The sequence below is a fragment of the Gossypium arboreum genome, chromosome 11, assembly GCF_025698485.1.
Source record: "Gossypium arboreum isolate Shixiya-1 chromosome 11, ASM2569848v2, whole genome shotgun sequence".
Classification (NCBI taxonomy): Eukaryota; Viridiplantae; Streptophyta; class Magnoliopsida; order Malvales; family Malvaceae; genus Gossypium; species Gossypium arboreum.
The window spans coordinates 129253109-129325197 of record NC_069080.1 but is presented as its reverse complement, the minus strand read 5'-3'; the positions used below and the strand labels follow the sequence as shown (position 1 = coordinate 129325197).

General features: G+C 36.2%; 2 protein-coding genes and 1 long non-coding RNA gene across 3 annotated transcripts in view; 2 read left to right on the top strand and 1 right to left on the bottom strand.

The window, feature by feature from the left end:
- The first annotated feature begins 53132 nt into the window (after positions 1–53132).
- On the top strand, positions 53133–55594 carry LOC128283593 (uncharacterized). Its single transcript, XR_008273975.1, has 2 exons — positions 53133–53512; positions 55353–55594. It is a non-coding gene; the product is annotated as an uncharacterized LOC128283593 (long non-coding RNA).
- A 5325-nt stretch (positions 55595–60919) lies between these two features.
- On the bottom strand, positions 60920–62557 carry LOC108472191 (uncharacterized). The gene is made up of 5 exons (XM_017773696.1): positions 62181–62557; positions 61781–61835; positions 61426–61533; positions 61145–61294; positions 60920–61060 (listed from the first exon to the last, which is right to left on the bottom strand). The coding sequence occupies exons 1-5, from the start codon at positions 62555–62557 to the stop codon at positions 60920–60922; spliced, it is 831 nt and encodes a 276-aa protein (XP_017629185.1).
- A 9232-nt stretch (positions 62558–71789) lies between these two features.
- The window catches only part of LOC108472192 (putative receptor like protein 25), a 726-nt gene continuing 426 nt past the window's right edge, over positions 71790–72089 (top strand). The window contains exon 1 of the mRNA XM_017773698.1: positions 71790–72089. This exon is cut by the window's right edge and continues 426 nt beyond it. Within this exon, the coding sequence (XP_017629187.1) occupies positions 71790–72089 (300 nt within the window).

The following is a 72089-nucleotide window of genomic DNA, read 5'->3' as shown; positions in this document are numbered from 1 at the left end:
TCAATTTGTACCATAAATTATGGATATCAAGTGTACATTTTGTCTACAACAACATGATGGCTGGCCACTTCATGTAAAATGGGAGGTTTGTCATGCAAATCCTCCTATTTTGCACTCCTATTTATTTGGCCACTTCAATTTAGCCTATAGCATTTTCAAACATTTTCACATAGGTCCTATTTCATAATTTCACCCCCTTTTTCTTATGGAACAAAAATTAACTAAAATTGTCGGGTTCTATCTTAAGTTTGGGCTTTCTAGAGGCCCACTAACATAATTAAACCTATGCCAACATTCACAGGATTCCCGAAAATTGGGGCGTTACAACTCTACCCTCCTTAAAGAAATTTCGTCCTCGAAATTTACCTAATCAAACAGATGAGGGTATTCTTGTTGCATCGTCTCTTCGCTCCCAAACTCGAAGTTTTCCTTCCTTAACTTGTTGAAAACGAGCGACCAAAGACTCATCGTTCAACTATTTTCCTTAATCGATCCACCCAGGTTGGCCTCACTTACAACTCATAGCAGACTTCCATCATCATCTGACTCAGACGAGCAAACATTGCTCTCGGATCGAGATATAGCTCTACGACTTAGAGCATTGGCTACCACATTAGCCTTGCTTGGGTGATACTCGATCGAGCAGTCATAATCCTTAAGCAACTCAATCCATCTCCTTTGCCTAAGGTTCAGCTCCTTCGAGTCAACAAATACTTAAAACTCTTATGGTCGGTGTATATAATACACCTTTCTCCGTACAAGTAATGTCTCCAAATCTTAAGTGCAAATATTATGCGCCAACTCTAAATCATGAGTCAAATAGTTTCCCTCATGAGGCTTAAGCTATCGTGATGCATATGCAACCACCTTACCCTCTTGCATTAACACGCAGCCCAAACCCACGTGTGATGCGTCCTTGTACACAGATAAAATCATTCCCAAACTCATTTGAATTAACACAAGTGCTTGATCAGAACTTTCTTCAACTTCTCAAAAGCTTCCGCTTTTCTTAGTCCATACAAAGCGGTACTCCTTTCCTTATGTGTTTTGTCAGAGGTGCTGCCATCACAGAAAAACCTTCCACAAACCTTCTGTAGTATCTTGCCAGTCCTAGAAAACTCCGTATTTCTGACATTGACCTAGGCGGCTTCCACTCCAAAATCGCTTCAATTTTTCGAGGGTCCACCTTAATCCCCTCAGCAGAGACCGCATATCCTAAGAAGGTTACCTCCCTCAACCAAAGTTCACACTTGCTGAACTTCGCAAAGAGTTCCTTCTCCCTTAATACTTACAGCACTATACGGAGATGCTCATCATGTTTTGTTTCAGTTTCAGAATATACCAGGATATCGTCAATAAAGACGACTATGAACTGATCCAAAAATGGTTGGAACACACGATTCATCAGATCCATAAACGCTACAGGAGCGTTCGTTAGTCCAAATGGCATAACCAGAAACTCGTAATGACTATACCGAGTCCTGAATGTCGTCTTTTGGGTATCTGCCTCCTTGACCCTGAACTGATGATATCCAGATCGAAGGTCGATCTTGGAAAATACAGAAGCTCCTCTAAGCTGGTCGAATAGATTGTCAATCCTTGGTAGTGGATACTTATTCTTAATCGTCAGTTTGTTCAACTGGCGATAATCAATGCACATCCGCATCGTACCATCCTTCTTTTTCACGAATAGCACTGGTGCTCCCCATAGAGACACGCTTGGCCTAATAAAGCCCCTATCCAACAACTCTTGAATTTGAGCATTTAACTCTACTAAATCCTTCGGTGCCATCCTAAATGGTGTGATAGACACAGGCGCCATTCCAGGCAACAAGTCTATTCCAAACTCAACTTCTCGATTCGGAGGCAATCTTGGAAGCTCCTTCGGAAAAACATCTTGGAACTCCTTTACGGTCCTAACCTTATCCACTGTCAGTCCCTCCTCTTCCGACTGACTTACAAATACCAATTAGGCCTCACAACCTTTCCGAATCCACTTTTCGGCTCTTAATGCCGACACCACATTGGACAAATAATCCCTTCTCCCACCTATCACCATAACCTCCTCATCCTTTGTAGTTCTTAACACTATTCGTTTAGCAGCACAATCCAGAGTCGCCTTATGCTTAACAAGCCAATCTATTCCCAGAATGAGTCAAACTCTCCGAACGGTAACTCCATCAGATCTCCAGGAAAAACCTTGCCTTGAGTTTCTAAGGGTACATTCTTATACAGTTTGTCTACCCTAACCGAGTGACCCAAGGGACTTAGTACAGATACCCCACTCACAATCTCCTCAGAGCAGTCTAAGTCGTCCATAATCCATTCTGTGGCCTCCAACCAATATTCCGCCACATTCGGGGCTATACCAGACATGCCCTTCAAGATCTCCGTTCCGTTAGTCCCGAAGTCATTCAGAAATAGATCTCTGAATTTCGTTGCCCGAACTTGCTCCGGCAACCCTTTCCAGAACATGAAGCATTGCCTGTGACAAGGCATCATCCTCGGCGGCCCTATCATACGGCCCATTCTCATCCGTCGGTGGTGGTCGTGCTACTCCAGTGGGTATGTGTTCGAAGGCGAAGTTCGGCTTGAGTACTACCTCGGCCTCGACCACGACCTCTTCCCGAGTAGCTCTCGTACTCATATCGATTCATCTTGATTACGAATTTTTATGCATCAATTCAATATTCCAGTGTTTATTACAGATGTTTTATGAATCAGACAGTAATTCAAAGTTTGTTTTTGCAGAATCGAAGTCTAGCTACGATTTGATCTCTTATCGATTTTCCTATGGTTTGTAATCATCCTATCTAGAGTATCCTAGTAGGGTTTGATGCTGACAGATAATTGAAAAATATTCAAAAGAGTTGAGTAATACTTACAGACTTGGTAGGAGATTGAGAATGCCACCTTCTAAAGATCTAAATTTTGAAAATCGAGTTTTCGCATTCTTTATAAAATTTTCGCTTTCGAAAATCTTTGTTTTGCAAACCCATTCCATGTACCGAGTTGTTGCAACCAAGGCTCGATACCACTAAATGTAGCACCCCAACCGGGCCCGAAGTTATGGCGGATCCGCATGCCACATCAAAATGTTAAAAAATTCTATTCTAAGTCCGAAAATCGTACTTGATGTTCAAAAGATTAATTCATTAAGGGTTAAAGTGAATGGAAGCTGTGCACCAGGTAGGAAACCGGAAAAGAGGTGGTGAGTCCATCGAACTGCTTAAGTACCAAGCTCCCTTCAGATCCAATCCTAGGCATGCATACCACCATTGCCACACCTTAACGTCATAGATATTTCTAGGAAACCGATTTGATTAAGTCATTTTTAGGAAAAATGATTAATTTTGGAAAATACTTTCATTGCGGAAGCTTTGCTTGTTGTCGTATTATTTTGAAATCAATTGTTGTTTTTTTGAAAACGCGCCCTAAAGCTATCCAATTTCAATAGTTAAAATAAGTAATACCTATCTTAGTAATACATATTAAAACCATCAAAAATAATTAAGCGGCCTTATTACATTTAAAACCCAAAACTTCAAACGTAAATAAAAGGATGTCCAGTTCACGAAGAAAATCAAACTTTGAGCAGGTGGCCCTCGAATTCCCTCACGACTCCAAGCCCACTATGGTTGGGGATTTCTGCGTGGATGAAAATAAAAGGGGTGAGTTTGGGGAAACTCGGTGTGTAAGGAAAACCCATTCAAAGCCCAAGTCACTCAAGCCTATTGGGCCTAAGCCCATCAGTAATAAAGTGGTGGTCTTGGGCGAGCCCTTTTCAGATTACAATAAGCGGGCCTTAGCCCCTTATTGAGATAACAAGTATGGCCCATAGGCCCATTTCAAAATACATGCAACATCAATAACATATGCAAGCCCATTTGGGAGACTACTCAACCTACCAACCACTACACTCCACCGTGCACCGGCCATACACTCCATGTGGGATAGCTCAACCCACCCATTTAACACTCCACGATTAAAGCATTCTTTGCTCGATTAACGATAAATTGAGGCAAAGCCTCCAAGACGTGGACAAGCCACTTTCAGTACTTCCTCCGTCAATATCCCGGTCCATGCATCGATAATAACAACGTGGCATGCGATAAATAACAACGATCAAACATGCATTTAGGTCAATTTAACCCTATGGGTATTTGGTAATTTATCTCCTAGGGTAAAGCGTAAATTTTTCACTTTTAAAGGTATTTCAGTAATTTATTTATTTTAGGGTTTTCATGCATATTCCTACCTTTCACGTACTAGAATCACGTCATCGAGGGTTCTTACCGAATTGGGCCGTTGGCCCATCATTCCAATTTTGGCCCATTAAGCCCAAAAATATCGAGGGCACGAAATCATGCACTTTGCGGTCCAAACATTGCAGCTTACCAAAAACATTAATCGATTTACCTCACGAGCATTCGCACACTCGCAAATCTACAAAATACCGGTTTTCGACATTTCGGCTTTTTTGGCTTTTGCCGATCTAGACTAAGAAAGAGGGTGTTAGTTACACACCTGTTTGCGACGATATGTTGACGAGATCCACACACGAACCGCCTACAATTGGATTACTAACACGTTAATCTAACTATTCAAATACAAACTACATATTAACCCCTTACAATATTCGGCCAACCACACCTACAGATCATAGTAAGCTTATAAGAAATCAATAAGCAACTCATTAACAAATTTTTGTCAATGTTTACCACATAATCACAATTTCACTGCAAGCTGTCTTCCTGAGCAACAGTCACTAAATCATTTATAACTGGAGCTACGAAACTCCAAATCAAGTGCCGCTAATTTTCCTTGAAAATAGACTCATATATCTTCTATCCATAAAATTTTCAGAATTTTGGTTTAGCCAATCAATACCAGATTTTTCTCAAAGTTTCCCATGTTTCACTGTTTGACTAATCTGACCACCCTTCATTACAATTCAAATTTCTCATTGTACAGAATTCAAAATATGTTCTTGTTTATTTCATTAGAAACTAGACTCAATAAGCTTTAATTACATAATTTATTCAGCTTCTAATTCATCTCGCACAATTTATGGTGATTTTCCAAAGTCACGTTACTGCTGCTGTCCCAAGTAGATTTATTACCAAATCACTCTTTCATACACCTATCTTGCATGCATGTTATTTAAACATGTATATCACCAATCAATCATCACATATCTATGATTTTTACTTAAGCATAATCTCCATTTCATCATTTCAAAGCACAACATGTTAGCCGATTTTTCCTTTAGCATCGAAGGCACATGCATGCTCATTTGTTTTGCTCAACTTCACATATCTTCCATTTTCATCTGACAAGCCCAATTTTTGGGCCCAAAACCCTCTAACCCATTTGACCTAAACCCAAAACCACTAAATCCCTAGCCCAATACAAAAAAAAAAGAAGAAAGGAGACCTAAAACCCTAGCCGTTCAGCCACTTGCCCCTGTCCCATCCACTACCGCCTCTACTCCACCACCGTTTGTCTGCAGCAACAATGGAAGAATAGATAAATATTAAAAAAGAAATGTAGTGGCTATTTAAAGCCAAATCAGAGAACCATTTAGGGGGATTTTTTGGATTCTTTGAGAAATAAAAAAAAGCAAACAATATTCGGTACAAACAAAAAATAGAGACTCTAGTAACATCAAAAAGCAAGAAATAGCCCGATATCAGAAATCGGAGAACCGAAAATACCAAAGTCTAAGGTGATTTTTTACTTTACTCTCGTTTTGTTTTCGGAGCTATTTTTTTTCTCACTTACATACATATATTAAAAACATAAATAAATAAAAGATACAAAAAAAGAAGAAAAAAAACTACCACAGGCGATTTTCGCCACCGTGTCTGATGGTCGGATCGACTGGCAAACTGGCGGTGACCGGCCTGCACTTCACCGGTTTCTGGGCTGGCAGACCGAGAGAGAGGGAGGATTTTAGGAGTTTTTTAGAGGAGAGGAGAAATGAAAAAAATATAAAATTGGGTTATATAGGCGGCAAACGCACTGCTTTGCCGACCATGTTAACTACAAAACGGCGCCGTTCAAGCGCCGACCCGAAACCCGACTCGCTCCACGAAGGATCCGCGTGTTTTGACATTTGGGACAATTAGCATGCATCCTTCCATAATCTTTTGGTTTTAATCAGGTCTTTTCATGTTCTTTAATTTGGTCCCGTAATTTTAATTCATTTCAATTTAATCCTTGATCGCTTGAAGGGCAGACCTCGAACAGCGTCGTTTGATAAAATGGACTATTTCTCCTTCGGTCCCTCCTGTTTGTTCGCGTGTTCGAACCAGTCTCCTTCCCTTTGATGATTTTTAAATTGGCTCAAAATTGCATTTTTAATTCGATTTCATCCCTTCTCTTTCACTTTTCCATATTATTCTAATTTAATTTTAATATTATTTACAATATTATATTTTATTCTTGTTGTATTTTAATACTTATATGTATATATGTTAAAATATTATTAATGGTTTTATTATTAATATTCTTCTTAATACACATGTATGTTAACATTATGACTAGATTTTTTTATATGTATACGTATATATGTTATGTATATTTCTCCTTTATAATATTAGATATATTCTTTTATACATTACATATGATATCTAAATATATATATTATGCACATACTGTAATATCACCATATATTTATTTTCAACATATATGTATATATATATTTTTAACTATATTATGTATTACTATATCTACATATATTTATTATTATCATTCCTAATATACATATCGTCTTTCAATATCATATATATGCTTTTATATCATATTATTGTTATATCTATCTTCACCCATATTATATTTTATACAAGTATATATCCCTTTTTAATATATTATATTTTTACACATATATGTATATATTATATTTTATCGTTGCTAGTTATGTATTTTACTATCTCATGTATATACTTCAAGCACTATATATATAATATATCTCTAACACTATGTATATATATATATATTTCTTACATATATACACTTAAATACTATATTATACACATATTAATACCACATTATATATACTTTTTATATCTACTTCTACCTCCATCATATCTACTATTAATATCAATATATGTTTATTTATATCTTCAATATATATATCGTATATATTATTATTATTAGTTTTTGATCTTATTGTCTTGTTAATACATTTGTGCCACATATACATACCTTTAATATATATTTGTATATTATACTTCATATTATGCCCATGTAAATTAATATTATATCATGTATATCACTTTGTTATAGTTTTTTTATATATATTGTGAATATCATATTATGTTCTATCATGTATATTACGTGTGTCATGTATATGTTTAATATATTATGTGTATATTTTGTTTGTATTACATTACATGTTATGTATATATATTCGATATTATCATATATTTATTTTCCCATATATTTATGTAATGTTTTTATTATTATCATTATTTTTGCACTTTTAATATAATTACTATTATACCTTTCATTGTTATCACTATTACTTTTATTATTATAACCCTTTTTATATGTAATTACCTATACATAATTGTTTTTATGCTAACTAATTTAAAATATATATACATACGTATTTTAGCATACTTGTATCACTTATATATATCGTTATTCTCATTATTATCGTTTCATCATACATTTATTTATACCTTTGTAAATTCTTTCAAACCTTAAATCATTCACTATTTGTGTCATCATAATTATTATTACTAACATATACATACTATATAATTTTATTACGTATACATTTTTATATACTACGATATGTATCCTTTAATATCATACTATTATTATGTATGTATATATTTTTATATATATTTCTTATTACTACATTATTATGTATGTACCTATATACATAATATGTATATACTTTTTATCATTATTATTATCACCATTGTCATTTTATTTTACCATTTTTATTCGTTTATTTATTTATTTGCTTGTGTGTTCGATTATTTCATTTTCCTCACGTATGTGTTTACATTTTCATATTTCTAAGCTTCACTATTGTTTCATCTTTTATAATTGTTTTTTGACGCTATTACATCTATCATTATGTCATTATACATATTAATACCATAGCATTTATGTTTTATTATAAATCACGTTTTTACTCAATATATTAAAATAATTCTTTCATAAAAGCGATTTCGGTATTAGGTAATTCGAGATAATTGAGCTCTAACTTCTTGGGTTTCGATTTTTCTCCTTTAACCTAAATAACGGAATACTCTTTTAAATTGCGACATGAGTTTTGAAAATGCTTATTCTCGGAGATACGAGGTGTTGTGCCCTAACTTCTTGGGTATGGCATTTTGTTACCTCGAAATAAGATTTTTGCAAGAAAAGGCAATATTCGGTGTTTGGAAATTCGAGGAAGCGTGCCTAACTTACTGGTTTCGATTTTCCTCGTTCACTGAACTAACTGAATAACCTTTTGAAATACACAATTTTATATAAAAGGCAAGCTCGCTCTCGAAAATTCAAGATGACGTGTCTAACTTCTTGGATGTGACATTTTATCTTGTGAGACGAGAAGGTCATTAACATTTGAGCATTTTCTTTACAAAGAGGGATCGTATTTTAAATTCTTTCAAGTTTTCAAATTTTCGACACTAAGACACTAATTAATCGACTAGGTACCAATTTTGGGCGTATCGAGGGTGCTGATCCTTCCCCGTGCGTAACCGACTCCCGAACTCATTTTCTGATTTTCGTAGACCAAAAAAATCATCGTTTTAGTAAATCTTAACCTTTATTAAAATGATCAACTTAAGGTGATCCAATTGCACCTAAAAAGATTGGTGGCGACTCCTGTTTTCGTTTTTTTAGTTGATACCTGTTTTTTTTCAAAAAATGGTTACGACAGCTTGGCGACTCCGCTGGGGACACGAATGAGAGAGTCAAGCCACAAGTTGATTAACTCTTGTCTTCTTATCGAAAATTGAAAATTTGGTTTTGAAATACTATCCTTTCATTGCATTTCACCAGCTATTTTTATGGTCTAAATAATACCTGCTACGTTGGTCCGATTCTTTAAATAGTGTTGCATATTGCATTGCATGACCGTTGTGGTCACACCCTCTTAAGTGGGAGCGCGAATCTATTCCTTCATGAGGTTTTCACCTCCGTGCAGGATAGTGGATTGTTTCCGGGATACATCCGTACCTATGTCTTCGTGAGATTTTCATCTCCGTGCAGCCATAGGAAATGTATTCCCCGAATCGAACTCGATGCATGTCGACCTATAATGGGTGAAGATCGAGGAATCTGCTGGTTCAGGTACCCTTATTCTAGAATCAAACCCCATGTAGCGAGCCTTAAGAACCCACCCTAGGTAGAGCCAGTCCAAAACCCTAGTGGTTACCTGAGCAAGTGCTATATTTATTATTCTTCGTTTGCTTTGAACTGTGCATAAACTATTGACTTGCTTTGTTTTACTTTCATTGTATTTGCATGGCATTTTCATCATAAAAGGTGTTGATTCATGTTCGGTTCCTAAATAGATAGCTTATCATGGAAAAGGGGTTTTTTGATAAAGTAGAAGACAACGCGGCTGTCCGGATATAAATGAGACAACACAACAAGAGAAAGGTGATAGTCTTACCAAGGTGCGATGTCGAGCTATGGAATTTCACTCGGATCAGCGTAACCCAAAATAATCTCCAAGAATTGAAAGAAATATGGAACTAGTGGGACGACGAGTTCAAACAATTATTCTATTGTCATTACGGTGATTTACCTTATATGCTCGATGTCAAGGTAGACGAGCACCTGTTTCTAGCCCTTGCCCAATATTGGAATTCTGCTTACATTTGCTTCACTTTCGGAAGGTAGATTTGGTACCTACTATAGAAGAATACACGACCTTGCTCCGTTGCCCAAAGATTCAAATAGGCGAATTTATACGGACCGCATAACGTCCCAAAGCATTTTCAAAAAACCGATGAACATCGGGGATGAGCGAACGATGGTGACAACCGGATGAAACAAAAGGAGATTGTAAATGCATCCCGTGGAGGAACCCGAGGATCTAATCTTAAGCGCACCCCGACGTGAAGAAAAGGGTAGATGTCTTTGCCTTGAGCATCTATGGACTGGTCATCTTCCCCAAGGATTTAGGGCATGTAGACGAGGCTGTTGTTGACCTTTTTGGTAGGCTTGGTAAAGGAACCACACCTGTACCCACAATCTTGGCGGAAACTTTCAGATTATTAAATGCTTGTAGAAGAGCGGTGAAGGAGATTTATTGGATGTGCATGACTCTTGCTATCCTGGTTCCATGACCATTTTGGAAAGTGGAAAAGGTCTCATATCGTATCTTCTCGAAAATTACTCTCCGTTGAAAGAGTTAGTGGCTACACCGAGGTGAGATGATGTAATAGAAGAAATTGGATGATGGTTCTCCAAAATCTGCGAGAAGAAGATGTTGAATGGAGAGCCCCGTGGATGGTCCCTGATGAAATATTATATCGATGCGGAGATTTTGATTGGGTTCCCTTGTTAGGAGTATGGGGAGCCGTCGGATATACTCCTCTTCTTGCATTGCGACAATACAGATCCAGACAGTTTACACCACCAACATACGGGTTAGCCCAGTGCGAGTTCACGTTCACAGGGAATAATTACAAAAAGAAAGTTCGCGAGATATCAAATGCCTGGAACCAGACTCGTAAAATAAAGAAGTTTGCTGCCAATCCCATGACTACTCCTGAGTATGACCAATGGTGGAATCAGAGGATTAACGACAACATCCCTAAATCAAATCAAGGGAATCCTCAGTCGATAGAAGAGCACTTGAAAGTAATCCCATCTGAGCTGGAAATCATCAGGCAAGATTTCGAGAGAAAGAGTCTGGAACTAGAAAAAAGGATCGAGCATTTGGAAGAAGAAAAGATGCAGTTAGGGTTAGACGTCGATGCCCAGAAACTAGAAGCTGAAAGACTCAGAAAAGGGAAGAATAAGGCCGAAGAGGACTTAGACAGTTTGAAAACAGACTATAAGAAGTTGCGCAGATCAATGAGAACCGCTGGGTTAGGAAAAACATCCGAACAATGGCGACATGAAGTTAAAGAAGAGCAAGGCAAAGCCAACCAGTGGGAGGAAAAATTTCGCGATGCTCAAGCTCGAGAAGGTACTCTGAAAAGAAGTTTGGTAGAAAGTCAGAATGAGAAAGAAGGGTTAAAGATCCGGATATCAGAGTTAGAGAGGTTATTGTACCAGTATCGCTCGCGTAACTCTGCAATCGAGTTGAAAGCTAGTCAGAACAGAATCGAAGAATTAAAAAAGAATATAGAGGAACTCAAAACAGTGCTGCAAAATCGTGAACTTGGATAGAACTCCTCAAGTAAATAACGAGCGATGGAAGGAGCAACTTCATCAATTCAAGACCAAGTCGAGTAGGGACTACATCATGGGCGAGGCTTTGACTCAAATCACGAAGTGGTGACCACTTGCAAACTTTAGCAATACAAGCCGATGTGTTGAGTTTAAAATACGAGTCAGAGTCAGACCGAGGCCAAAAACTAGCTTGGCTTCTTAGACAAGTCAAGGCCTTAAGTATCAGGGCCAAGCCTTATATGTAATCTATTTTATGTAAAGAAACTTGTTTTCTAGAAAAGTTACTCTAATGAAATCAATTGGAATCAACACCTTTTTGCATTCATCGCATTCATTGCATTCATGCATCGGCGTTGCATCATCGCACTAAAAACTCACAAGAAATCCTAAAATCATGGCGATTACCCGGAACATCGTTACGGTACAAGAGGGAAAACAAAAGCAATGGATCAAAGGTTAGAAAGATTGGAACAAATGCAAAGGGAGATGCAGGATCAACTACAAGCACGTATGCAAGAACAGCTGGCCAAAATCCAGCAAGATGTAAGGGACCAGATGCTGGAGTCCCAAAGGAGTATGATGGATCAATTAACGCGTCTATTGGCTGGCGGATTAGAAAAAGGGAAAAGCCCCATAATCAATAATGGAGATGACAACGAAGATCCCGTCTACCCTCCAGGGTTTGTCCCAGCAGACGTTCAGACACAACTTGATGTGTACCCAAGAAGGCCATCAGTCACAATCAGGCCTCAACCATTTCAAGCCGGTGTCTCGACACAAATGAATTATCGGTGGTTGGGCTCTAATCACGGGGACAATCCGACCAACCACGTGGTCCTCAATCTCGATGAAGTAATAGAAGCAAAAAAGACAAGGTAGAATTCAGAGAGCTTGAAGAAAGATGTAGATGGTTGGGAGAAAAATTTAAAGAAATGGAAAACACCGACTATCGTGGTGGAATCGATGCTAAGGAATTAAGTTTGGTTCCAGACCTGGTACTCCCTCCCAAGTTCAAAACTCCAGAATTTGAGAAATACAATGGGACTAGCTGTCCCGAAGCCCACATCACTATGTTCTGCAGACGCATGGCAGGCTATGTCAATAATGACCAACTATTGATCCACTGTTTCCAGGAAAGTCTAGTTGGAGCCGCTTCTAGGTGGTACAACCAACTAAGTCATAACCATATCAGTTCATGGAGGGATTTAGCGCAGGCTTTCATGAAGCAGTACAGTCACGTGACAGACATGGCCCCTGATAGAGTCACATTACAGAATATGGAGAAGAAACAAAATGAGAGTTTCAGGCAATACGCCCAAAGATGGAGAGAGGTAGCAACGCAAGTTCAACCACCTCTTACGGAGAAAGAAAGCGACCATGCTCTTTATCAATCTGTTGAAGGCTCCATTCATTAACCACATGCTAGGGAGCGCTACTAAAAGCTTCTCAGACATAGTAATGTCTGGAGAAATGATAGAGAACGCGATAAGATGTGGAAGGATTGAAGCAGGAGAAAGTTCTAAGAGATCAACCCCGAGAAGGAAAGAGAACGATGTGAACAACATGAGTATGTATAATAAGCCAGTCACCATGAGCCAACCAAAGGTGGTGACTACCACCATCGAGGGCTCGCAGAGCGGGACTTCAACCCAAGGCCTAACGCGAAAGAGTCCGGTTTACTCCTATCCCGATGTCCTACAAGGAATTGTACGAGCTTATTCGATGCCCATGTAGTGTCGCCCTTCTATCTAAATCCAATGCAACCCCATTCCCCAAGTGGTACAGCATAACGCCCAATGCGAATACCATCACGAGAGCCATGTGGCACTTTCGATAGAAAAGCGCACCACTTTCAAGAAGCTAGTTGAAAGACTCATCAACATTGGCATCGTGAAATTTGATGATACACCTAGTGCGAAAACCCATTACCGAATCATGGGGATAAGGGTATAAATGTCATAATCAAGAGTTCGGGGAAGGAAATTAAGATGAATGTTGCGAAGTGAATACCCGTTGAAAGAAGTGTGGAAGAAAATGGTGGAAAGAGGTTTGATGGCGCGAATTCGGAGGTTAGGCCTCGAAGCGAAGAATTATTGTGAGTTCCACGATCAAGAGGACCATAAGATCCGAAATCCAGCCAATTCGTGGCTTTAGTACAAGGATTGATGGATAATAAGGAGCTAGAATTCTTGAATATGTCAGAACCGGGAAGAAGCGAGCGTGTGTGCCTCCGAAGAAGGGTCGACGAGAAACGCTTGCAAAATAAACCACCCATTGGTTATCATATCACGCTTAAGAACTAATGAAGATGGGACACAAGTCGCACCCAAAGTCGTGATCCAGAAGCCCGTTGCTTTCCCTTATAAAGATAGCAAGAGGGTACCATGGAATTACAGCTGCAATGTGACGATCCCAGGAAAGAAGAGCCCAGCCAGTGCTTCACAAGAAAACCAAGATGTAGGTTTTTTTACACGCAGTGGGAGACGTTATGTTCCCAAAGGTACAGGAACCAAAATTGCCAAAGAAAAGGTCCCGACAGTAGAGTAAAGGAAAGAAAAGATGGTCGAGTTCGAATCGCCGATCAATGAGTCGAAGAAGAGAATGAAGCCGGAATTCTTAAAATTTTAAAACACAGTGAGTCTGCGTCGTTGAACGACTACATAAGCAACCAGCTCGCATTTGGTCTGGCCTTACTCTTGAGCTCGAAAGCGACGAGCGCGTTAATGAAAGTCTTGAACGAGACATACGTCACGCATGACATCTCTGTCAACAAACTGGACCGCTGGTCAACAATATCGTGCCGACAATTTTATTTTCTTTAACGACGACGAAATACCACTAGGAGGCATGGGGTCCACAAAGGCCCTACACATTACCACGCGTTGCAAGGATACACATTACGAAGTCTCGATCGATAATGGATCAGCACTAAGCGTCTTACCCTATCCACACCGAATAGGTTGCCCGTGGATAGTTCCCATATGAAGACATGCCAAAATGTAGTAAGGCGTTTGTGATCTTGAAAAGAAGCGTAATGGGAGGATTGAATTACAACTTCAAATCGGTCCTAGCACGTCGAGATAGACTTCTTAGTAATGGACATTAAACCCTCTTACAATTGCCTATTGGGAAGACCTTGGATCCACTCGGCGAAGGCCGTCATCATTACATCGAAGCTTAAACTTATAACGGAAGGTCGATTGGTGACCATAAATGCGGAGGAAGACATCATTGCATCATTATCAAACAACGCACCATATGTGGGGACAGATGATGAAGCCATAGAATGTTCTTTTCGATCGTTGGAATTCGTAAATGCGACCTTTGTTGTCGAAGGAAATAAAGTCCCAACACCCAGACTTTCCAAAACCACAAGAATGGGACTACAACTGATGGTTGGGAAGGGAGCCTTGCCAGGGAAAGGACTTGGAAGAAGCCTACAAGGAGGGGTCAAAGTACCTATGCTCACGGACAAACGGGACCGCTTTGGCTTAGGATTCAAGCCAGATGCAAGACAAAAGAAAGAGGAGCAAGAGAAGAAACAAGAAAGGAGAAGAGCGCGTTTGAACGGGGAAGAGGTTAAATGGAAGCCAATGACCTTTCCCCATATATCCAGAACATTTGTGTCAGGAGGAACTATTTATGCCGAAGGAAGATTGGCAGGCCAAGAGTCCACTGAAGAAATGTGGGAAAGCTTCAGCATTAATGCCACGTTCGAAGGAGGAACTGGTGAAGAGAATGGGACGGGCATTCGCCCTTATGAGCCAGAAAGTGTTTTGAATAATTGGACTGCGGAAGAGATTCCTGTAGTCTTTAAAACTAACACAGAGTAATGCCCAAAACACGCTTATTACCCTAGGCCTAGGAGTAATAAGTGTCTTTTTGTGAAATAGGCCTATGTTCAAATCGTTATTTCAATGAAATGCATCCTTCGTCTTATTCAAATGCAAATATTCTTTCATTCATAATCATACCGTACATGCCATTGTTCTTAGATTCTTTTGTTCTTTGCATCTTCCTTTCATCCAAAGCAGTCTCCAGATATCAACGATGTGAGTGACCTTGCTATTAATTCGAGTCTCTCTTTGAGCGATATGTGTCTAGAGGATCCGAGGATTTTGGAGATGACAGTGATTGTAACTTATCCCCGATTTGTTAAGGATGGTAGAACGCAAGGAGAAGCAGATTCTACCCCACAAAGAGACCGTAGAAGTCGTGAACTTGAGAGATGAACTAGAAAGAAGAGAAGTAAAGATCGGAACTTGCATCACCACGAGACAAAGCGGGACCTTATTGAGTTACTCCAGAGTTCAAGGATGTCTTTGCATGGTCATATCGGGATATGCCTAGGCTAAATCGACCTTGTGGTACATGTGCTCCCCATCAAAGAAGAATGCAAGCCGTTCAAGCAAAAGCTTGAAGGATGCGCCCGATGTTCTGTTGAAAATAAAAGAGGAGGTCAAGAAGCAATTTGATCTTTGGTTTCTTACAAGTAGTTAAGTACTTTCGAATGGGTAGCCAACATCGTCCCGTCCCTAAAAAGATGGGAAAATACGGATGTGTGTAGACTACGAGAGACTTAAACAAGGCCACCCGAAAGATAATTTCCATTGCCTCATATTGACACCTTGGTGGATAACACAGCAGGTTTCTCACTCTTCTCCTTCATGGATGGTTTCTCGGGGTACAATCAGATCAAGATGCATCTTGAAGACATGAATAAAACCACATTTGTGACCATGTAGGGAACCTTTTGCTATAAAGTAATGCCATTTGGATTGAAAAATGCGGGAGCAACATATCAGAGAGCCATGGTTACCCTATTTCATGATATGATGCATAAAGAAATTGAAGTTTATGTCGACGACATGATCGCCAAATCTCGGACTGAAAAAGAGCATGTGCAAGTCTTAAGAAAATTATTTTTGAGGTTGAGAAAATTCCAGTTGAAACTCAATCCCGCAAAATGTACCTTCGGAGCCAGGTCAGGAAAACTGCTAGGATTCGTGGTCAGTGGAAAAGGGATTGAGATCGACCCAGACAAAGTCAAGGCCATACAAGAATTACCTCCACCACGTACTCAGAAGGAAGTTCGAGGATTCCTAGGAAGACTAAATTACATCGCTCGGTTTATTTCACAACTAACCGAGAAATGTGACCCCATATTCCGTCTCCTTAAGAAACACAACCCTGGTAGTTGGGACGAGGAATGCCAGAAGACTTTCGACAAGGTTAAGCAATATTTGTCTAATGCCCCAGTGTTGACACCACCTAATCCAGATAAGCCATTGATACTGTATTTGATGGTATTTGAAAATTCTATGGGATGCATACTTGGCCAACACGATGAATCGGGAAGGAAAGAAAAAGCGATATATTACCTCAGTAAAAAGTTTACTGAGTGTGAGACGAGATACTCGTTCATTGAAAAGTTGTGCTGTGCCTTGATTTGGACAACCCGAAGACTGAGACAATACATGTTGTACCATACAACTTGGTGATCTCTAAAATGGATCCTCTGAAGTACTTGATGGAGTCAAGCGCCTTGAATGGGAAAATGGCTCGATGGCAAATTCTACTTTCTGAGTTTGATATAGTCTATGTGAACCAAAAGGCCGTAAAAGGGAGTGCGATAGTAGATTTCCTAGCCAGCAGGGCCCTAGAGGACTACGAGCCTCTGAACTTTGATTTCCCAAATGAAGATCTAATGTGCATAGCAACCACCGAAGAAGACCCTCAAGAAGGTCATCCTTGGAAGCTTAACTTTGACAGGGCATCAAATGCCGTGGGTAAGCGGAATGAAGGCGATTACGGTGTCCCGAACGAGATCATTATCCATTCACTAGTAAATTGGATTTATTTGCACGAACAATATGGCGAATATGAAGCATGCATCATGGGAATACGCATGCGGCCATAGAACGTAAAATCAAGGTGTTAGAGGTATATGGAGATTACGCCTAGTGATTTATCACTCAAAGGTGAATGGGAGACAAGAGACCCCAAAGCGATCAATTCTGGAGGTTGATCCTTGAGTTAATTAAAGAGTTTGATGATATTGTCTTCTACTACCTCCCACGAGAAGAAAATCAGATGGCTGACGCCCTAGCAACTTTGGCCTCTATGATCAAGGTGAACCAACCAGAGGATGTGAAACCAATCCAAATGAGCATTTACGAGGCCCCGGCTCATTGTTACAACCTTGAAGAAGAAGAGGAAAATGATGATCACCCTTGGTACCACGACATCCTACGATATGTGGAGAATCGTGAGTACCCTAACCAAGCTCTCGAGAATGACAAAAGAACGTTGAGAAGGCGGCGGTGACTATGTCTTAGATGGGGAGATCCTGTACAAAAGAAGGAAGGATCAGGTACTATTAAGATGTGTAGACGCCATTGAGGCTAAGAAAATCTTGGAAGAAGTCCACGAGGGCATCTGCGGGACACACGCTAATGGTTTTACAATGGCCAGGCAAATTATGAGGTTCGGTTATTATTGGTCCACCATGGAAGGAGATGTATTAACACGCCTAAAAGATGTCATAAGTGCCAAATCTATGGAGACAAGATTAATGTACCTCCTTCACCTCTGCATGTCATGACTTCACCATGGCCTTTCTCGATGTGGGGCATGGATGTGATTGGGCCAATTTCACCAAAAGCTTCAAATGGGCATCGTTTCATCTTTGTGGTCATCGATTATTTCACCAAATGGGTGGAGGCCGCTTCATATGCCAATATCACTAAATCAGCAGTTAGCAAGTTCCTGAAAAAGGAAATCATCTGTCGATATGGAATGCCGGAAAGGATCATATCTGACAACGCATTGAATTTGAACAACAGCATGATAGCGGATGTCTGCAGTCAGTTCAAGATCAGACACCACAACTCGTCACCAGATCGCTAGAAGATGAGCAGTGCAAATCGAAGCGACCAATAAGAACATCAAGAAGATTGTAGGAAAGATGGCGAAACTTATAAAGATTGGCATGAGAAGCTACCATTCGCCTCTATGCTTATCGAACATCTATCGAACTTCTCATCGGGGCAGCGCCTTTCTCATTAGTCTATGGAATGGAGGCGGTTTTACTGCCGAGGTCGAGATCCCTTCCTTAGAGTTTTGTCGAGGTAAAGTTGGATGACGAGAATGGATCCATCCGATACGATCAGTTGAATTTGATTGAAGAAAAGAGTTACGGGCTATTCGCCATGGTCGGATGTACCAAAAGCGAATGATGCGAGCTTCGACAAAAGGTTCGTCGAGAGAGTTCCACGAGGGAGACCTAGTCTTGAAAAAGATCCTGCCCATACAAAAAGACTTGAGAGGAAAATGGATGCGAATTGGGAAGGGCCTTATGTGGTGAAGAAAGCCTTTTCTGGCGAACACCGATATTAGTGAAATGGATGGCAAGACCTTATCCAATCCGTGAATTGATTCGGTTAAGAAATACTTCGCCTAAAAAATAAAAAATAAAAAAGGAGAGGCCAGGTGAAAATTGCAAAGAGCATATTGAGACCAAAGGGATTTTGAATTGAAAACCCGTAAAGGGCAATTCAAATTTTTATCAAAGGTGGGGCATGCGATGTTCTTATGGTACCTAAATTAACAAGGAGGAGAGATGTTACATCTTGGGGCATCTGCAAGAGTACTCTAGATCCCCTAAACGCATATTGGGCAAAAAAGGAGTCCTCAAGAAGTCAGTACAGAGAAACTCACGCTGCGATATCTGGGGCACCCATTCCCTTTTATCCATTTTGTATTCCGGCAATGTTTGTTGGTGTGATTAATATATTCCTTCAAATGTTGTTTACGATAAATTTCGGTTTTGTCGTTGTTATAATATTTTTCAAGCATTTTGCATTGAAATGATGATTAATGGACTAAAACCATTTTTGCAAAAGAGTTCTCCACATTACTCGAAAGTTTCTAAGTAGTACAGAACCCGAAATAGGTCTATTATTTAGAACTAACCAAACTCAAAGATTGGAAGCATCCGAGAAGAAAAAGTTTAAATTGGGACTACCTCTTGGGTTTTCCGTTCAAAATTTGAGTGAACAAGAAGGCAGGTACCATTTCAAATGAAGGAACCTTGATGAACAAAGAGCAATGGCAACCTAAACAGGATTCACGCTCACAACATGCTGCACTCATACATTCATAGATCCTTCATAAGTGCATCTAATTAGGAACATTTGATTCATTTTGATCATAACATCCCAATTCTTTGACATAAGCATAAATACATGGGACCGATTCTACTGGTCATGTCCCTAGAATCGATGAATTTGTAGATCTCATCACCCCTAGCGGTAGGGAAACAGATCAAAGAAGATGGGCCTTAACCCCTAAGCAAGAGGGTAATAGGCTGAAAATCACAGATCTCACCTCTCGAAGTTGTAGTGGAGCAGATCAAATACATCGAATCATGCCTCCTCGAATGCGTTGAAGCAGATTCAAACCACCAAGCTTTAACCCCTAGCAAGAGGGTAACAAGCTGATGTTCATAGGGTCTTAAACCCCTAGCAAGAGGGAAACAAACCAAATTGCAGATCTTATCTCCTAAGCGGTAGAGGGGCGATTGAAGACGAAGAACCTTAAACCCCTAAGCAAGAGGGTAACAAGTTGAATTGCAGATCTTATCTCCTTAGCGATAGTGGAGCGGATCGAAGGCGAAGAACCTTAAACCCCTAGCGGTAGGGTAACAGTTGAATTACAGATCTAAAGCCCTAAGCAATAGGGAAGCAGATCAAAGATGACATGCCCGAATCCCCTAAGCAAGAGGGTAACAGGTTGAAATTAAATATTTTCTTCTGAAACAACAATGGAGTTGATCGAAGCCTGTGAGATCTCCTTGGAGTTTCGATGGAGTAGATTGAAGTCACATGTCTTAGCTCCATAGAGTTACATTGAAGCGAGATCAAAGCAGACCTTACCTTTTTAAAGCTGCGATGAGCGGTGAAGCAGAGTGAAGCAACAAGATTGGAATGAAGCTACTGGGAAAAAGCGCTAAACAAGTCTAGACACGGTGAGATCGGGCAAAATTGGTCTTTCTTAAGTCTTTGCTCTGTTCTCGTTACACAACAACAAGCAAAGAGGGCATTGTACAAGCCCAATTTTGGGCCCAAAACCCTCTAACCCATTTGACCTAAACCCAAAACCACTAAATCCCTAGCCCAATACAAAAAAAAAAGAAAGGAGACCTAAAACCCTAGCCGTTCAGCCACTTGCCCTTTGTCCCATCCACTACCGCCTCTACTCCACCACCGTTTATGCGCAACAACAATGGAAGAATAGATAAATATTAAAAAGAAATGTAGTGGCTATTTAAAGCCAAATCGAGAGAACCATTTAGGGGATTTTTTGGATTCTTTGAGAAATAAAAAAGAAAACAATATTCGGTACAAACAAAAATAGAGACTCTAGTAACATCAAAAAGCAAGAAATAGCCCGATATCGTAAATCGGAGAAGAAAATACCAAAGTCTAAGGTGATTTTTACTTTACTCTCGCTTTTTGTTTTGAGACTATTTTTTTCTCACTTACATACATATATTAAAAACATAAATAAATAAAAGATACAAAAAAGAAGAAAAAACTACCCACAGGCGATTTCCGCCACCGTGTACGGTGGTCGAGCGACAACCAACACGGCAATGACCGCCTGCACTTCACCGGCTTCTGGGCTGGCAGACCGAGAGAGAGGGAGGATTTTAGGAGTTTTTTAGAGGAGAGGAGAAATGAAAATAATATAAAATTGGGTTATATAGGCCGGCAAAGCGCACTGCTTTGCCCGCCATGTTAAACACAAAACGGCGCCGTTTCAGCCCGGCCAAACCCGACCTGCTCCACGAAGGATCCGCGTGTTTTGAAATTTGGGACAATTATGCATGCGATCCTTCCGTAATCTTTTGGTTTTAATCAGGTCTTTTCATGTTCTTTAATTTGGTCCCGTAATTTTAATTACATTTCAATTTAATCCCTTGATTGCTTGAAGGATAGACCTCTGAACAATGTCGTTTGATAAAATGGACTATTTCTCCTTCGGTCCCTCCTGTTTGTTCGCGTGTTTAACCAGTCTCCTTCCCCTTTGATGATTTTTAAATTCGGCTCAAAATTCATTTTTAATTCGATTTCATCCCTTCTCTTTCACTTTTCCATATTATTCTAATTTAATTTTAATATTATTTACAATATTATATTTTATTCTTGTTGTATTTTAATACTTATATGTATATATGTTAAAATATTATTAATGGTTTTATTATTAATATTCTTCTTAATACACATGTATGTTAACATTATGACTAGATTTTTTTATATGTATACGTATATATGTTATGTATATTTCTCCTTTATAATATTAGATATATTCTTTTATACATTACATATGATATCTAAATATATATATTATGCACATACTGTAATATCACCATATATTTATTTTCAACATATATGTATATATATATTTTTAACTATATTATGTATTACTATATCTACATATATTTATTATTATCATTCCTAATATACATATCGTCTTTCAATATCATATATATGCTTTTATATCATATTATTGTTATATCTATCTTCACCCATATTATATTTTATACAAGTATATATCCCTTTTTAATATATTATATTTTTTACACATATATGTATATATTATATTTTATCGTTGCTAGTTATGTATTTTACTATCTCATGTATATACTTCAAGCACTATATATATAATATATCTCTAACACTATGTATATATATATATATTTCTTACATATATACACTTAAATACTATATTATACACATATTAATACCACATTATATATACTTTTTATATCTACTTCTACCTCCATCATATCTACTATTAATATCAATATATGTTTATTTATATCTTCAATATATATATACGCGTATATATTATTATTATTAGTTTTTGATCTTATTGTCTTGTTAATACATTTGTGCCACATATACATACCTTTAATATATATTTGTATATTATACTTCATATTATGCCCATGTAAATTAATATTATATCATGTATATCACTTTGTTATAGTTTTTTTTATATATATTGTGAATATCATATTATGTTCTATCATGTATATTACGTGTGTCATGTATATGTTTAATATATTATGTGTATATTTTGTTTGTATTACACGTACATGTTATGTATATATATTCGATATTATCATATATTTATTTTCCCATATATTTATGTAATGTTTTATTATTATCATTATTTTGCACTTTTAATATAATTACTATTATACCTTTCATTGTTATCACTATTACTTTTATTATTATAACCCTTTTATATGTAATTACCTATCTGCGATTGTTTTTATGCTAACTAATTTAAAATATATATACATCGTATTTTAGCATACTTGTATCACTTATATATATCGTTATTCTCATTATTATCGTTTCGTCATCTGTTTATTTATACCTTTGTAAATTCTTTCAAACCTTAAATCATTCACTATTTGTGTCATCATAATTATTATTACTAACATATACATACTATATAATTTTATTACGTATACATTTTTATATACTACGATATGTATCCTTTAATATCATACTATTATTATGTATGTATATATTTTTATATATATTTCTTATTGCTTCATTATTATGTATGTACCTAAATACATAATATGTATATACTTTTTATCATTATTATTATCACCATTGTCATTTTATTTTACCATTTTTATTCGTTTATTTATTTATTTGCTTGTGTGTTGATTATTTCATTTTCCTCACGTATGTGTTTACATTTTCATATTTCTAAGCTTCACTATTGTTTCATCTTTTATAATTGTTTTTTGACGCTATTACATCTATCATTATGTCATTATACATATTAATACCATAGCATTTATGTTTTATTATAAATCACGTTTTACTCAATATATTAAAATAATTCTTTCATAAAAGCGATTTAGGTATTAGGTAATTCGAGATAATTGAGCTCTAACTTACTGGGTTTCGATTTTCTCCTTTAACCTAAATAACGGAATACTCTTTTAAATCGCGACATGAGTTTTGAAAATGCTTATTCTCGGAGATATGAGGTGTTGTGCCCTAACTTACTGGGTATGGCATTTTGTTACCTCGAAATAAGATTTTTGCAAGAAAAGGCAATATTCGGTGTTTGGGAATTCGAGAAAGCGTGCCTAACTTACTGGTTTCGATTTTCCTCGTTCACCTGAACTAACTGAATAACCTTTTGAAATACACGAATTTTTATATAAAAGGCAAGCTTGCTCTCGAAAATTCAAGATAGCGTGTCTAACTTCTTGGATGTGACATTTTATCTTTGTGAGGCGAGAAGGTCATTAACATTTGAGCATTTTCTTTACAAAGAGGATCGTATTTTAAATTCTTTCAAGTTTTCAAATTTTCGACACTAAGACACTAATTAATCGACTAGGTACCAATTTTGGGCGTGTCGAGGTCTTTGATCCTTCCCGTGCGTAACCGACTCCCGAACTCATTCTCTCGATTTTCGTAGACCAAAAAATCATCGTTTTAGTAAATCTTAACCTTTATTAAAATGATCAACTTAAGGTGATCCAATCGCACCTAAAAGATTGGTGGCGACTCTGTTTTCGTTTTTAGTCGATACCGTTTTTTTCAAAAAATGGTTACGACATCATCAAAAGAACATGAAACAACAACCATTTCCTTCATTTTAATTCATGACCAAATGCTCACAACACAACTAAAAATCAAAATATACTTCAAGAGTTAAGGTAGAATCAAGAAGAACTGATGAACCTCAAAATAGAAACAAGGTACCAAGAACTTACCTTCAATCTTCCTCCTCCTAATGACCGAATACTCAAGAGCTTTCTCCTCTCCTTTCTCTTCTCTAACTTCAGCTATGATGAACAAAGATGGACAAAACTTTGTTCTTTTCACCCTTTTTTCTTTTAATAAAACTTCATATTTCATCCATTTAATTCTTTAATACAAAAGACATGAAATTCTTATCATGAAACATTTACCTAACCCATTATCATGAAACATTTACCTAACCCATTATCATGGAACATTTACCTAACCTATTATCAATTTGTATCAATTTGTACCATAAATTATGGATATCAAGTGTACATTTTGTCTACAACAACATGATGGCTGGCCACTTCATGTAAAATGGGAGGTTTGTCATGCAAATCCTCCTAGTTTGCACTCCTATTTATTTGGCCACTTCAATTTAGCCTATAGCATTTTCAAACATTTTCACATAGGTCCTATTTCATAATTTCACCCCTTTTTCTTATGGAACTAAAATTAACTAAAATTGTCGGGTTCTATCTTAAGTTTGGGCTTTCTAGAGGCCCACTAACATAATTAAACCTATGCCAACATTCACGAGATTCTCGAAAATTGGGCGTTACAATTATCATTATTAGTATATGTTTTATTATGTATATATCTTTAATATATATATACGTATATATTTATATAGTATTATTAGTAATTGTTTTGTAACATTATTATTATTTCTAATATGTATATATTATATAAATATTCTAATACTATATTGTATATATATTTTTCATGTATGTTATGTATATATGTTTTTAATATCATATTTTTATAATAATATTATGTACATATTTTAATATTACTTGAGGCAAGCCTCCGATCGTGGACAAGCCACTTTCGATGCTTCCTCCGTCAATATCGGTCCATGCATCGAGATAATAACAACGTGGCATGCATTAAATAACAACGATCAAACATGCATTTAGGTCAATTTAACCCTATGGGTATTTGGTAATTTATCTCCTAGGGGTAAAGCGTAAATTTTCACTTTTAAAGGTATTTCAGTAATTTATTTATTTTAGGGTTTTCATGCATATTCCTACCTTTCACGTACTCTGAATCACGTCACGAGGGTTCTACCGAATTGGGCCGTTGGCCCATCATTCCAATTTTGGCCCATTAAGCCCAAAAATATCGAGGGCACGAAATCATGCACTTTGCGGTCCAAACATTGCAGCTTACCAAAAACATTAATCGATTTACCTCACGAGCATTCGCACACTGCAAATCTACAAAATACCGGTTTTCGACATTTGGCTTTTTGGCTTTTGCCGATCTAGACTAAGAAAGAGGTGTTAGTTACACACACATTTGCGACGATATGTTGACGAGATCCACACGAACCGCCTACAATTGGATTACTAACACGTTAATCTAACTATTCAAATACAAACTACATATTAACCCCTTACAATATTCGGCCAACCACACCTACAGATCATAGTAAGCTTATAAGAAATCAATAAGCAACTCATTAACAAATTTTTGTCAATGTTTACCACATAATCACAATTTCACTGCAAGCTGTCTTCCTGAGCAACAGTCACTAAATCATTTATAACTGGAGCTACGAAACTCCAAATCAAGTGCCGCTAATTTTCCTTGAAAATAGACTCATATATCTTCTATCCATAAAATTTTCAGAATTTTTGGTTTAGCCAATCAATACCAGATTTTTCTCAAAGTTTCCCATGTTTCACTGTTTGACTAATCTGACCACCCTTCATTACAATTCAAATTTCTCATTGTACAGAATTCAAAATATGTTCTTGTTTATTTCATTAGAAACTAGACTCAATAAGCTTTAATTACATAATTTATTCAGCTTCTAATTCATCTCGCACAATTTATGGTGATTTTCCAAAGTCACGTTACTGCTGCTGTCCCAAGTAGATTTATTACCAAATCACTCTTTCATACACCTATCTTGCATGCATGTTATTTAAACATGTATATCACCAATCAATCATCACATATCTATGATTTTTACTTAAGCATAATCTCCATTTCATCATTTCAAAGCACAACATGTTAGCCGATTTTTCCCTTTAGCATCGAAGGCACATGCATGCTCATTTGTTTTGCTCAACTTCACATATCTTCCATTTTTCATCTGTACAAGCCCAATTTTTGGGCCCAAAACCCTCTAACCCATTTGACCTAAACCCAAAACCACTAAATCCCTAGCCCAATACAAAAAAAAAAGAAGAAAGGAGACCTAAAACCCTAGCCGTTCAGCCACTTGCCCCTGTCCCATCCACTACCGCCTCTACTCCACCACCGTTTGTCTGTGACAACAATGGAAGAATAGATAAATATTAAAAAGAAATGTAGTGGCTATTTAAAGCCAAATCAGAGAACCATTTAGGGGGATTTTTTTTGGATTCTTTGAGAAATAAAAAAAAGAAAACAATATTCGGTACAAACAAAAAATAGAGACTCTAGTAACATCAAAAAGCAAGAAATAGCCCGATATCAAAAATCGGAGAACCGAAAATACCAAAGTCTAAGGTGATTTTTTACTTTACTCTCGTTTTGTTTTCGGAGCTATTTTTTTTCTCACTTACATACATATATTAAAAAACATAAATAAATAAAAGATACAAAAAAAAAGAAGAAAAAAACTACCCACGGGCGATTTTCGGCCACCGTGTACGGTGGCCGGAGCGACGGCCGGCACGGCGGTGACCGGCCTGCACTTCACCGGTTTCTGGGCTGGCAGACCGAGAGAGAGGGAGGATTTTAGGAGTTTTTTTTTAGAGGAGAGGAGAAATGAAAAAAAATATAAAAATTGGGTTATATAGGCCGGCAAAACGCACCGTTTTGCCCGCCATCATGCTAACTAAAAAGGCGCCGTTTCAAGCGCCGACCCGAAACCCGACTCGCTCCACAGAAGGATCCGCGTGTTTTTGACATTTGGGACAATTGCGCATGCAGTCCTTCCGCAATCTTTTTGGTTTTAATCAGGTCTTTTCATGTTCTTTAATTTGGTCCCGTAATTTTAATTCTGTTTCAATTTAATCCCTTGATCGCTTGAAGGACAGACCTCGAACAGCGTCGTTTGATAAAATGGACTATTTCTCCTTCGGTCCCTCCTGTTTGTTCGCGTGTTGAACCAGTCTCCTTCCTTTGATGATTTTAAATTCGGCTCAAAATTCATTTTTTAATTGATTTCATCCCTTCTCTTTCACTTTTCCATATTATTCTAATTTAATTTTAATATTATTTACAATATTATATTTTATTACTGTTGTATTTTAATACTTATATGTATATATGTTAAAATATTATTAATGGTTTTATTATTAATATTCTTCTTAATACACATGTATGTTAACATTATGACTAGATTTTTTTTATATGTATACGTATATATGTTATGTATATTTCTCCTTTATAATATTAGATATATTCTTTTATACATTACATATGATATCTAAATATATATATTATGCACATACTCGTAATATCACCATATATTTATTTTCAACATATATGTATATATATATTTTTAACTATATTATGTATTACTATATCTACATATATTTATTATTATCATTCCTAATATACATATCGTCTTTCAATATCATATATATGCTTTTATATCATATTATTGTTATATCTATCTTCACCCATATTATATTTTATACAAGTATATATCCCTTTTTAATATATTATATTTTTACACATATATGTATATATTATATTTTATCGTTGCTAGTTATGTATTTTACTATCTCATGTATATACTTCAAGCACTATATATATAATATATCTCTAACACTATGTATATATATATATATTTCTTACATATATACACTTAAATACTATATTATACACATATTAATACCACATTATATATACTTTTTATATCTACTTCTACCTCCATCATATCTACTATTAATATCAATATATGTTTATTTATATCTTCAATATATATATCTGGCGTATATATTATTATTATTAGTTTTTGATCTTATTGTCTTGTTAATACATTTGTGCCACATATACATACCTTTAATATATATTTGTATATTATACTTCATATTATGCCCATGTAAATTAATATTATATCATGTATATCACTTTGTTATAGTTTTTTTATATATATTGTGAATATCATATTATGTTCTATCATGTATATTACGTGTGTCATGTATATGTTTAATATATTATGTGTATATTTTGTTTGTATTACACGTACATGTTATGTATATATATTGATATTATCATATATTTATTTTCCCATATATTTATGTAATGTTTTTATTATTATCATTATTTTTGCACTTTTAATATAATTACTATTATACCTTTCATTGTTATCACTATTACTTTTATTATTATAACCCTTTTTATATGTAATTACCTATACATAATTGTTTTTATGCTAACTAATTTAAAATATATATACATACGTATTTTAGCATACTTGTATCACTTATATATATCGTTATTCTCATTATTATCGTTTAAGTCATCATTTTATTTATACCTTTGTAAATTCTTTCAAACCTTAAATCATTCACTATTTGTGTCATCATAATTATTATTACTAACATATACATACTATATAATTTTATTACGTATACATTTTTATATACTACATATGTATCCTTTAATATCATACTATTATTATGTATGTATATATTTTTATATATATTTCTTATTACTACATTATTATGTATGTACCTATATACATAATATGTATATACTTTTATCATTATTATTATCACCATTGTCATTTTATTTTACCATTTTTATTCGTTTATTTATTTATTTGCTTGTGTGTTCGATTATTTCATTTTCCTCACGTATGTGTTTACATTTTCATATTTCTAAGCTTCACTATTGTTTCATCTTTTATAATTGTTTTTTTGCGCTATTACATCTATCATTATGTCATTATACATATTAATACCATAGCATTTATGTTTTATTATAAATCACGTTTTTACTCAATATATTAAAATAATTCTTTCATAAAAGCGATTTCCGGTATTAGGTAATTGAGATAATTGAGCTCTAACTTCTTGGGTTTCGATTTTCTCCTTTAACCTAAATAACGGAATACTCTTTTAAATTGCGACATGAGTTTTGAAAATGCTTATTCTCGGAGATACGAGGTGTTGTGCCTAACTTACTGGGTATGGCATTTTGTTACCTCGAAATAAGATTTTTGCAAGAAAAGGCAATATTCGGTGTTTGGAAATTCGAGAAGCGTGCCTAACTTCTGGGTTTCGATTTTCCTCGTTCACTGAACTAACTGAATAACCTTTTGAAATACACAATTTTTATATAAAAGGCAAGCTCGCTCTCGAAAATTCAAGATGACGTGTCCTAACTTCTTTGGATGTGACATTTTATCTTGTGAGGCGAGAAGGTCATTAACATTTGAGCATTTTCTTTACAAAGAGGGATCGTATTTTAAATTCTTTCAAGTTTTCAAATTTTCGACACTAAGACACTAATTAATCGACTAGGTACCAATTTTGGGCGTGTCGAGGTCTTGATCCTTCCCGTGCGTAACCGACTCGAACTCATTTTCGATTTTCGTAGACCAAAAAATCATCGTTTTAGTAAATCTTAACCTTTATTAAAATGATCAACTTAAGGTGATCAATTGCACCTAAAAAGATTGGTGGCGACTCTGTTTTCGTTTTTTAGTTGATACTGTTTTTTCAAAAAATGGTTCTGACGACTTAGCGACTCCGTGGGGACACGAATGAGAGAGTCAAGCCACAAGTTGATTAACTCTTGTCTTCTTATCGAAAATTGAAAATTTGGTTTTGAAATACTATCCTTTCATTGCATTTCACCAGCTATTTTTATGGTCTAAATAATACCTGCTACGTTGGTCCGATTCTTTAAATAGTGTTGCATATTGCATTGCATGACCGTTGTGGTCACACCCTCTTAAGTGGGAGCGCGAATCTATTCCTTCATGAGGTTTTCACCTCCGTGCAGGATAGTGGATTGTTTCCGGGATACATCCGTACCTATGTCTTCGTGAGATTTTCATCTCCGTGCAGCCATAGGAAATGTATTCCCCGGCTGAACTCGATGCATGTCGACCTATAATGGGTGAAGATCGAGGAATCTCTGGTTCAGTACCCTTATTCTAGAATCAAACCCCATGTAGCGAGCCTTAGAACCCACCCTAGGTAGAGCAGGTCCAAAACCCTAGTGGTTACCGAGCAAGTGCTATATTTATTATTCTTCGTTTGCTTTGAACTGTGCATAAACTATTGACTTGCTTTGTTTTACTTTCATTGTATTTGCATGGCATTTTCATCATAAAGGTGTTGATTCATGTTCGGTTCCTAAATAGATAGCTTATCATGGAAAAGGGTTTTTGATAAAGTAGAAGACAACGCGGCTGTCCGGATATGAAATTTGAGACAACACAACAAGAGAAAGGTGATAGTCTTACCAAAGGTGCGATGTCGAGCTATGGAATTTCACTCGGATCAGCGTAACCCAAAATAATCTCAAGAATTGAAAGAAATATGGAACTAGTGGGGACGAGTTCAAACAATTATTCTATTGTCATTACGGTGATTTACCTTATATGCTCGATGTCAAGGTAGACGAGCACCTGTTTCTAGCCCTTGCCCAATATTGGAATTCTGCTTACAGTTGCTTCACTTTCGGAAGGTAGATTTGGTACCTACTATAGAAGAATACACGACCTTGCTCCGTTGCCCAAAGATTCAAATAGGCGAATTTATACTGGACGCCAACGTCCCGACATTTTCAAAAAAGCGATGAACATCAGCGGGGATGAGCGAACGATGGTGACAACCGGATGAAACAAAAGGAGATTGTAAATGCATCCCGTGGAGGAACACGAGGATCTAATCTTAAGCGCACCGAGCGTGAAGAAAAGGGTAGATGTCTTTGCCTTGAGCATCTATGGATGGTCATCTTCCCAAGGATTTAGGGCATGTAGACGAATTGTTGTTGACCTTTTGGTAGGCTTGGTAAAGGAACCACACTGCACCCACAATCTTGGCGAAACTTTCAGATTATTAAATGCTTGTAGAAGAGCGGTGAAGGAGATTTATTGGATGTGCACTGACTCTTGCTATCCTGGTTCCATGACCATTTTGGAAAGTGGAAAAGGTCTCATATCGTATCTTCTCTGAAAATTACTCTCCGTTGAAAGAGTTAGTGGCTACACCGAGGTGAGATGATGTAATAGAAGAAATTGGATGATGGTTCTCCAAAATCTGCGAGAAGAAGATGTTGAATGGAGAGCCCCGTGGATGGTCCCCGATGAAATATTATATCGATGCGGAGATTTTGATTGGGTTCCCTTGTTAGGAGTATGGGGAGCCGTCGGATATACTCCTCTTCTTGCATTGCGACAATCTGAGATCCAGACGGTTTACACCACCAACATACGGGTTAGCCAAAGGCGAGTTCACGTTCACGGGAATAATTACAAAAAGAAAGTTCGCGAGATATCAAATGCCCGGAACGGACTCGTAAAATAAAGAAGTTTGCTGCCAATCCCATGACTACTCCGAGTATGACCAATGGTGGAATCGGAGGATTAACGACAACATCCTAAATCAAATCAAGGGAATCCTCGATCGATAGAAGAGCACTTGAAAGTAATCCCATCGAGCTGGAAATCATCGGGCAAGATTTCGAGAGAAAGAGTCGGAACTAGAAAAAGGATCGAGCATTTGGAAGAAGAAAAGATGCGATTAGGGTTAGGCGTCGATGCCCGAAACTAGAAGTGAAAGACTCGAAAAGGGAAGAATAAGGCGAAGAGGACTTAGACGGTTTAACAGACTATAAAAGTTGCGCAGATCAATGAGAACATTTGGGTTAGGAAAAACATCCGAACAATGGCGACATGAAGTTAAAGAAGAGCAAGGCAAAGCCAACCGATGGGAGGAAAAATTTCGCGATGCTCAAGCTCGAGAAGGTACTCGAAAAGAAGTTTGGTAGAAAGTCGAATGAGAAAGAAGGGTTAAAGATCCGGATATCGAGTTAGAGAGGTTATTGTACCGAGATCGCTCGCGTAACTCGCAATCGAGTTGAAAGCTAGTCGAGCAGAATCGAAGAATTAAAAAAGAATATAGAGGAACTCAAAAGCAGTCTTTGCAAAATCGTGAACTTCAGATAGAACTCCTCGAAGTAAATAACGAAGCGATGGAAGGAGCAACTTCATCAATTCAAGACCAAGTCGAGGAGTAGGGACTACATCATGGGCGAGGCTTTGACTCAAGAAATGCAGAAGTGGTGACCACTTGCAAACTTTAGCGATACAAGCCGATGTGTTGAGTTTAAAATCTGAGTCGAGTCGCCATCGAGGCCAAAAACTAGCTTGGCTTCTTAGACAAGTCAAGGCCTTAAGTATCAGGGCCAAGCCTTATATGTAATCTATTTTATGTAAAGAAACTTGTTTTCTAGAAAAGTTACTCTAATGAAATCGAATTGGAATCAACACCTTTTTGCATTCATCGCATTCATTGCATTCATGCATCAGCGTTGCATCATACGCACTAAAAACTCACAAGAAATCCTAAAAATCATGGCAGTTACCCTGGAACATCGTTACGGTACAAGAGGGAAAACAAAAGCAATGGATCAAAGGTTAGAAAGATTGGAACAAATGCAAAGGGAGATGCAGGATCAACTACAAGCACGTATGAAAAACGGTGGCCAAAATCCAGCAAGATGTAAGGACCGGATCTTTGGAGTCCCAAAGGAGTATGATGGATCAATTAACGCGTCTATTGGTGGCGGATTAGAAAAGGGAAAAGCCCCATAATCAATAATGGAGATGACAACGAAGATCCGTCTACCCTCGAGGTTTGTCCAATGAGACGTTCGGACACAACTTGATGTGTACCCAAGAAGGCCATCGGTCACAATCGGGCCTCAACCATTTCAAGCGGTGTCTCGACACAAATGAATTATCGAGTGGTTCGGGCTCTAATCACGGGACAATCCGACCAACCACAGTGGTCCTCAATCTCGATGAAGTAATAGAAGCAAAAAAGACAAGGGTAGAATTCCCGAGAGAGCTTGAAGAAAGATGTAGATGGTTGGGAGAAAATTTAAAGAAATGGAAAACACCGACTATCGTGGTGGAATCGATGCTAAGGAATTAAGTTTGGTTCGGACACAGTACTCCTCCCAAGTTCAAAACTCGAATTTGAGAAATACAATGGGACTAGGCGTCCAAAGCCCACATCACTATGTTCTGCAGACGCATGGCGGCTATGTCAATAATGACCAACTATTGATCCTTGTTTCCGGAAAGTCTAGTTGGAGCCGCTTCTAGGTGGTACAACCAACTAAGTCATAACCATATCAGTTCATGGAGGATTTAGCGAGCTTTCATGAAGCGATGCAGATCACGTGATGAGACATGGCCCTGATAGAGTCACATTACGAGAATATGGAGAAGAAACAAAATGAGAGTTTGAACAATACGCCCAAAGATGGAGAGAGGTAGCAGCATAAGTTCAACCACCTCTTACGGAGAAAGAAACGACCATGCTCTTTATCAATGTGAAGGCTCCATTCATTAACCACATGCTAGGGGCGCTACTAAAGCTTCTCGAGACATAGTAATGTGCGGAGAAATGATAGAGAACGCGATAAGATGTGGAAGGATTGAAGCGGGAGAAAGTTCTAAGAGATCAACCCGAGAAGGAAGAGAACGATGTGAACAACATGAGTATGTATAATAAGCCGGTCACCATGAGCCAACCAAAGGTGGTGACTACCGACCATCGAGGCTCAGCAAGCGGGACTTCAACCCAAGGCCTAACGGAAAGAGTCCATTTACTCCTATCCCGATGTCCTACAAGGAATTGTACGAGCTTATTCGATGCCCATGTAGTGTCGCCTTCTATCTAAATCCAATGCAACCCCATTCCCCAAGTGGTACAGCATAAGCCCAATGCGAATACCATGCGAGAGCCACAGGGCACTCGATAGAAAACTGCACCACTTTCAAGAAGCTAGTTGAAAGACTCATCAACATTGGCATCGTGAAATTTGATGATACACCTAGTGCAGAAAACCCATTACCGAATCATGGGGATAAGGGTATAAATGTCATAATCAAGAGTTCAGGGAAGGAAATTAAGATGAATGTTGCAGAAGTGAATACCCCGTTGAAAGAAGTGTGGAAGAAAATGGTGGAAAGAGGTTTGATGGCGCAGAATTCGGGGGTTAGGCCTCGAGAAGCGAAGAATTATTGTGAGTTCCACGATCAAGAGGACCATAAGATCCAGAAATCCAGCCAATTCAGGGCTTTAGTACAAGGATTGATGGATAATAAGGAGCTAGAATTCTTCGAATATGTCAGGAACCAGGAAGAAGCAGACGTGTGTGCCTCCGAAGAAGGGTCGACGAGAAACGCTTGCAAAATAAACCACCCATTGGTTATCATATCACGCTTAAGAACTAATGAAGATGGGACACAAGTCGCACCCAAAGTCGTGATCCAGAAGCCCGTTGCTTTCCCTTATAAAGATAGCAAGAGGGTACCATGGAATTACAGCTGCAATGTGACGATCCCAGGAAAGAAGAGCCCAGCCAGTGCTTCACAAGAAAACCAAGATGTAGGTTTTTTTACACGCAGTGGGAGACGTTATGTTCCCAAAGGTACAGGAACCAAAATTGCCAAAGAAAAGGTCCCGACAGTAGAGTAAAGGAAAGAAAAGATGGTCGAGTTCGAATCGCCAGTCAATGAGTCAGTAACCGAGAATGAAGCCAGGGAATTCTTAAAATTTTTAAAACACAGTGAGTACAGCGTCGTTGAACAGCTACATAAGCAACCAGCTCGCATTTCGGTACTGGCCTTACTCTTGAGCTCGAAGCGCGATCGGAGCGTTAATGAAAGTCTTGAACGAGACATACGTCACGCATGACATCTCGTCAACAAACTGGACCGCTGGTCAACAATATCGTGACGACAATTTTATTTTCTTTAACGACGACGAAATACCACTAGGAGGCATGGGGTCCACAAAGGCCCTACACATTACCACGCGTTGCAAGGGATACATTACGAAGTCTTGATCGATAATGGATCAGCACTAAACGTCTTACCCTATCCACACCGAATAGGTTGCCGTGGATAGTTCCCATATGAAGACATGCCAAAATGTAGTAAGGGCGTTTGACAAGATCTTGAAAGAAACGTAATGGGAGGATTGAATTACAACTTCAAATCGGTCCTAGCACGCATTGAGATAGACTTCTTAGTAATGGACATTAAACCCTCTTACAATTGCCTATTGGGAAGACCTTGGATCCACTCGGCAGGGGCAGTCCGTCATCATTACATCAGAAGCTTAAACTTATAACGGAAGGTCGATTGGTGACCATAAATGCGGAGGAAGACATCATTGCATCTGTTACCAGCAACGCACCATATGTGGGGACAGATGATGAAGCCATAGAATGTTCTTTTCGATCGTTGGAATTCGTAAATGCGACCTTTGTTGTCGAAGGAAATAAAGTCCCAACACCCAGACTTTCCAAAACCACAAGAATGGGACTACAAGCGATGGTTGGGAAGGAGCCTTGCCAGGGAAAGGACTTGGAAGAAGCCTACAAGGAGGGTCAAAGTACCTATGCTCACGGACAAACGGGACCGCTTTGGCTTAGGATTCAAGCCAGATGCAAGACAAAAGAAAGAGGAGCAAGAGAAGAAACAAGAAAGGAGAAGAAGCGCGTTTGAGCGGGAAGAGGTTAAATGGAAGCCAATGACCTTTCCCCATATATCCAGAACATTTGTGTCAGGAGGAACTATTTATGCCGAAGGAAGATTGGCAGGCCAAGAGTCCACTGAAGAAATGTGGGAAAGCTTCAGCATTAATGCCACGTTCGAAGGAGGAACTGGAGAAGAGAATGGGACGGGCATTCGCCCTTATGAGCCAGAAAGTGTTTTGAATAATTGGACTGCGGAAGAGATTCCTGTAGTCTTTAAAACTAACACAGAGTAATGCCCAAAACACGCTTATTACCCTAGGCCTAGGAGTAATAAGTGTCTTTTTGTGAAATAGGCCTATGTTCGAAATCGTTATTTCAATGAAATGCATCCTTTCGTCTTATTCAGTGCAAATATTCTTTCATTCATAATCATACCGTACATGCCATTGTTCTTAGATTCTTTTGTTCTTTGCATCTTCCTTTCTGTCCAAAACAGGTCTCCAGATATCAACGATGTGAGTGACCTTGCTATTAATTCAGTCTCTCTTTGAGCGCGATATGTGTCTAGAGGATCCGAGGATTTTGGAGATGATGATGATTGTAACTTATCCCCGATTTGTTAAGGATGGTAGAGCAGGAGAAAGCAGATTCTACCCACAAAGAGACCGTAGAAGTCGTGAACTTGAGAGATGAACTAGAAAGAAGAGAAGTAAAGATCGGAACTTGCATCACCACAGAGACAAAGCGGGACCTTATTGAGTTACTCCGGAGTTCAAGGATGTCTTTGCATGGTCATATCGAGGATATGCCTAGGCTAATCATTGACCTTGTGGTACAGAGCTCCCCATCAAAGAAGAATGCAAGCCGGTTCAAAAAAGCTTGAAGGATGCGCCCGATGTTCTGTTGAAAATAAAGAGGAGGTCAAGAAGCAATTTGATCTGGTTTCTTACAAGTAGTTAAGTACTCGAATGGGTAGCCAACATCGCCCCGTCCCTAAAAAGATGGGAAAGTACGGATGTGTGTAGACTACAGAGACTTAAACAAGGCCAGCCCGAAAGATAATTTCCCATTGCCTCATATTGACACCTTGGTGGATAACACAGCAGGTTTCTCACTCTTCTCCTTCATGGATGGTTTCTCGGGGTACAATCAGATCAAGATGCATCTTGAATACATGAATAAAACCACATTTGTGACCATGTAGGGAACCTTTTGCTATAAAGTAATGCCATTTGGATTGAAAATGCGGAGCAACATATCGAGAGCCATGGTTACCCTATTTCATGATATGATGCATAAAGAAATTGAAGTTTATGTCGACGACATGATCGCCAAATCTCGGACTGAAAAAGATCATGTGCAAGTCTTAAGAAAATTATTTTTGTGGTTGAGAAAATTCCAATTGAAACTCAATCCCATAAAATGTACCTTGAACCGGTCGGGAAAAGCTGCTAGGATTAGTGGTCGGTGGAAAAGGGATTGAGATCGACCCAGACAAAGTCAAGGCCATACAAGATTTACCTCCACCACGTACTCAGAAGGAAGTTCGAGGATTCCTAGGAAGACTAAATTACATCGCTCGGTTTATTTCACAACTAACCGAGAAATGTGACCCCATATTCCGTCTCCTTAAGAAACACAACCCTGGTAGTTGGGACGAGGAATGCCAGAAGACTTTCGACAAGGTTAAGCAATATTTGTCTAATGCCCCAGTGTTGACACCACCTAATCCAGATAAGCCATTGATACTGTATTTGATGGTATTTGAAAATTCTATGGGATGCATACTTGGCCAACACGATGAATCGGGAAGGAAAGAAAAAGCGATATATTACCTCAGTAAAAAGTTTACTGAGTGTGAGACGAGATACTCCTTCATTGAAAAGTTGTGCTGTGCCTTGATTTGGACAACCCGAAGATTGAGACAATACATGTTGTACCATACAACTTGGCTGATCTCTAAAATGGATCCTCTGAAGTACTTGATGGAGTCAACTGCCTTGAATGGGAAAATGGCTCGATGGCAAATTCTACTTTCTGAGTTTGATATAGTCTATGTGAACCAAAAGGCTGTAAAAGGGAGTGCGATAGTAGATTTCCTAGCCAGCAGGGCCCTAGAGGACTACGAGCCTCTGAACTTTGATTTCCCAAATGAAGATCTAATGTGCATAGCAACCACCGAAGAAGACCCTCAAGAAGGTCATCCTTGGAAGCTTAACTTTGACAGGGCATCAAATGCCGTGGGTAACGGAATCGGGGCAGTTCTGGTGTCCCCGAACAGAGATCATTATCCATTCACTAGTAAATTGGATTTCGACTGCACGAACAATATGGCAGAATATGAAGCATGCATCATGGGAATACGTGCGGCCATAGAACGTAAAATCAAGGTGTTAGAGGTATATGGAGATTCTGCCCTAGTGATTTATCAGCTCAAAGGTGAATGGGAGACAAGAGACCCCAAACTGATCAATTACCGGAGGTTGATCCTTGAGTTAATTAAAGAGTTTGATGATATTGTCTTCTACTACCTCCCACGAGAAGAAAATCAGATGGCTGACGCCCTAGCAACTTTGGCCTCTATGATCAAGGTGAACCAACCAGAGGATGTGAAACCAATCCAAATGAGCATTTACGAGGCCCCGGCTCATTGTTACAACCTTGAAGAAGAAGAGGAAAATGATGATCACCCTTGGTACCACGACATCCTACGATATGTGGAGAATCGTGAGTACCCTAACCAAGCTACTGAGAATGACAAAAGAACGTTGAGAAGACTGGCCAGTGACTATGTCTTAGATGGGGAGATCCTGTACAAAAGAAGGAAGGATCAGGTACTATTAAGATGTGTAGACGCCATTGAGGCTAAGAAAATCTTGGAAGAAGTCCACGAGGGCATCTGCGGGACACACGCTAATGGTTTTACAATGGCCAGGCAAATTATGAGGTTCGGTTATTATTGGTCCACCATGGAAGGAGACTGTATTAACTACGCCAAAAGATGTCATAAGTGCCAAATCTATGGAGACAAGATTAATGTACCTCCTTCACCTCTGCATGTCATGACTTCACCATGGCCTTTCTCGATGTGGGGCATGGATGTGATTGGGCCAATTTCACCAAAAGCTTCAAATGGGCATCGTTTCATCTTTGTGGTCATCGATTATTTCACCAAATGGGTGGAGGCCGCTTCATATGCCAATATCACTAAATCAGCAGTTAGCAAGTTCCTGAAAAAGGAAATCATCTGTCGATATGGAATGCCGGAAAGGATCATATCTGACAACGCATTGAATTTGAACAACAGCATGATAGCGGATGTCTGCAGTCAGTTCAAGATCAGACACCACAACTCGTCACCGTATCGCCCGAAGATGAACGGTGCAGTCGAAGCAGCCAATAAGAACATCAAGAAGATTGTAGGAAAGATGACAGAAACTTATAAAGATTGGCATGAGAAGCTACCATTCGCCCTCTATGCTTATCGAACGTCTATCAGAACTTCTACTGGGGCAACGCCTTTCTCATTAGTCTATGGAATGGAGGCGTTTTACTGCCGAGGTCGAGATCCCTTCCTTAGAGTTTTGTCGAGGTAAAGTTGATGAGCGAATGGATCCGATCCGTACGATCGTTGAATTTGATTGAAGAAAAGAGGTTACGGGCTATTCGCCATGGTCGATGTACCAAAAGCGAATGATGCGAGCTACGACAAAAGGTTCGTCCCAGAGAGTTCCACGAGGAGACCTAGTCTTGAAAAAGATCCCGCCCATACAAAAAGACTTCAGAGGAAAATGGATGCGAATTGGGAAGGGCCTTATGTGGTGAAGAAAGCCTTTTCAAGTGGCGAACCGATATTGGTGAAATGGATGGCAAGACCTTATCCAATCCCGTGAATTCAGATCGGTTAAGAAATACTTCGCCTAAAAAATAAAAAATAAAAAAAGGAGAGGCCAGGGTGAAAATTCGCAAAGAGCATATTGAGACCAAAGGGATTTTGAATTGAAAACCCGTAAAGGGCAATTCAAATTTTTATCAAAGGTGGGGCATGCGATGTTCTTATGGTACCTAAATTAACAAGGAGGAGAGATGTTACATCTTGGGGCATCTGCAAGAGTACTCTAGATCCCTAAACGCATATTGGGCAAAAAGGAGTCCTCAAGAAGTCAAGTCAGAGAAACTCACATTTGCGATATCTCGGGGCACCCATTCCCTTTTATCCATTTTGTATTCCGGCAATGTTTGTTGGTGTGATTAATATATTCCCTTCAAATGTTGTTTCTGATAAATTTCAGTTTTGTCGTTGTTATAATATTTTTCAAGCATTTTGCATTGAAATGATGATTAATGGACTAAAACCATTTTTGCAAAAAGAGTTCTGCACATTACTCCGAAAGTTTCTAAGTAGTACAGGAACCTGAAACAGGTCTATTATTTAGAACTAACCAAACTCAAAGATTGGAAGCATCTGAGAAGAAAAAGTTTAAATTGGGACTACCTCTTCGGGTTTTCCGTTCAAAATTTGAGCTGAACAAGAAGACAGGGTACCATTTCAGTGAAGGAACCTTGATGAACAAAGAGCAATGGCAACCTAAACAGGGATTCACGCTCACAACATGCTGCACTCATACATTCATAGATCCTTCATAAGTGCATCTAATTAGGAACATTTGATTCATTTTGATCATAACATCCCAATTCTTTGACATAAGCATAAATACATGGGACTGATTCTACAGGTCATGTCCCTAGAATCAGTGAATTTGTAGATCTCATCACCCTAAGCAGTAGGGAAACAGATCAAAGAAGATGGGCCTTAACCCCCTAAGCAGTAGGGTAATAGGCTGAAAATCACAGATCTCACCTCTCTGAAGTTGTAGTGGAGCAGATCAAATACATCGAATCATGCCTCCTCGAATGCAGTGAAGCAGATTCAAACCACCAAGCTTTAACCCCCTAAGCAGTAGGGTAACAAGCTGATGTTCATAGGGTCTTAAACCCCTAAGCAGTAGGGAAACAAACCAAATTGCAGATCTTATCTCCCTAAGCAGTAGTGGGGCAGATTGAAGACGAAGAACCTTAAACCCCTAAGCAGTAGGGTAACAAGTTGAATTGCAGATCTTATCTCCTTAAGCAGTAGTGGAGCAGATCGAAGACGAAGAACCTTAAACCCCTAAGCAGTAGGGTAACAGGTTGAATTACAGATCTAAAGCCCTAAGCAATAGGGAAACAGATCAAAGATGACATGCCTGAATCCCCTAAACAGTAGGGTAACAGGCTGGAAATTAAATATTTTCTTCCTGAAACAACAATGGAGTTGATCGAAGCCACAGCAGATCTCCTTGGAGTTTCAGTGGAGTAGATTGAAGTCACATGTCTTAGCTCCATAGAGTTACAGTGAAGCAGATCAAAACAGACCTTACCTTTTTAAAACTGCAGTCGAGCAGTGAAGCAGAGTGAAGCAACAAGATTGGAATGAAGCTACCTGGGGAAAAAGAGCGCTAAACAAGTCTAGACACGGTGAGATCGGGCAAAATTGGTCTTTCTTAAGTCTTTGCTCTGTTCTCGTTACACAACAACAAGCAAAGAGGGGCCGCTGTACAAGCCCAATTTTTGGGCCCAAAACCCTCTAACCCATTTGACCTAAACCCAAAACCACTAAATCCCTAGCCCAATACAAAAAAAAAAAGAAAGGAGACCTAAAACCCTAGCCGTTCAGCCACTTGCCCTTTGTCCCATCCACTCACCGCCTCTACTCCACCACCGCTTGTCTGCAGCAACAATGGAAGAATAGATAAATATTAAAAAGAAATGTAGTGGCTATTTAAAGCCAAATCGAGAGAACCATTTAGGGATTTTTTGGATTCTTTGAGAAATAAAAAAGAAAACAATATTCGGTACAAACAAAAATAGAGACTCTAGTAACATCAAAAAGCAAGAAATAGCCCGATATCGAAATCGGAGAACCGAAAATACCAAAGTCTAAGGTGATTTTTACTTTACTCTCGTTTTGTTTTGAGCTATTTTTTCTCACTTACATACATATATTAAAAACATAAATAAATAAAAGATACAAAAAAGAAGAAAAAACTACCCACGGCGATTTCCGCCACTGTATGCATGGTGGAGCGACGACCAAGACTGCATGGTGACCTACTGCACTTCACCGGGTTTGGTCAAGGCATCGAGAGAGAGGAGGATTTTAGGAGTTTTTTTAGAGGAGAGGAGAAATGAAAAATAATATAAAATTGGGTTATATAGGCCGGCAAAACGCACTGCTTTGCCCGCCATGTTAACACAAAAACGGCGCCGCTTCAAGCGCCGACCAAACCCGACTGCTCCACGAAGGATCGCGTGTTTTGAAATTTGGGACAATTGCGCATGCGATCTTACGTAATCTTTTGGTTTTAATCAGGTCTTTTCATGTTCTTTAATTTGGTCCCGTAATTTTAATTCTGTTTCAATTTAATCCCTTGACTGCTTGAAGGATAGACCTCTGAACAGCGTCGTTTGATAAAAATGGACTATTTCTCCTTCGGTCCCTCCTGTTTGTTCGCGTGTTTAACCAGTCTCCTTCCCCTTTGATGATTTTTAAATTCGGCTCAAAATTCTGTTTTTAATTCGATTTCATCCCTTCTCTTTCACTTTTCCATATTATTCTAATTTAATTTTAATATTATTTACAATATTATATTTTATTACTGTTGTATTTTAATACTTATATGTATATATGTTAAAATATTATTAATGGTTTTATTATTAATATTCTTCTTAATACACATGTATGTTAACATTATGACTAGATTTTTTTATATGTATACGTATATATGTTATGTATATTTCTCCTTTATAATATTAGATATATTCTTTTATACATTACATATGATATCTAAATATATATATTATGCACATACTGTAATATCACCATATATTTATTTTCAACATATATGTATATATATATTTTAACTATATTATGTATTACTATATCTACATATATTTATTATTATCATTCCTAATATACATATCGTCTTTCAATATCATATATATGCTTTTATATCATATTATTGTTATATCTATCTTCACCCATATTATATTTTATACAAGTATATATCCCTTTTTAATATATTATATTTTTACACATATATGTATATATTATATTTTATCGTTGCTAGTTATGTATTTTACTATCTCATGTATATACTTCAAGCACTATATATATAATATATCTCTAACACTATGTATATATATATATATTTCTTACATATATACACTTAAATACTATATTATACACATATTAATACCACATTATATATACTTTTTATATCTACTTCTACCTCCATCATATCTACTATTAATATCAATATATGTTTATTTATATCTTCAATATATATATCGCGTATATATTATTATTATTAGTTTTGATCTTATTGTCTTGTTAATACATTTGTGCCACATATACATACCTTTAATATATATTTGTATATTATACTTCATATTATGCCCATGTAAATTAATATTATATCATGTATATCACTTTGTTATAGTTTTTTTATATATATTGTGAATATCATATTATGTTCTATCATGTATATTACGTGTGTCATGTATATGTTTAATATATTATGTGTATATTTTGTTTGTATTACACGTACATGTTATGTATATATATTCGATATTATCATATATTTATTTTCCCATATATTTATGTAATGTTTTTATTATTATCATTATTTTTGCACTTTTAATATAATTACTATTATACCTTTCATTGTTATCACTATTACTTTTATTATTATAACCCTTTTATATGTAATTACCTATACGCGATTGTTTTTATGCTAACTAATTTAAAATATATATACATACGTATTTTAGCATACTTGTATCACTTATATATATCGTTATTCTCATTATTATCGTTTAAGTCATCTGTTTATTTATACCTTTGTAAATTCTTTCAAACCTTAAATCATTCACTATTTGTGTCATCATAATTATTATTACTAACATATACATACTATATAATTTTATTACGTATACATTTTTATATACTACGATATGTATCCTTTAATATCATACTATTATTATGTATGTATATATTTTTATATATATTTCTTATTGCTTCATTATTATGTATGTACCTAAATACATAATATGTATATACTTTTTATCATTATTATTATCACCATTGTCATTTTATTTTACCATTTTTTATTCGTTTATTTATTTATTTGCTTGTGTGTTCGATTATTTCATTTTCCTCACGTATGTGTTTACATTTTCATATTTCTAAGCTTCACTATTGTTTCATCTTTTATAATTGTTTTTTGACGCTATTACATCTATCATTATGTCATTATACATATTAATACCATAGCATTTATGTTTTATTATAAATCACGTTTTTACTCAATATATTAAAATAATTCTTTCATAAAAGCGATTTCGGTATTAGGTAATTCGAGATAATTGAGCTCTAACTTACGGGTTTCGATTTTCTCCTTTAACCTAAATAACGGAATACTCTTTTAAATCGCGACATGAGTTTTGAAAATGCTTATTCTCGGAGATATGAGGTGTTGTGCCCTAACTTACTGGGTATGGCATTTTGTTACCTCGAAATAAGATTTTTGCAAGAAAAGGCAATATTCGGTGTTTGGGAATTGAGAAACGTGCCTAACTTACTGGGTTTCGATTTTCCTCGTTCACTGAACTAACGAATAACCTTTTGAAATACACGAATTTTTATATAAAAGGCAAGCTTGCTCTCGAAAATTCAAGATGACGTGTCCTAACTTACTGGATGTGACATTTTATACTGTGAGACGAGAAGGTCATTAACATTTGAGCATTTTCTTTACAAAGAGGGATCGTATTTTAAATTCTTTCAAGTTTTCAAATTTTCGACACTAAGACACTAATTAATCGACTAGGTACCAATTTTGGGCGTATCGAGGGTGCTGATCCTTCCCCGTGCGTAACCGACTCCCGAACTCATTCTCTGATTTTCGTAGACCAAAAAAATCATCGTTTTAGTAAATCTTAACCTTTATTAAAATGATCAACTTAAGGTGATCCAATCGCACCTAAAAAGATTGGTGGCGACTCCTGTTTTCGTTTTTTTAGTCGATACCCGTTTTTTTTCAAAAAATGGTTACGACATCATCAAAAGAACATGAAACAACAACCATTTCCTTCATTTTAATTCATGACCAAATGCTCACAACACAACTAAAAATCAAAATATACTTCAAGAGTTAAGGTAGAATCAAGAAGAACTGATGAACCTCAAAATAGAAACAAGGTACCAAGAACTTACCTTCAATCTTCCTCCTCCTAATGACCGAATACTCAAGAGCTTTCTCCTCTCCTTTCTCTTCTCTAACTTCAGCTATGATGAACAAAGATGGACAAAACTTTGTTCTTTTCACCCTTTTTTCTTTTAATAAAACTTCATATTTCATCCATTTAATTCTTTAATACAAAAGACATGAAATTCTTATCATGAAACATTTACCTAACCCATTATCATGAAACATTTACCTAACCCATTATCATGGAACATTTACCTAACCTATTATCAATTTGTATCAATTTGTACCATAAATTATGGATATCAAGTGTACATTTTGTCTACAACAACATGATGGCTGGCCACTTCATGTAAAATGGGAGGTTTGTCATGCAAATCCTCCTAGTTTGCACTCCTATTTATTTGGCCACTTCAATTTAGCCTATAGCATTTTCAAACATTTTCACATAGGTCCTATTTCATAATTTCACCCCCTTTTTCTTATGGAACTAAAATTAACTAAAATTGTCGGGTTCTATCTTAAGTTTGGGCTTTCTAGAGGCCCACTAACATAATTAAACCTATGCCAACATTCACAGGATTCTCGAAAATTGGGGCGTTACAATTATCATTATTAGTATATGTTTTATTATGTATATATCTTTAATATATATATACGTATATATTTATATAGTATTATTAGTAATTGTTTTGTAACATTATTATTATTTCTAATATGTATATATTATATAAATATTCTAATACTATATTGTATATATATTTTTCATGTATGTTATGTATATATGTTTTTAATATCATATTTTTTATAATAATATTATGTACATATTTTAATATTACTAGTTATATACCCTTTATACTATTGTATGTATGTTTCTATATTATATATTTCTAACACTATTATTATTTATATATATATGTATAAGTATTTACATAGTATATGAATAGTTTTTATATCTTTATCGTTTCTAATATATAGTATATATATTTTATATATTATGTATGTATGTATTACGTATAAATCTTTTAATAATATACTTTTATATCATGTGTATATTTTGAATACTATGTTTTTATATTCTCTCATGTATATACTAAGTCATGTTTTAATACCATATTTTTAAATGCCCTATATGTTATTTTTATTCTTAATACTATACGTTGTATGTAATTTTTATATAACTATATTATACGTATATATATGTATATTATGCTGTATTTTTAATAATATTATATATATATATATTTTATATATATGTGTATGCTTATGTAATATTGTTAATAGTTGTTTTTATATTATTATTATTTTTAATATGTGTAAACTATGTAAATATATTAGTACCTTCTTTTGTATATATTTTATTTACATATACATATCTTCTTAATATTATCTTTATATATATCATGTATATATTTATAATACTATATTATGTTTTTATATATATTATGTATATACTTATGTAGTATCATTATTAGTCGTTTTTTTTATGTATAAGTTATGTAAATATTTCAATATTATATTATATCCATATATATTTCATATATTATATACATGTGTTCTTAATGTTACATTTTATATATGTATATATATTTGTGAAGTATCATCAATGATTCTTTTTATTATTATCTTTAATATGTATATATTTGCATATATCATCATTGATTTTAATATACTTGTCACACTTATATTCACTTCAATATATTTCTAGCTCTGTCAACTGTTTCATCTCAATTTTGTTACTTCGAAAATCAAAGTCTTGTTTTCCAATTAATATCAATAATCGAGGCAATGTACCGATTCAACATTAAGTCATCGAATTTCATCGCTATGTTGGATGGAATTTATTGGCTTATGTTAAAGGCGGAACTGTAACGCCCCAATTTTCGGGAATCCTGTGAATGTTGGCATAGGTTTAATTATGTTAGTGGGCCTCTAGAAAGCCCAAACTTAAGATAGAACCCGACAATTTTAGTTAATTTTTGTTCCATAAGAAAAAGGGGGTGAAATTATGAAATAGGACCTATGTGAAAATGTTTAAAAATGATATAGGCTAAATTGAAGTGGCCAAATAAATAGGAGTGCAAAATAGGAGGATTTGCATGACAAACCTCCCATTTTACATGAAGTGACCAACCATCATGTTGTTGTAGACAAAATGTACACTTGATATCCATAATTTATGGTACAAATTGATACAAATTGATAATAGGTTAGGTAAATGTTCCATGATAATGGGTTAGGTAAATGTTTCATGATAATAGGTTAGGTAAATATTCCATGATAATGGGTTAGGTAAATGTTTCATGATAAGAATTTCATGTCTTTTGTATTAAAGAATTAAATGGATGAAATATGAAGTTTTATTAAAAGAAAAAGGGTTGAAAAGAACAAAGTTTTGTCCATCTTTGTTCATCTTAGCTGAAAGTTAGAGAAGAGAAAAGAGAGGAGAAAGCTCTTGAGTATTCGATCATTAGGAGGAGGAAAATTGAAGGTAAGTTCTTGGTACCTTGCTTCTAATTTGAGGTTCATGAGTTCTTCTTGATTCTACCTTAACTCTTGAAGTATATTTTGATTTTTAGTTGTGTTGTGAGCATTTAGTCATGAATTAAAATGAAGGAAATGGTTGTTGTTTCATGTTCTTTTGATGAAAAATGGAAGATAGGTGAAGTTGAGCCAAACAAATGAGCATGCATGTGCCTTAGATGTTAAAGGGAAAAATCAGCTAACATGTTGTGCTTTAAAATGATGAAATGGAGATTATACTTAAGTAAAATCATAGATATGTGATGATTGATTGGTGATATACATGTTTAAATAACAAGCATGCAAGTTAGGTGTGAAAGAGTGATTTGGTAATAAATCTGCTTGGGACAGCAGCAGTAACGTGAATTTGGAAAATCACCATAAATTATGGGAGAAGAATTAGAAGCTGAATAAATTATGTAATTAAAGCTTATTGAGTCTAGTTTCTAATGAAATAAACAAGAACATATTTCGAATTCTGTACAATGAGAAATTTGATTCGTAATGAAGGGTGGTCAGATTAGTCAAACAGTGAAACATGGGAAACTTTGAGAAAATTCTGGTATTGATTGGCTAAACCAAAAATTCTGAAAATTTTATGGATAGAATATATATGAGTCTATTTTTATGGAAAATTAACGGAACTTGATTTGGAGTTTCGTAGCTCCAGTTATAAATGATTTAGTGACTGTTGCTCAGGAAGACAGCTTGCAGTGAAATTATGATTATGTGGTAAACATTGACAAAATTTGTTAATGAGTTGCTTATTGATTTCTTATAAGCTTACTATGATCTGTAGGTGTGGTTGGCGAATATTGTAAGGGATTAATCGTAGTTCGTATTTGAATAGTTAGATTAACATGTTAGTAATCCAATTGTAGGCGGTTCGTGTGTGGATCTCGTCAAGATATCGTCATAAACAGTGTGTAACTAACACCCACTTTCTTAGTCTAGATCGGCAAAAGCGAAAAGCGAAATGCCAAAAGCGGTATTTTGTAGATTTGCGAGTGTGCGAATGCTCGTGAGGTAAATCGATTAATGTTTTTGGTAAGCTGCAATGTTTGGACTGCAAAGTGCATGATTTCTATGCCCTCGATATTTTTGGGCTTAATGGGCCAAAATTGGAATGATGGGCCAGCAGGTCCAATTCGGTAAGAACCCTCGATGCGTGATTCTATTAGTACGTGAAAAGTAGGAATATGCATGAAAACCCTAAAATAGATAAATTACTGAAATACCTTTAAAAGTGAAAAATTTACGTTTTACCCTAGTAGATAAATTACCAAATACCCTAGGGTTAAATTGACCTAAATGCATGTTTGATCTTTGTTATTTCTTGCATGCCATGTTGTTATTATCGATGCATGGGATTGGGATATTGACGGAGGAAGTCTTGAAAGTGGCTTGTCCACGTCTTGGAGGCTTTGCCTCAATTTCTTTGATAAGCTGAGCAGCAAAGTGCAAGCTGTGGAGTGTTAAATTTGGGTGGGTTGAGCTATTCCCCACATGGAGTGTATGGCTGAATGCGGGTGGAGTGTAGTGGTTGGTGGGTTGAGTAGCCTCCCAAATGGGCTTGCATATGTTTACTGATGTTGCATGTATTTTGAAATGGGCCTATGGGCCATCTTTATTATCTGAATAAGGGGCTAAGGCCTAGTTTATTGTAATCTGAAAGGGCTCGCCCAGCACCACTTATTACTGAATGGGCTTAGGCTCAATAGGGCTTGAGTGACTTGGGCTTTGAATGGGTTTTCCTTACACACTGAGTTTCCCCAAACTCACCCCTTTTATTTTCATCCACGCAGGAAATCCCCAACCATAGTGGGCTTGGAGCTGTGAGGGAATTCGGAGTGACCACCCGTTCTGAAAGTTTGATTTTCTTCTCGTGAACTGGACATCCTTTTAATTACGTTTGAGGTTTTGGGCTTTTAAATGTAATAAGGCCGCTTATTTATTTTTGATGGTTTTTAATATGTATTACTAAGATAGGTAATACTTATTTTAACTGTTGAAATTGGATAGCTTTAGGCGCGATTTCAAAAACAACGGTGATTTCAAAATAACGCGACAACAAGCAAAGCTTCCATAATGAAAGTATTTTCCAAAATTAATCACTTTTCCTAAAAATGACTTAATCGAATCGGTTTCTAGAAATATCCATGACGTTAAGGTGTGGCAATGGCGGTATGCATGTCTAGGATTGGATCCGAAGGAGCTTGGTATAAGCGATCCGATGGACTCACCACCTCTTTTCCGGTTTCCTACGGTGCATGACTTCCATTCACTTTAACCTATAATGAAATTATCTTTTAAAACACTAAGTAAGTTTTTCTGGATCAACAATAGAAATTATTTTGAACGCTTCGATGTAGCATGTCGGATCTGGCTATAACGTCTGGGCCGGGTTTGGGGTGCTACATTTAGTGGTATCAGAGCCTAGGTTACAACAACTCGGCTGTGGAATGGGTTTACAGAAACAAAGATTTTTGAAAGCAAAAATTTTATAAAGAATGCGAAAAACTTGATTTTCAAAATTTAGATCTTTAGGAGGTGGCATTCCGAATCTCCGGCTCAAGCCTGTAAGTATTCTGAATTTTTCTGAATATTTTCCTGAATTATCTATATGTACTGAAATCCTGCTAGGATACTCTAGATAGGGTGATACTGAAACCATAAGAAAATCTGATAAGAGACTGAAACTGTAGCTAGACTTCGATTCTGCGAAAACAAACTTTGAATTACTGTCTGATTCATAAAACATCTGTAATAAACACTGGAATATTGAATTGATGCATAAAAATTCGTAATCAAGATGAATCGATATGAGTACGAGAGCTACTCAGGGAAGAGACCGTGGTCGAGGCCGAGGTAGTACTCAAGCTGGATCTTCGTCTTCTGAACACATACCCTTGGAGTAGTACGACCACCACCGCGAATGAGAATGGGCCGTATGATCGGCTGCCGAGGATGATGCCTGTCATAGGCAATGCTTCATGTTCGGAAAGGGTTGCCGAGGCAAGTACGGCAATGGAGTTCGGGGATCTATTTCGAACGACTTGGCTAACGGAGCGGAGATCTTTAGGGCGATCTGGTATAGCCCGAATATGGCGAATATTGGTTGGAGGCCCAGAAGCGGATTATGGACAACTTGGACTACTCGAGGAGATTGTGAGTGGGGTATCTGTACTAAGTCATTTGAGTCACTTTCGGTTAGGGTAGACAAAGCGTATAGGAATGTACCCTTAGAAACTCAAGGTAAGATTTTCCTGGAGATCGATGGAGTTACCATTCGGAGAGTTTGATCTCATTTTAGGAATGGGTGGCTTGTTAAGCATAAAGCGACTCGGATTGTGCTTTGCTAAACGAATGGTGTTAAGGACCACAAAGGATGAGGAGGTTATGGTGATAGGTGAGCGAAGGATTATTTGTCCAATGTGGTGTCGGCATTAAGAGCCGAAAAGTGGATTCGGAAAGGTTGTGAGGTCTATTTGGCATTTGTAAGTCGGTCGGAAGAGGAGGGACTGACAGTGGATAAGGTTAGGACCATAAAGAAGTTCCAAGATGTTTTTTCGGAGGAGCTTCCAGGATTGCCTCCGAATCGAGAAGTTGAGTTTGGAATAGACTTGTTGCCTGGAATGGCGTCTGTGTCTATCGCACCGTATAGGATGGCACCGAAGGAATTAGTAGAGTTAAATGCTCAAATTCAAGAGTTGTTGGATAGGGGCTTCATTGGGCCAAGCGTGTCTCCATGGGGAGCACCAGTGCTATTCGTGAAGAAGAAGGATGGTACAATACGGATGTGTATTGATTATCGCCAGTTGAACAAACTGATAATTAAGAATAAGTATCCACTGCCAAGGATTGACGAGCTATTCGACTAGCTTAGAGGAGCTTCTGTATTTTCCAAGATCAACCTTCGATCTGGATATCATTAGTTAAGGGTCAAGGAGGCAGACATCCAAAAGACGACATTCAGGACTCGGTATGGTCATTACGAGTTTCTGGTTATGCCATTTGGACTAACGAACGCTCCTGCAGCATTTATGGATCTGATGAATCGTGTGTTCCAACCATTTTTGGATCAGTTCGTAGTCATCTTTATTGACGATATCCTGGTATATTCTAAAACTGAAACGAAACATGATGAGCATCTCCGTATAGTGCTGTAAGTGTTAAGGGAGAAGGAACTTTTTGTGAAGTTCAGCAAGTCTGAACTTTGGTTGAGGGAGGTAACCTTCTTAGGACATGTGGTCTCTGTTGAGGGGATTAAGGTGGACCCTCGGAAAATTGAAGTGATTTTGGAGTGGAAGCCGCCTAGGTCAATGTCAGAAATACGGAGTTTTCTAGGACTGGCAGGATACTACAAAAGGTTTGTGGAAGGTTTTTTTTTTCTATGATGGCAGCACCTCTGACAAAACACATAAGGAAAGGAGTACCGTTTGTATGGACTAAGAAACAGCAGGAAGCTTTTGAGAAGTTGAAGAAAGTTCTGACTGAAGCACTTGTGTTAATTCAGTCGGAGTCTGGGAATGATTTTACTGTGTACAGTGATGCATCACACGTGGGTTTGAGTTGCGTGTTAATGCAAGAGGGTAAGGTGGTTGCATATGCATCACGATAGCTTAAGCCTCATGAGGGAAACTATTTGACTCATGATTTAGAGTTGGCAGCAGTGATATTTGCACTTAAGATTTGGAGACATTACTTGTACGGAGAAAGGTGTATTATATACATTGACCATAAGAGTCTTAAGTATTTGTTGACTCAGAAGGAGCTGAACCTTAGGCAAAGGAGATGGATTGAGTTGCTTAAGGATTATGATTGTTCGATCGAGTATCACCCAAGCAAGGCTAATGTGGTAGCCGATGCTCTAAGTCGTAGAGTCAGATTCGATCCGAGAGCAATGTTTGCTCGTCGAGTCTCATATGATGATGGAAGTCTTGGTGAGTTGCAAGTGAGGCCAACCTGGGTGGATCAGATTAAAGAAAACAGTTGAACGATGAGTCTTTGGTCGCTCGTTTTCAACAAGTTAAGGAAGGGGAAACTTCTGAGTTTGGGAGCCAGAAGAGACGATGCAACAGCAATACCCTCATTTGTTTGGATTAGGTAAATTTCGAGGACGAAATTTCTTTAAGGAGGGTAGAGTTGTAACGCCCAATTTTCGGGAATCCGTGAATGTTGGCATAGGTTTAATTATGTTAGTGGGCCTCTAGAAAGCCCAAACTTAAGATAGAACCCGACAATTTTAGTTAATTTTGTTCCATAAGAAAAAGGGGTGAAATTATGAAATAGGACCTATGTGAAAATGTTTAAAAATGATATAGGCTAAATTGAAGTGGCCAAATAAATAGGAGTGCAAAATAGGAGGATTTGCATGACAAACCTCCCATTTTACATGAAGTGACCAACCATCATGTTGTTGTAGACAAAATGTACACTTGATATCCATAATTTATGGTACAAATTGATACAAATTGATAATAGGTTAGGTAAATGTTCCATGATAATGGGTTAGGTAAATGTTTCATGATAATAGGTTAGGTAAATATTCCATGATAATGGGTTAGGTAAATGTTTCATGATAAGAATTTCATGTCTTTTGTATTAAAGAATTAAATGGATGAAATATGAAGTTTTATTAAAAGAAAAAGGGGTGAAAAGAACAAAGTTTTGTCCATCTTTGTTCATCATAGCTGAAAGTTAGAGAAGAGAAAAGAGAGGAGAAAGCTCTTGAGTATTCGGTCATTAGGAGGAGGAAAATTGAAGGTAAGTTCTTGGTACCTTGCTTCTAATTTGAGGTTCATGAGTTCTTCTTGATTCTACCTTAACTCTTGAAGTATATTTTGATTTTTAGTTGTGTTGTGAGCATTTAGTCATGAATTAAAATGAAGGAAATGGTTGTTGTTTCATGTTCTTTTGATGAAAAATGGAAGATAGGTGAAGTTGAGCCAAACAAATGAGCATGCATGTGCCTTAGATGTTAAAGGAAAAATCAGCTAACATGTTGTGCTTTAAAATGATGAAATGGAGATTATACTTAAGTAAAATCATAGATATGTGATGATTGATTGGTGATATACATGTTTAAATAACAAGCATGCAAGTTAGGTGTGAAAGAGTGATTTGGTAATAAATCTGCTTGGGACAGCAGCAGTAACATGAATTTGGAAAATCACCATAAATTATGGGAGAAGAATTAGAAGCTGAATAAATTATGTAATTAAAGCTTATTGAGTCTAGTTTCTAATGAAATAAACAAGAACATATTTCGAATTCTGTACAATGAGAAATTTGATTCGTAATGAAGGGTGGTCAGATTAGTCAAACAGTGAAACATGGGAAACTTTGAGAAAATTCTGGTATTGATTGGCTAAACCAAAATTCTGAAAATTTTATGGATAGAAGATATATGAGTCTATTTTAGGAAAATTAACAGAACTTGATTTGGAGTTTCGTAGCTCCAGTTATAAATGATTTAGTGACTGTTGCTCAGGAAGACAGCTTGCAGTGAAATTATGATTATGTGGTAAACATTGACAAAAATTTGTTAATGAGTTGCTTATTGATTTCTTATAAACTTACTATGATCTGTAGGTGTGGTTGGCGAATATTGTAAGGGATTAATCGTAGTTCGTATTTGAATAGTTAGATTAACGTGTTAGTAATCCAATTGTAGGCGGTTCGTGTGTGGATCTCGTCAACATATCGTCGCAAAATGTGTGTAACTAACACCCACTTTCTTAGTCTAGATCGGCAAAAGCGAAAAGTCGAAATGCCGAAAAGCGGTATTTTGTAGATTTGCGAGTGTCACGAATGCTCGTGAGGTAAATCGATTAATGTTTTTGGTAAGCTGCAATGTTTGGACTGCAAAGTGCATGATTTCTATGCCCTCGATATTTTTGGGCTTAATGGGCCAAAATTGGAATGATGGGCCAACGGGCCCAAATTCGTAAGAACCCTCGATGCGTGATTCTATTAGTACGTGAAAAGTAGGAATATGCATGAAAACCCTAAAATAGATAAATTCTGAAATACCTTTAAAAGTGAAAATTTACGGTTTTACCCCTAGTAGATAAATTACCAAATACCCCTAGGGTTAAATTGACCTAAATGCATGTTTGATCTTTGTTATTTACTGCATGCCATGTTGTTATTATCTCGATGCATGGGATTGGGATATTGACAGAGGAAGTACTGAAAGTGGCTTGTCCAAGTCTTGGAGGCTTTGCCTCAATTATCGATAAGCTGAGCAAAGAAGGTCAAGAATGTGGAGTGTTAAATTTGGGTGGGTTGAGCTATTCCCACATGGAGTGTATGGCTGGTACGGGTGGAGTGTAGTGGTTGGTGGGTTGAGTAGTCTCCCCAAATGGGCTTGCATATGTTATTGATGTTGCATGTATTTTGAAATGGGCCTATGGGCCATACTGTTATCTGAATAAGGGGCTAAGGCCTAGTTTATTGTAATCTGAAAAGGGCTCTGGCCCAGTACCACTGTTACCTGAATGGGCTTAGGCTCAATAGGGCTTGAGCTGACTTGGGCTTTGAATGGGTTTTCCTTACACACTGAGTTTCCCCAAACTCACCCCTTTTATTTTCATCCACGCAGGAAATCCCCAACCATAGTGGGCTTGGAGCTGTGAGGGAATTCGGAGTGACCACCCGTTCTGAAAGTTTGATTTTCTTCTGGTGAACTGGACATCCTTTTAATTACGTTTGAGGTTTTGGGCTTTTAAATGTAATAAGGCCGCTTATTTATTTTTGATGGTTTTTAATATGTATTACTAAGATAGGTAATACTTATTTTAACTGTTGAAATTGGATAGCTTTAGGGCGCGATTTCAAAAACAACAGCTGATTTCAAAATAACGCGACAACAAGCAAAGCTTCCGCAATGAAAGTATTTTCCAAAATTAATCACTTTTCCTAAAAATGACTTAATCGAATCGGTTTCCTAGAAATATCCATGACGTTAAGGTGTGGCAATGGCGGTATGCATGTCTAGGATTGGATCCGAAGGGAGCTTGGTACTTAGCGATCCGATGGACTCACCACCTCTTTTCCGGTTTCCTACCGGTGCATGACTTCCATTCACTTTAACCCTTAATGAATTAATCTTTTGAACATCAAGTACGATTTTCTGGACTTAGAATGGAAAATTTTTTTTAACGTTTTTGATGTGGCATGCCGGATCCGGCTATAACTTCTGGGCCGGGTTTGGGGTGCTACAGGAACATCCTCCTCAAAAATTGAAAATTTGAAATTTCTCGTCTTTACAATCAGATCACGATTAAATCTTAGACTGAACTTGTATTTTTGAAAATCAAGACAACACGTGTTTATAAGATACCAATTTTGGGTGTCGCGAGGGTGCTAATACCTTCCTCGCGCGTAACCGACTCCCGGGCCCTACTTTACTCTAATTTTGACGTAGACCTAAACTTGGCCTTCTTTTGTTTTAAAAATAAATTTATTAGGTGTCCGATCACACCTCGGAAAAGATCGGTGGCGACTCCCTGTTTATTTTAAAATCAAATTTCAGTTTGTCAAGTTTTTACTCAATCTCCACAATTAGCGACCAAGCTAAAAATTTTTACGTCGCTACATTAGTTATGCTACATCTATGGCATTTTCCTACTTTTTGACAAAAATGTCATGAAACCTCTAAATCACTTTTCATGAAGTTTTTTTTTTGGTATTTTCGTGATGTTTACCATTTTTAGTGTAGTGTAAATTTGAACTCAAGAGTGATGTGCTTTATTAGTTATTCTACATAGTTTAGTCCATCATATCAAATAAATTAATTGGTATAATTATTAGTTATTCTACATAGTTTAATCCATCACATCAAAGGAAAATGAGAGAGAGACAAAGATAGAAAGACAAGGTTAAAGATTTTTTGTTAATATTAATCAATGCATTAATACGAATTACAAGGAGCTTGACTTATACAATTCACCGTTAGAGAATTATGTCCTTTTCACACCATAAAAATGTTTTTATAAAAGTATAATTCATTTTTTATTTGTAAGGGTGACTCAACGTAAATTTTCACCTTTTAAATTAAAATTAACGGAAAGATTCAATTTGAATATAAAATCAAAAGTAATTATAAATTTATTTAACTGATTTTAAATGATAGGCTTATTATATTTACATGAAACCTTTATCCAAAAATGTGATAATAATTATTTATTTGAGTATACATTACAAATAAATTTTAACCTATATACTGATAACAAAATTTAAGACTTCTTTAGATTTGAGATTTCTTTTCTTTTCTAAAAAAAAAATTCATGAGCTTCAAATGGTTGTTCAGTTTGATTAATATACTAAATGGCATATAATTGAAAATTGAAATGGTTGAAAATGATATTGATTTTATTCTCATTAATAAAATAGTGGTTTATAACTAACAATGTTTTCATTGCAGGTCATCTTCCATCAGGAATATTTGATAACCTTTCAAAATTGCAAATCCTCAATTTAGAATCAAATCAGATTTCCGGTAAAATTCCATATAGCGTATTCAAGTGTAAAGAGTTGAGGATTTTATCATTGCGTAACAACTATTTGGAGGGAAGTTTGCCTATAGAAATTGGGAATTTGACTATGCTCCAATATTTGTTTCTTGGTGGCAACAACCTCATAAGGTAAACAATTTTCATTATTGTTTCATTCACTTTTTTCTTATTTAATTTCAACTAATAATTGTTTGAAAAATTGAAGCATGACTTTAAACAATGAAACTTAGTTAAGTGTAAATCTTTAATGGTTTTATGTCAATTGAGCCATCAACCAATTATTTGGTTTAGGAGTTTGTTTGTAATTTTCTTTCCTATTTTAGCATGTGTCTGTATTTAGCATCTCATGTTTTACTAACCGTTTTGGTCAGTTCTACCCTTTTAGGATATTTATATATATTTTTTATTTTGGCCGAGAAAAATACTTACATAAACTTCTCTGAATGACATATCTTGCTTTTATAATATTCTTAAAAATAACTTTTTACTTCTAATTTCACTAAAAGTAAATTTATCTGGTGATAAGAAAAGAGTTAAATTTTACATTAAACTAAACTAAGATTTGATTTTTAATTTGGACCTACTTTGTACCCTTTGGAATCCCACAAGACTTGTAACTACCTATTTCTTCTACCCTTTAGATTTGCCTTATTATCTATGTGTTGATATTATTGAATGGGAAAGAAATAGAGTACATGATTTCTCTTAACTTTGATTACAGAGTACATAGTTGATAATATATGCAGACTTATACCTACTCGTATTGATAACACCACCCATTGCCATTCCCTCGTTCTCTTCTTCACACAACTCTTACAGCCTCACAAAATACAACCCGCAATCAACTTTGATTTTTGACGATTTTAAGAATTTTTTTAAAAAAATTAGTAAATTTTAACAATTTTAATGATATGTTTTAGGTGAAATTCCGTCGATTATTGGAACCCTTACTTCTCTCGTGTTCATCGGTTTTGTTAATAACAACTTAACAGGTATAATATCATCTTTATTTTCCTTTTTGTTGTTACTGTTATAATACTTATAATAGAATCATGCTATATATTACTAAATAACTTTTCAATCTTTTAACTTTTTACTATAATACTTTTGGCTTAAAACAATTAATTACACATTCAATCCTTTAACTACTTTAAAATTAGAAAAATATAAGAATAAGAAAAATATCAATAATTTGAATTGCAAATTACTTAAATTCAGTAAATCAAATATGATTATTTAAATATTAAACTCGTTGGCAGCATTACATTCAACAAAATTTAACATTATTTATAATGATAGAAAAAACTATACATTATGCTATAATTTAGGTTTCAAAAATGTTAACTCATAAGAACATGTCAAGATTTAGATAAAAGTTTATATCTATTTATAATTTTATATTTTCATTTTAAATTTAAAATTTCAGCTAAGAATTGCATAACACAATAAGAACGAAATAGTCATTCTCATGCAACTAAGAAAGGGTTAGATGTTGCGAAATAAATTAATCATTCATTTTGTACACTCCATTCATGTGTATACATAGCAAATATTATTTATTTCCAATTTTTCTTCCAAAGAAAGTTAAAGTTATGAATATTGTTTCATTAAAAAAAGTTATGAATATTTTTGTGTCTTATGTGTAAACATTATTATATTTTTTAATAAAATGTTTTATATAAAAATATAAAATGATAAAATACTCTCAAATAAATATTTGTTACTTTATAAAAAAATACCTAACTCATAAATTAATACCTAAACCATGTCATTTTTCCCAAGTTGATTCCTAAACTCTCTTTTTTATTAGTAGTGATAACTAAACTATACTCCGTTATCCAAATGCCTCAAGATTACATATAAGATATTTTAACTATTAGGATTTGATTTTTCATTCAATCACATATATGTATCTCTTATCTAGGAGCCATCTGCTCTAATGCTTAATACAAGGCATCTCCTCCAATTGAACTTGGTAGATGTCATATTAATCTTTCAATTATTTTACTCATTTCTTATTAGATTAAATTATAATTTGGACGTATTTCTTAGCCTTTTGGAAACAATTTTTTTAAAAAAGTATTAAATTAACATCAAACTTGTAACGTACTAAACTATTGCTATCCACTTGATTTGCCTTAATTAATTTTTGGTCTGCCATAGTTGATGGTATGAGAGAAATAGAATATATAAATTATTAGTTATATGTTTTTCATCTATTTTAGAAATCTTATTTCTCTCAAGTACATTATTCTTTCCAATAACTACTTAACAAATATAATATCATTTTTTCATCAAAAATTTCTTCTCCTTTGTTGTTACATTTATGTAATTCCTTTTAGTTGTTCCATATTATTAATTAGCTTTACAATCTTTTTAGTTTCTTAATATTTTACTTTTAGCTTAAAAATAGGGCAACTATTTTTAGTATAAGAAACAAATTTGAGTTACAAATTGTCAAAAGTTTAACTGTGTTCGAGTATTTATTAAAATTTCTCTATATCTTGGGTTACTTCTAAGTTAGCTATTCACATTAAACATAAATTTAAAAAAGTACACACACAAAGATAGCATAATTCTAGCACCAAGCTATTTTGACTAATTTATTTATATTTTTTGGTGAAATCCCATCAACTATTGGAAACTTGACCACTCTCGAAGCTATTGGTCTTTCTAATAACAACTTATCAAGTATAATATCATTTTTTTTTTTTGCTGTTACATTTATGCAATCCCTTTTAGTTGTTATATATTATTAATTAGCTTTTGACTTAAAAAATTAATTATACATTTAATACTTTAACTATTTTAACATAAGAAAAATATAGGAAATATTGGTACAAGTAAAAAGAGAGCAATAGTTTGAATTACAAACTATAGAACTTTAATGCTGGAAATCTGAATAATTTGAATATTGAACTTAAAAGAATCCACATAAAATCTAAAATATATTATTTTTTTTAACAAAATTAAATAAATCAAGGCGTTACAATTCTACCCCCTAAAAAAAATTTCAGCCTCGAAATTTATCTAATCTGAACATATGAGGATACTACTGACGAATCGAGTCCTCAAGTTCTCATGTGGCTTCTTCTGTGCTATGATTCCGCCACAGAACCTTAACTAATGGAATAGACTTTCTCCTCAAAATTTTTACATCACGATCTAGAATCTAAACAGGCTCCTCTTCAAATGTTAAATCTGGTCTAACCTTAATCTCTTCAACAGAAACAACGTGAGATGAGTCAGACCGATACCGCCTCAACATAGAGATGAAAAATATGTCATGGATACGGTCTAACTCTGGAGGTAACTCCAATTAATAAGCAAGCGGTCTCACACGCTTCAAAATCTGATACAACCTAATGAACCTAGGGCTTAACTTGCCCTTACGTCCGAACCGTAGGACCTTCTTCCATGGAAACTCCTTAAGGAAAACAAAATCAAGCACAAAGTACTCAATATCCCTCCTTTTCAGATCTGCATAGGACTTCTGTCTATCAGGAGCTGCCTTAAGATGATCCCAAATTAATCTGACTTTGTCTTCAGTCATGGAAACCAACTCAGGACCCAAAACCCGTCATTCACCCAACTTAGTCCAACACAGCGGAGTACAACACTTACGACCATATAGAGCCTCTTAAGGTGCCATCTAAATGCTAGATTGAAAACTATTATTGTAGTCAAACTCAGCTAACAGAAGAAAATCCTCCCAACTTCCCTGGAAATCAATTACACAACTTCGAAGCATATCCTCTAGTATCTGAATCACCCTCTCAGATTGACTATCGGTCTGAGGATAGAACGCAGTACTGAAGTTTTTCCAAAATCAAGAAGTGAAGCAAGGATCCATATAAAAAATTATTGAAACCAGAACCCTGTGAAGTCTCACAATCTCAGAAATGTAGAGCTTGGCCAACTTCTGCAGTGAATAATCTATCCAAACTGGAATGAAATGGCCAGACTTGGTCAACCGATCCACGATAACCCATACAGAATCCTTCTTAGTCGGTGTTAAAGGCAACCACTAATAAAGTCCATAGTCACATGTTCCTATTTCCATAAAGGAATCTTAACAGGTTAGAGCAAACCCAAAGGCAACTGGTACTTAGCCTTAATTTGCTAACACGTTAGACAATGAGAAACAAAATCAGTTACCTCTCGTTTTAAACCCGACCACCAATATAGTTCACGAAAATCCCGATACATCTTATTTCCACCAGGATGCATAGCATAAGGGTTACTATATGCTTCCCTCAGAATCAACTATCTCAAATCAAAGTCGTTTAGTACACAAAATCATCCTTGAAGGCACAAAACCCTATCACTATTCAGCCTAAAATTAGACATATTACCACTCTCTCCTTGATGGAACGCAGAACTAGAGAACCATCTTTCAATTGCTTATTCCGAATTTGATCAATCCAAGTCGTCTTAAATTGTAACTCGGGTAGCAGACTCTCATCCTCAAATAAACTTAGGCGAGCAACATCGCCTTCAGACTAGACATTACTCTAAGACTAAGAGCATCGGCTACCACATTGGCCTTATCAGAGTGATACTCTATTCTGCAATTGTAATCCTTAAGCAACTCAATCCATCTATAGTGCCTAAGGTTCAACTCCTTTTGAGTAAAGAGGTACTTAACGCTTTTGTGATTGGTGTAGATGACACAACTCTCACCATACAGATAGTGCCTCCAAATCTTTAAGGTAAAAACCATGAAAGCCAACTCGAGATCGTACGTTAGATAATTTTCCTCATGTGACTTAAGCTGTCGGGACGCATAAGCCACAACCTTACCATCTTGCATCAGAACACACCCTAAACTGACATTTGACGCATCACTAGAAACCATGAACTCCTTACCAAACTCAGGCTATATCAGAATAGAAGCTTGAGTCAAAACAAACTTGAGCTTCTTAAAGCTTGATTGTTGCTCATCAGTCCAAACAAAAAGAGCATTCTTGTGTAAACCCTTAGTCAGAGAAGCTGTAATTAACGAGAACCCTTCAACAAACTTCCGATGATAACCCACAAGACCTAGAAAACTGTAAATCTCTAAAACATTCTTAGCCTGTTTCCAATTAAATATAACCTCAATATTTTTAGGATCCACTTGGATCTCCTCCGCAAAAACCACATGGCCCAAAAAAGTTACTTTCGGCAACCAGAATTCACACTTGCTCAACTTAGCGTAGAACTGTTTCTCTTGAAGTAACTGAAAGACTACTTGAAGATGCTCATATGACACCAAGACGATGAACAGTGAGTTACACAGCCTAGACATACGCTCGTGTGTACCCTACACTAATATGGCCTGGACACATACTTGTGTCCTTTGCCTGTATGACCTTAAATCGATGAATAGTGAGTTACACGATCAACCACATGGCCTGGAACACGATCGTATGGCTCACTCAACTTGGACACACTCTAATGTGCCTAGCCATGTGGCGTCAATAGCCACTATTTTCGGTAATCAAAACTCACAAAAATTAAGATTTTTGGCACGCACTTGAAGAGATTTCGAAGCAACAACAACAAGGAGGATCTTAGAAGCCTAAAACAAGCATTCAATTACACAATTAAGTCATTTTATCGACAACCATTCCCAATTACAGTCCTAAACTCAAGTCGAAAGTTTCGACACTAAAATTTCAATTAACTTAATTCTTACCGAAAATTCAACGGCAATAGTTGTAATTGGTGTCTTGTTCACCACTTCCAATATTTCTGCCTAAATAGAAAATCAACAATCCTCTATCAGCGATTCACATGGAATCATAATACTTAACTTAGAGCCACTTATGAAGAACAAAAGGAAAACCGTGCAAACAACTGATTGGCTTACTCGCTAGCATTTCGATTGATGCGATTTACAGTGTATAATCTCTATTAGATCGTATCCACTTATGACCACAATCAAAATGAAGAAAAAGGAAAGTAAAATTATTGGAAAGAAAAAGGGAAAAAAAGATGAACAAGACACAAGAAAAAAATGAAGAAGAAAATGATACTTTAAAATTCTATTAACTTCCAATCAACTTCCAACACTTAGTGAACTATAATATATTCCAAAATTCGAACTTGAATGAACTATCGTATATTCAAAGATTCAAACTCGAAACCAAACAAGATACAAACAAATGCTTAACCAGTGAACCAACAGACTCATTCTTGACATAGGATCACACAGATTTACACTTAGCTATGTGATGCATGAATGGGGGTTATTCTAAAATAATAAAACTCTGAACGACACAACTCAAACTCCAGACCTCAAACACATAAGCAAGAAACAGAACAAAAAATATAGATATTTAATTACTATAAATTCTTACAATTAAATTCTCAAAAATTTGGGGCTTTACCTATTATACGCAAATTCAATCAATGGCAAATACTTTTCCCACGTATATTCAAACTCAAGAATGTAACATTGTAACATATCTTCGATTATCTGAATAATTAGCTCAGATTGACCATCCGTCTGTAGGTGAAATGCGGTACTGAAATGTAGCTTTGTACCCAGTGCATCTTGCAATTTCTTCAAAAACTGTGAAGTAAACCTTGGATCTCTATCCAAAACAATAGATAGTGGCACCCCGTGCAATCGTACAATCTCTGAAATATACAACTCAGCTAATTTGTCAAGCAAATAGCCCGTATGTATCGGAATGTAATGAGCCGATTTTGTCAATCTATCAACAACAACCCAAATCGTATCTTTCTTCCTCGGAGATAGTGGCAACCCTAACACAAAATCTATCGTTATTCTGTCCCATTTTTACTCGGGAATCATAATAGGCTGTAATAAACCTGACGACACTTGATGCTCAGCTTTAACTTGCTGACAAATCAAACATTTTGATACAAATTCAGAGATATCACGTTTCATACCAGACCACTAGTAAAGCCGTTTCAAGTCATTATACATTTTTGTTCTTCCCAGATGAACAGATAAACAACTACTGTATGCTTCAGTCAAAATCATCTAAATCAACTCTGAATTTCTCGAAACACATATTCGGCCTCTGAATTTCAAGCAATCATTAGCACCAAATTGTAACTCTGAATCAAGGTTCGAATCACATTGAGCTTGTTTTGCTAACATTTCTTTATCAACTTTCTGAGCTTCACGAATCTGCTGTAAAAACAACGGTCTCGCTTTCAACTCAGCTACAATCAAACCATCGTCAAGTAGAGCTAACTGAGCATTCATCACACGCAAAGCAAATAATGATTTTCGGCTCAAAGCGTCAGCAACAACATTTGTTTTTCCCAGATGATAGTCGATCACTAACTCATAGTCCTTTAGCAACTCAATCCATCTCCGTTGTCGTAAATTTAGATCTTTCTGAGTCATTATGTATTTCTGACTTTTATGATCAGAATAAACATGAAATTTTTCACCGAACAACTAATGAAGCCAAATCTTCAATGCAAACACAATGGCTGCTAACTCTAAATCATGTGTCAGGTAATTCTTTTTATGCGGCTTCAATTGTCTTGAGGCATAAGCTATAACTTTGCCTTCCTGCATTAAAACGCAGCCCAAACTATTCAACAATGCATTACTATAAATCACAAATTCTTTACCCGATTCCGGCTGAATTAACACTGGAGCTTTAGTCAATAGAGCTTTTAACTGATCAAAACTTTTCTGACATTTATCGGACCATTCAAACTTAATGTTTTTCTGAAGCAATCTCATCATCGGAGTTGCAATCATCGAAAATCCTTTTACAAATCTTTTATAATAACTGGCTAGTCCCAGAAAGCAACGAACTTTAGATATATCTCTTAGAGGTTTCCAATCTATTATTGCAGAAATCTTACTCGGATCAACTCGTATACTCGATGCTGACACTATATGCCTTAGAAAACCAACTTCTCGCAACCAGAATTCACATTTTCTGAACTTTACAAATAGCTGCTTATCTCACAGAGTCTGTAGCACAATCCTCAGATGCTCGGTATGCTCAGATTCATCATGTGAATAAATTAATATGTCATCAATGAATACCACAACAAATCAATTTAGGTACGGTCTGAAAATCTAGTTCATCAAATCCATAAAGACTGCAGGAGCATTCGTTAGTCGGAAAGGCATAACCAAAAATTCATAATGTCCGTACCTCTTTCGAAAAGTAGTTTTCGGCACATTGGCGTCTTTAACTCGCAACTGATAATAACCCGATCTCATATCTATCTTTTAAAACATTATTGCCCCCTTTCAACTAATCAAATAAATCATCTATCTGCGACAGAGGATATTTACTCTTAATAGTCACTTTATTGAGCTACCGATAGTCAATGCACATTCTCATAGTCCCGTCTTTCTTTTTCAAGAATAAAGCCAGTATACCCTAGGGAGAAAAAGTCAGTCAAGTGAAACCTCTATTTGTCAATTCTTCCAACTGAGATTTCAATTATTTCAATTTAGTCGGAGCCATTTTGTACGGAGCTATCGATATCGGAGTTATTCTCGGCACTAACTCAATACTAAATTCAACTTCCCAAATCGGTGGTAATTCCGGTAACTCTTTAGGAAACACATCCAGATATTCACATACAACTAGTACTGATTCAATCTTCTTTTCCGTCACTTTCTTATCAAACACATAAGCAAAATAAGCTTCGTAACCCTTTTTCACATATTTTTGAGCTGATATCGATGAAATCACTGCTGGTTAGCCATTCAAATCATCTGACTTAATTTGAATAATCTTATTATTTTGACACCTCAAATCAATCGTCTTTCGTTTGCAGTTTACTATAGCATCATGCAGCGTTAACCAATCCATACCCAGAATTATATCAAATTCATCAAATGGCAACAACGTCAGATCGGCCAGAAAATAAGAATCCCGAATCATCAATGAATAGTTCTTACACACTTTATCAACCAAAACACACTTACCTAAGGGGTTCAATACTCTAATCACAAATTCAACAGAGTACAGGAAAAGTCTTACTGGATACTAATTCATGCATATATAGGAATGAGTTGATCCTAGATCTATCAATACAATTACATTAGTATCATAAAGAGTGAAAGTATCGGTAATAACATCTGGAGATGACACTTCTTCGCCAGCACGAATAGTGTAGGCTCTAGCAGGTGCTATGGCCTCATATCTCACAGCTGTACTACCACTCACGTTTCTAGCACTTCGAGGTGGTCTCCCTCTGGTGGCCGATGTATTCCTCGATCTTGCATTTTGAAAATTATCTTTCTAAGCCAATTTAGGAGAATCTCGAATGAAATGGTCTCGTAAACCGCATTTGTAACAGACTCTAATGTTATACTTGCCCCAACATTTATCAAAGTGTCGTCTTCTACACTGTTGACACTCGAGTTTATTGTTTCTGACAGTAGCAATACTTGATTCCATGGTAACTTGAGCCTTAGGATGGGAGTATTGTTTCACACGATCTCTATTTGAATAATCGGCTGAAGCATTTGAATGATTGTATGCATCTTTGGATTTCTTTGACGAAGATTGATTTGGTTTATTCATCAATCTTTTTCTCGAATCTCTAGCATCAGAATCTACTTTTCTTTTCTTTTTACTGAGCTCTTCGCCTTTACAGACACTTTCAACTAAAACAACGAATTTGGTCTGATCAAGAATTCCGACCAAAATTTTGATATCTTCATTCAATCACTTAACAAATCATTTACACATATTAGCTTTGGTTGATACATATTCTCATGCATATTTACTCAACCTCACGAACTCATATTCATACTGTCACAGTCATGCGACCCTGTTTCAACTCAAGGAACTCTTTCCATTTTTGATCAATAAACCTCTGGCTAATATATTTCTTTCTGAACTCTGTTTGAAAGAACTCTCAGGTAACCCGTTCTCCCAGAACCACAAATATTAATGTGTTCCACCACTAGTACGCAGTATCTCTCAAGAGTGAAACCGCACATTTAATACATGCCTCGAGTGTACACGACAACTCATCAAATACCCTGATCGTGTTTTCAAGCCAGAATTCAGCTCGTTCAGTATCATCATCATCAGTAGCCTTGAACTCTTTAGCCCTATATTTTTGAATTTTATTAACTAGAGGTTTATTCAAATGTATCAGATCAACAACTTGAGGCATCACAGGTAAGTGTGGAGGATTAGGCGGGGAGTGGAGGTTGTTGAGCAGCCGAATTAGTTCTAATGTACTCTGTGAACCACTTATCCACTATTTAGAAGAAGCCTTGCTTAACCTCTCCCTCGTGGCTGTTCGTTATCGGCCTAGAATCAGTTGGCGCTGCCCCTTGAGCGGGAGCAGACGCATTACTTTCTATATCATCTGCTAGAGCTCGTTCGAGATCCATTACTATACGAAAACATATTTTAACTATCAGGAATCATCACACTATCGCAGTTTATATATATGGCATGTATAACTAGACTCTCACACACTATGTTAGTCCTAGAATCGACTAAACCGTAGCTCTGATACCAATAAAATGTAACACCCCTAACCCGGATCTATCGTCAAACTAGGGTTAAGAGGCATTATCGAACCATTCACATCATTATACAAAATTTCACATATAATAAACATTTACAATCAAATAACATTTATTCATATTCACAATGTCCCTTATAAAGGTCCATGGAACCTTAAAACATGCTTAAAAATGGTTTAAGACTAAACTGATCACATACAAAAATTTTCAATACTTGGAAAAATTTTCTAACTTACAGACATCACACACCCGTGTGAAAAAGCTGTGTGTCTCACACGACCACCAGACACGCCCGTGTCACAGGTTGTGTGAAAACAGGGCATACATACTAACTTGGGTCACATGACACACGCCCGTGTGTCTAGGCCGTGTAACTCACTGTTTGTTTCTTAATTAAGCTTCAGGGGACACACGGTCGTGTACTAAAGCCATGTGTCACACACGGTCAAGCCATACGCCCGTGTGCTCAGTCGTATGGACGAAAAATAGGTTTATTTTAAACCACATTTGCTCACCCAATTTCATTCACCTACAAAAGCTCAAATAACACCATTTCACATACTAATATACAACCAAATCAATACCATTTTATGCATTAAACATACCATACCAACTTTTCCATTTCATCAAACCATATCTTATACATTTGTCTAACCTGAACATGCCAAATTCATATATCAAAAATCATCCATACCAACTAGTCCTAGTAAGCATTTACTCACCATTCAAATAACCAATTCAACCTCCTAAATCATACTATAATATGCCATTTCTCAACCACAAAACACTATCAACATTTCACCATATAATCCACCATATAACCATCAAAGCAACCACCCAAATTTGCCAAATTCACAAGGCATAACATAAATACATCACATACCATATCTTAACTCATACCATAAACCAAATACAATTCCATCAACAATTTCATTCTTAAGCCAACTCACATGGCTTAGTCCATAACTCAAAATATACTATAGTGACACTAGCCTATAAATGCCATATACCATATTTACAAAGCTTCCAAAAGTACCAATAAGATGTTCGATAATGTGATGACGTTTCCTGACAATCCCCGAGTCTGAGCTAACTTTAATTTACTGTAAAACAGGGAAATTTACACACTGTAAGCTTTAAATCTTAGTAAGTTCATACAATAATACAATTAACTCATCAATTAAATTAAAACACGATTCAATCCATTTAACAACCCTAGTACAACTCAAAACTTTACTCACTCTTTTTACTCATGATCAATACTTATTTTCATACAATTTTATCAAGTTTCATACACATAGTATCAACAACCACATAGGGTTAGTACATACTTGTACTTCCACGTAATTATCTCTTACCTATTCATCTCTTTGCTCAATAGTTAAATCATTCGAAATCTTTAGATACTCAATGGACTCGCACACTTACTGCCAAACGAATAGCTGAAACTGTAACAATGTCGCACACTTAGTGCCATCTCATTAAACCTTAGCTGGCTCAGTCTCGCACATCTAGTGCCATCACTTTTAACCAAGGCTAACTCAGTCTTGCACACTTAGTACCAATTATTCATCCGAAGTTATTTTAATCTCGTACACTAAGTGCCTCATATCATCAAATCGTCATCGAAACTCATTTATATTACTTATTAACATTTCCATTCATTTCAAAGCATGTAAACATTGCTAAAATAATATGTATTACCTACGAACTTACCTCAAATGCAAAAACGGCTAAATCGATTGATTAGTTAAGAACTTTGCTTTTTCCTCGATCAAGATCTAAGTTTCACTTTTCTTGATCTATATGTAATAAAAATTAACTCATTTGATTACCTATTCATTCAATTTCATCCAAATCATACAATTTGGGCATCTTACACATTAGCCCCTAAAGTTTCACATTTCACAATTTAGTACTTATTTTATAAAACACAAATTACACAAAATTTAACAAAACCCATGCTTGGCCAAATTCTATATGGGTCCCTAGCTTTATTCCACATTTCATCCCCTCAATTAACAAATTTCACAATTTAATCCCCTTTTTCATAATTTCATAAAAATCATTTTACCAAACATTTAAATCTAACATTTATCTTCCATATTTAATCATAAACCATTATAAAACACATAGATTAAACAATGGCACATCACAAAACCATCAACAATTTCAAAAATTGAGGCACGGGCTAGCCAGTACTAGATGCAACGATCTCAAAAAACATGAAAATCATTAAAAATCGAGCTAAATTCTTACCTTAATCAAGATTAACAAGGGCCGAACCCTAGAATGCTCATAAACTCTATTTTCTTCTTCAATTTCGACAAAAGATGAAGATGAAAACATTTAATTTTTGTTTATTTTATTTAATATAACCTTAATTCACATTTTACCATTTTCCCTTAATGAAAACATTGTAAATTAGATTAATGGTTGGCCATTTATGTCAAATTTCACTAATCATGGTCAAATCATATCATAAGTACCTCACATTTAATAAATCATAGCAATTAAGCACTTAAACAAAGAGAACATAAATTTTGCATCCTATGCGATTTAGTCCTTTTGTCAAATTAACCACTCAAACGATAAAATTAATTAACAAAATTTTCACACATGTATAATATCATGCTGTAAACACTAAAAATAATATTAAAATAATTTTACGACCTCGAATTTGTGGTTCCGAAACTACTGCTCCGATTTATCTAAAACTAGGCTGTTACATCCATGAATTGACATTAGACTTATAGCTACCTATTTCTAACTTTTTGATTTGTTTGTTTAATTAATTTTTGCTCAACCAGTCTCCTTATATTTTTGAATATGAGGGGAACAGAGTATAAGACTTCTACCACCAACCAAGCTGTTTTTGACGAATTTAATTATATATTTCAAGTGAAAATCCACTCGTTATTACAAACCTGACTTCTCTGCTTCTCATTGATCTTTCAAGTAACAAATTAATAGGAATAATATAATTTCTTTTCCTTTTTATTGTAGCATTTATTGAATCCCTTTAATAGTAGAACTTTGTTATACATTATTAATTAGTTTTATAGTCTTTTAGTTTATTAATATAATACCTTTAGATTTAAAAATTAATTACACGTTTGATACTTTATTTTTTAAGGAGATATTTTTAATTACTTTTACATTAGAAAATGTAGGAAATATTGATAAAAGAAAAAAGAAATTCAATAATTTGAATTACAACTTATTTAATTGTGTCAGGTCTAATTCCTCCGGTTGGAAACTTGACTTCTCTCACATACCTTCGTCTTGAGCACAACAATTTGAGAGGTATAATTCCATTTTTTTTCTTTCTCATTTTTATTATTACATTTATGCAATCTCTTAAAGCCATTTTTAAGCAATTGAAATAAAAGTTACTTGAAGTACACGTCTTAATGGTAATAGCAGGTTTCTTTCAATATTTTACAATCATAGAATGCATCTAAAAGGTTAGATGTTGCGAAGTAAACGAATACAATTTATTTACGTATTCCATTTTAAAGAAATATTCAAACTACTAATTCTAAGTTATAATTCTATTCGGTTTTTCTGTTAGGGCAAATTCCAGCTCCACCATTTTCATTGAAGTGGTATGATGTTGCGGATAATAATTTAATTGGAGAAATCCCTTCTTCAATATGTAATTTGAGTTCCCTTATAGTTCTCCATTTATATAAGAATAATTTGGGTGGAATAATTCCAAATTGCATTGGAAACTGGAGGTCTTTTTTACGAGAAAATTTTGCAAGAGGTTGCACATTACAAAGTTTTCAAATCAACGACAACCAAGTAGAAGGGTCTATGCCACGATCATTGGGTAATTGCAAAGATTTGAACCTTCTCAATGTTGGGAACAACTACTTAAATGACACTTTCCCAAGTTGGTTAGGAAGTTTGGATCATTTACAAGTTCTTATTTTGAGATCAAATGGATTTTATGGTCAAGTGGATAACTATAATATTACAGCTTCCTTCACTCGTTTACGTGTCATTGATCTTTCCCACAATAACTTCAATGGCTGCTTGCTTACCTACCAAATTTTTTGAAGTTTTGCGTTCTATTAGAGAAGAGCATAAAAAGAAAGATAAACCAGAGTACATGATGGAGGAATCGACTTATGGACAGGGGTATTATGATGTGCAAGGTTTATCTTTTACAGCAAAAGGGTTGGTAATAGAGTTTCAATCAATATTAATCAGCTGGATGGTAGTTGACTTTTTGAACAATCAGTTCTTCGGAAAAATTCCTAAAAAGCTTCATTCACTTATCGTCCTAAACCTTTCTCATAACTGCTTAACAGGTCCCATCCCATCA

What these genes read in the sequence shown, in the direction of transcription:
- LOC108472191 (XM_017773696.1), bottom strand. Translation starts at nt 62,557, where the DNA reads ATGTCTAGGCTGTGTAACTCACTGTTCATCGTCTTGGTGTCATATGAG. An exon ending in TCAAGCTTTAAGAAGCTCAA is followed by an intron (nt 61,836 to 62,180) that starts GTTTGTTTTGAC and finishes TTACAATTGCAG; the next exon opens with AATAGAGTATCACTCTGATA. An exon ending in AGATTGTGAGACTTCACAGG is followed by an intron (nt 61,061 to 61,144) that starts GTTCTGGTTTCA and finishes TTCTATCCTCAG; the next exon opens with ACCGATAGTCAATCTGAGAG.